This window comes from Aedes aegypti, chromosome 3, assembly GCF_002204515.2.
Source record: "Aedes aegypti strain LVP_AGWG chromosome 3, AaegL5.0 Primary Assembly, whole genome shotgun sequence".
Lineage (NCBI taxonomy): Eukaryota > Metazoa > Arthropoda > Insecta > Diptera > Culicidae > Aedes > Aedes aegypti.
In genome coordinates this window covers 13,717,174-13,778,121 of record NC_035109.1, presented here as the reverse complement: position 1 = coordinate 13,778,121, position 60,948 = coordinate 13,717,174, and the positions used below count along the sequence as shown (strand labels likewise).

The 60,948-nt window shown below is 41.1% G+C and overlaps 1 protein-coding gene across 4 annotated transcripts; it reads right to left on the bottom strand.

Moving 5' to 3' along the window:
• Positions 1-3,666: 3,666 nt before the first annotated feature.
• Positions 3,667-33,957, bottom strand: LOC5573301 (GILT-like protein 3). Of its 4 annotated transcripts, none has more exons than XM_001654472.2 (5): positions 33,663-33,957; positions 4,347-4,873; positions 4,113-4,277; positions 3,897-4,043; positions 3,667-3,836 (listed from the first exon to the last, which is right to left on the bottom strand). In XM_001654472.2, exons 2-5 carry the CDS (start codon positions 4,689-4,691, stop codon positions 3,741-3,743), a joined length of 753 nt encoding a protein of 250 aa, XP_001654522.1. In that variant the 5' UTR covers positions 4,692-4,873; positions 33,663-33,957; the 3' UTR covers positions 3,667-3,740. The 4 variants fall into 4 exon arrangements, with proteins under 4 accessions (XP_001654522.1, XP_001654521.1, XP_001654520.1 ...); XM_001654471.2 differs by having other exon boundaries at positions 33,787-33,929; XM_001654470.2 differs by having other exon boundaries at positions 33,659-33,900.
• Positions 33,958-60,948: the final 26,991 nt, after the last annotated feature.

The window sequence follows — 60,948 nt, the reverse complement described above, 5'->3', positions numbered from 1 at the left end:
TTTATTGATTGTCTCTAGATCAATTAAAAAATTTGAAGTATTTTTAGTTATAAAAATAAATATATTCACAGAACATTTTTGATGCATTTTAAAGATCTGCAACAGTTTCACAAAACTATGAATAATACATGAAATTACGATCCTAACAACAGTTTGAAATTTATTGCAATGATACATAAATTTTGTGATTTTAAAATATTGTCATATATAGGGTTATCAAGTTATCACAATATAATCGATGAAATCTTATTGAAAGAACTACAATATTATCACAAATTACCATATAATACAAAAATATTCTGTTGCTACCGAAGTTTTAAAATTTTTTCATCTGTTTAATTTTTTAAATCGTTGAGTGTTTTCAATAAACATAAGTGTGCTCAAAATTATTAGAAGCTGTTTGTTCCAAATACTAAAATATTCCCACAAAATCATGTATAAGAACTTTTCGTTCACTGTCAATTCTCACCTTTTGACGTTTCGTCACCCAACTACAAAAGACGATGATGAATCCAACCAGTTTTTGCTGTTTTTTTATATTTTTTTTTTATTAGCAAACATTACATTCATTTCTTATATCTAGGTGTTCTGTGTTATTAGCCCTTCCATTACCAACCCCCCTAAACGAGTGTTGGAAAAAACACGTTTTGGGCTGTAACTTTTTTGTTTTTGATATTTTTGAACCAAATTTTGACACAAGAAGCGCATATCCTTCTAGTTTGAGGGCTTGGACAGAATTTTAGGATTAGTCACCTGGTTTCGGAGTTATTCCGGAATCAAAATGGGTGTATCGAAATGGCCACTTTCGAAAAAGTGAATTTGCAATATGAAATCAGCTGATTTTTTACAACGATTAGCTCTATAACGATGAGGACGGATGTCTACAAGGCCATCATGGTCATTGCATGCCGCGGATCACAATTTCCGGATGTTCCGGGGAACCGGTTCCGGGGCCATTTTTGGAAGCGAGTAAATACTATCATGCGACACATCAAACTTCATGATTTTTCAAATGATTGCATTCTATGACTGAGCTGCACAGTTGAGAACCCATTTGACCACTTTGGAACTGGTATCCGGGTCCCGAGGAACCGGTTCCGGGGTCAATTATTAAAAATCAGTAAACATTGTCATGCGACACCTCAAACTTCGTGATATTGAAAGTCATTACATTCTATGGGTGAGCTGCAAAGCCTGGGACCTATTTGGCCATGTTGGAACCGATTTCCAGAATTCCGAGAATCCGGTTCGTGGTCAATCTTCAAAGGTGACTAAATACTATAATTCGACACATCAAACTTCATGATTTTTCTAATAGTGCAGAACTCATATGGTCATTTTGGCACCGTTATCTGGGTTTCTGAGGAATCGTTTGCGCAAACCGTTCAAGCTATCACATGACCATCTCAGCAATAAACTATTGCGTTTGCATCACACCGAAGCATAAACGGCATTTCGAGTGAAATTTCATGCCAGAAAACGTAGCAGGCATTATAAATAACTAGTTCTGTGTTTAGATTTATCAGCATCTTTAGATAAACTGCTCCGCTGACTCAGGTTTTAATAATACCTTAAATTTAATACAATACTTTTCACTTATTCAGCCATAAAAACGACGGGCTGCATTTGACGTTCCATGACAGCGGCATCTGAGCTGCATATGACGTTGATATTTTTCCTCTTCGCGAGTCTCTCTCAGGTCCCGGCAAACTTTATCTTGCCATCAAGTAGGCTGTTCATTTAAAGTTTTTTCTATGAAAGTTGAAGATCTTTCCGTTGAAATTGTATCCAAGATCACTTAAATCACCTAAAATGACTAAAATTACAGGAGAAATACTGAAAAAATACGAAAGAATACTTTGAGCTAACTCTTGAAATTTCAACACAAATTGGTTTTAAAATTCATCAGCTAACCAAAATAGCTTCAGGAATCTTTTCAGAAATAACAAAAAAATATCTTTAATTTTTTATGTAGTTTTTCAAATATGACATCTTGCAATCTAATGAAATTTGTCTACATAGTTTTTGCAGAAATTCTAAAGAAATACCTTAAATAAATCATGGAAATTTCTAAAAACATTTCTATAGAATTCTGAATTATCACTTATAGAGCTCTACACTGAAAATAACCCACACGTTCGATCCATATTCTTTTCAACGTGGATCTGTCGTGACAAATGGCAAGTTGAAATAACGTGTACAACTTTTAATTCTGTTAAGGTTTGACTTTGGTTCGATAGCAAAGGCTTTTACATACAATTTCAGCGTGTTTTGTAATTGCGATATCAATCACTTGTAGAACTAGTTTGCCTAACATGACAAGGACTTACATGTGACACATGACATGTTTATTAATATGTTATTTTTTGGGAAACCGTGCGCCCGTAATGGGTGCCTGGTATCAAAAAATCAAGCAATCGCTACAGGTCGGACTCGATTATCCGGAGTATCGATTTTTTTTCACTCCGGATAATCGAATCACTAAGAAAAAAAATGTTATCTTTGATAAAAGAACTTAAATATTATCTTTTTTCGTTATTTTATTTATATGATGTGGTAGTGTGGCCAGAAGGAGCGGTAGGGGTCTCTACAAGAAAAAAAAAAATTACCATCATACACAAAAAACAACCCCCCTTTTCTTAAATACGTTCTAAACTGCAAAACCATTCATACTGTAAATTGCAATACCAAATTATCTCAGATTTATGCTTAAATATTGAAAAAAACAAAAACATCAAAAAATAAATTCCGGATAATCGAGTCTAAAATTCCGGATAATCGAGTCCCCAGATAATTGAGTCTCCGGATAATCGAGTCCGAGCTGTAAAGTGTTTTACATTTGAATTCAGATTGCCGATAGCGACTGGTTTTACACCATCGGTTGATGTGTTTTACAATTAGAGAAAATGCTCGTGTGAAACACATTGATCGAGCTTGTAGAATGTTTTCAGTGTAAAGAATTTCTCAAGATATTGCTTCACAAGAGAAGATTTCTATAAATATTTCTGGAGGAATTTTTGAAAGACATCTTTATAAAACTGATTTCGAAATTTTAATCATCGGTGAATCAGCACTAGGGCGATTCAAATTTTAAAAATGTTTAAAAATCCGATCTCCCTTACCATTTTTACCATAAAAATATTGTTCTGTGAAATTTTCAGCTCTCTAGGTGGCGATTTAAAGGTGGCTCAAAGACAATGTAGGTTTATATGGAAACTATTATGGAGAAATTTTTAGAAATGTTCCAAACACGCTAGTACTGTAATGTAAGTGGATACTTATCATCCCAAACGAAACTAATTCTTTAAACTTGAATAAAGGATGTTGATGAAGAAACAAATCCCCTTTGAGCTAATTTTATTTGGGATTTTTGTACATGTTTACTGGGCTATAATCCCATATTAAGCTAAATAATAGCAAACAAACTCATGTCTATCTCTTCTGCTGTCTATCGAATGGAATTTCTCTATTCAGCAAATTTCTTTATTATGGTTTAAAGAATGAGTTTTTACTATGGGATAATAACCTTTGAATCATCACCTAGAAACCTGAAAATTTCACAGAACACTATTTTTATGGTAAGAATGGTAAGGAACATATGAGAGATTGGATTCTCAAACATTAAATTTCGAACCACCCTTTTCAGCACCCCTCTCGATATGCTAATTAATAATTTCAAAAATGAAAATTTTATTTCAAGCAGAATTCTAGCAAGCAATTGGATTTATTTATTAGTCGTCTCAATTCAAGCTTTTGCCGAATTTCTGTTCGTACTGTTTCCGGAACGTGTTTTCAAATCGATACAACCACCGATCCTGTTCGAAGATGTCGTACACCTGTAAATAAAAACAAAACATGAATTTTCCTTCTTCGATATGGTTTCCAATTCCTCCTACCTGATCGACCTCAATCGTGGGAACGAACGACAGCGGCGTCGCCACCCGATTAGTATCGTCTTCATATCCTTTGTACAACTTGGCTCCTTCCTGACCTTGTGAACACTCTTGGATTGTGGCCTTGACCGTTTGGTTTCGGTTGATACACTACATGCAACAGGTTACCGATGTTAGTTCATAGCTTAACCTTTCTCAGAAGTAGTAGAAGTGCTTTACCTGATCGAAAGACGTCCGAGTGCCCTTCATAAGGCAAGCCACCACGGAATATGCTTTTTCGAATGGCAACTTGGCCAGGATACAACCGTGCAGGATGTTGAGTGTGCACTCGCGACGACCATGCTGGCAGTAATAGACCGGATCGGCTGGATTGGAGTCATCAATCTGCAAAGAGGGAAGCGGTATTGAACCCCTTTATCATATAAACATAGTCCCGAAGGAACAAAGACTAACGTATGCCTTCCCGAACGGAACCAACTTGAGGTCCATCTGGTCCCGGAGCTTCTCCCACGCCGGAGTGAGCTGATTGGTGATAAATGAGATACTGTCGTAGCAAAGTGCTTCGTAATAAATTGTCACTGGTAATTTATCATCATCGGCGGTGCTGCTGCCGGAGCCGTTGTTCGCGACTATTCCGTGGCCATTCGGGGCCGATTCCTTGTTCCGCTGGTAGCCGAAATCAATTTCTTGTCCGGCCGATAATGAGAAAATAATGGCCATCGACAAAATTCCAATCATCATCGCCGTCTTCGGTGCCATTATCGACGATTTTGTCACCGGCTTTGGACGACGGCTCATTATTTTAACACGCACTACAACGACGACAATAGACGACCAAAGTCCAAATTGAATTAAGCGAAGTGTGAAAAATGGCCTCCCGGAAGTACCTGGAGTGCGCTTTTTCAGATTCAACTGGACGACGAAACGGAATAGGGGCAATTGGCTAGTTGTGGGGGAGGGATGGCTGCAAGTGTGGGTTGCTGCGAAAAAAAAAACAATCAATTTCAATATCCAGCAGCCCACCGCGAAATGTGGTCGTGAATCATAATATGTAATAATAATGGTCGGTTGCGGAAGTGAAAGAAATGCTAGGGAAAAAACAGTGTGTGAAAACAGTAGACTTGTTCAAACAATGAAGTTTATAAATTTCTACGCTAATGGACATAAGACTCGAGATGGCAACAATTGACTCATACACCATGACCCTTGTGTTAAAAATCAATTAAATCCACCTTATTAAATTTAATAAAACAACACAGAACACATAAACTAAAATATTACAGCACGAATCATATCGTTTAAAATTGGAACTATGGTTTCAATCAAAAGGTTTCCAACTATCTCTTACTCGATATTCCGTTCTCGATATGGGGCTCTGCACAAAAATATTTCCCTCTCTTTCACCCCTTCACAAAATTTGTAAACAACAAGGCCAGTAAACGTCAAAATCCCATGCAAAATCAAAACAGTGCAGAGCCCCATTGAGTTGGAGAACCATAGTAAAAGTTGGTTTTCATGGCTACCTCGCTGATCGCTTGGATTGCATTTGCACTTTTTTGTGTTCCACAACTCGATATCTCCCTAATTCAACGCTATCTTCAATATCGAGTTATGGAGAGTTTACTGTATGCATGCCGGCATTCTATAGTATTTGCCCATATATTTAAGGTACCGCCGTGCGGGGTGACATTGGGCCTAGGAGGTAACTTTGACCGCCCTTTTCGATGCATCTCTTGACTAGCACGGGAGGCAAAAAACTAATCCATGACCATCCAGTGACTATTTATAACGTATTCTTCAAGCTTGCCACATTATTTTCATTGTTCTGGTTTTAGTTTGCTGTAAAAATCTTGGCCCAAAGTCACCCCGCACGACTGTACACGTAAGGAAAGAATCCGCTGAGTTGAATGGTTACGACAAGGTGTTTGTGAATAAAATCCTACGCAAGCATGAGAGGAAGAAACATAGGCGAGCCGCGACTACTTTTAAAGCAGAGAGAGAGGATATCCGAAGGATTAGTTTACCCTTCTACCCGAAGGTGACCAATGGGATTAAGAACACCCTTAAGCAACATGACTTCCAGACAGTGTACAAGAGTACCAACACTCTTAAAGACCGTCTTTGTTGCTTGAAGGACAAAGTACCGAAGGAAGATTTGTCGGGTATTTACCAAATTCCGTGCAAAAGCTGTCCTGCGGTATACATCGGCCAAACTCGCCGAAAATTCAAAACACGTTTGAGAGAACATAAGAATGCCACTGAAAACGGCAAATGAGTCAAGCGTTGCAGTACATACAGTGGAGCTCAATCATTCCGTCGACTGGGATAATGCGAAGCTCTTGAAACCTGTGAGGAAGACTTCGCATTTAAACGCTTGGGAATCGATGTACATACACCGCTACTGCTGAGCAACCATTAATGAACGAAGATGAAGCCCCAATAACATCACCCCTATTTACCTGACCAGACGAAAAATCAAATGATTTTACCCCCCCAACTTTCGACTTTCGAGCAAAGACATTGTATTTTAAAGGTATGCGCGATCAAGGTATACGAATGTAGGTTTGTATATAAAAGTAGCAAGGTTTATGTAAGGTTATTTAAGGTCAAGATACAACACTTCTCCCCTTTGTCAAAAGAAGATACAGTTAATACTTCAACAAAATCATAAATTCAATCTTTGGGGAGGTTTCACAGTACGACTGGATCGTCGTAGAGGTACAGTAGACTCCGATCCACCAGCCTCGGTAGACGCAAAGCGCTCTGGAGTAGGAGCAAGCGCCGGCGCCGTAGCAGCATTAGGGCAGGAAATCACCGGTGTCGCATTGGTAGTTTCTGCTTGTGGAAGCGCAGGCACTACCGCATCAGCTGCTGAATCCACCGCAGAAGAAGCAGTCAAGTTCGGCTCGTATCGTTCAATGAACTCCTCTTCCTGTGGAGTGTCCACCAAAACGTCTTGTAGATCAGCGCCCACACCGACTATGTGGTCGATGTGACGCTCCCAGATTCGTCCATCGTCGAGACGTACAGCATATCGCAGTTTTCCGAGCTTCTCGGCAATCCGTCCAAACTTCCACTTATCCTTGGACAGGAAATCTCTCACACGTACTCGGTCTCCATCCAGGAACTGACGCACGATGATATCCGCCTTGCTTGAAGTTTCGTTTTTTGGAAGTAGCAGATCTAGCCTTGATCGAATCTGTCGACCGAACACGAGCATTGAGGGTGATTTACCAGTTGACGGATGAATCATTTTGCGGTAAGTTAGTAGGATGTTACACAATTCCAGGTTCAGCTGAGACTTGGAGCACTTCAAAGCCTTCAACTTCTGTTTGATGGTTTGAACGTACCTCTCAGCTTGTCCGTTCGTTGCCGGGTGATACGGTGCACCCATCTTGTGTACTACACCGTTCATCTTCAGGAATCGCTGGAATACCTCTGATGTAAATTGGACGCCATGGTCGCTCACCAGAATTGACGGAATGCCAAACTTACTGAAGATTTCGCGACACATGCTAACGGTGCAGTCAGCCGTGGTGGATCTGCAGATCTGAACCTCCGGCCACTTGCTGTAAGCGTCAACGTAGATGAAGAAGTAGGTATCCATAAAGGGACCAGCAAAGTCGACATGGACCCTTTGGAAAGGAGCACTCGGAGTTTCCCAGCAATGAAGGTCCATCTTCGTTGGCTCGGCACGTACCGACTGACAGTCGGCGCAGTTTGATACCATCTCCTCTATATCCCGGTCCAATCCAGGCCACCAGCAATATCCCCTTGCCAATGACTTAGTACGAGTTGTCCCGAAGTGAGCAGAATGTAATTCCTCCAGAACACGTTTCCGGAGAGCAGCAGGCACGTAAACTCGAATTCCCCGAAGCAAGCATCCTTTTTGCAGGGAGAACTCGTGCTGTTCTACTCCGAAGCGATCCTTCGCATCCACCAGTTGTCCGTGTTTGATTCCTTGGAGAAGCTTCTGCACCGTTTGATCCTCCGCAGTAACTTGGCCTAGCTCAGCAGCAGTCAATGGTAGTGTGTCGATTTGACTCAACTCCACAACATCGGATTCTTCTATCTCGTTCTCGGGATCGGTTTTCTCCAACGGAAATCTGGACATAGCATCAGCATTTGAGTGATTGGACGACTTACGGAATCGGATTTGATAGTCGAAACTCTGCAAAAAGGTAGCATAATGCTGCATCCTTAATGCAGACATGACCGGCAACCCTTTATGCTCCCCGAAGATCTTCGAGATAGCCTGATTGTCGGTAAGCAGGGTGAACTTCCGGCCGTAAAGGTATTGGAAGAATTTCTTCACTCCAAATATGACGGCGTACGCCTCCTTATCCACCTGCATATATTTTTGCTGCACACGACTGAGGGTTTGGGACGCGAACTGAATAGGACGTTCAGTCCCATCGGGATACACGTGGCTTAGTATCGCCCCTACTCCGAAGGGCGAAGCGTCCGTAGCTAGCAGTAGTGGCAACTCCGGTGAATAATGGACAAGACAGTTGTCGGATTGCATCTGTTCCTTAACTTTCCTGAAGGAATCCTCGCATTGCTTGGTCCATCTGAACGGTACGTCATTCTTGAGCAAGTTGTTCAGAGGATACAGCACCGTGCTCAGGTTCTGGAAGAACCGTCCGTAATAATTAATAAATCCGACGAACGACCGAACTTCGTCCACGTTTTTCGGTCTGGGCATATCCTGGATAGCTTGCACCTTCTTCCGGATCTTGTGGATGCCGTCCTTATCAATCAAGTATCCGCAATACTCAATGTTGTCCACGAAGAACTCGCACTTGTCCTTGTTGACTCGTATTCCGCACTCGTTCAGCCGCCGAAGTACTTCCTCCAGCCGACGCAAATGAACTTCATCGTTCTCACCTGTTATCTTAATATCGTCCAAGAAAACACTAACGCCTTCTATTCCTTGTAGTATGGCTTCCATTTGGCGCTGCCAGATGGCTGGAGCCGACGCAACACCATACATGAGCCTGTTCGGACGATGAAGACCACGATGTGTAGACAGCGTGAGTATTTCCCGATGTTCCGGTGCCACTTCGAGTTGCAGGTACGCTTGGACGAGATCAATCTTGCTGAACTTTTTTCCTCCAGCTAGCGAAGCGAACAGCTCGTCCACCGTAGGCAGGGGATGCTTGTCCACTATGAGATTCGAATTCACGGTTTGCTTGTAGTCTCCGCAAATCCTCACGCGATTCTGCGACTTCTTGACGGGAACAATCGGCGTTGCCCAGTTACTGGAGTTAACTTTCGTGAGTACGCCTTCCGCAATCAGTTTCTCCAGCTCATCCTCGACTGTCGAACACCTTTGGGAATTTCTCCAACAACGCCCGCAAAGCAACGTCGCGGGAGGGGGAAGCAGTAGCAGCAATCGCACTAACAGCAATCGGTCCCTGAAACACGCAGCTCCAGTCCACCGACATCTCGCTCAGCCACTCGCGGCCGAGCAGCGGATGCTTCCCGGAATTCACCACGTACAGCGGCAATTTCATCGTTTTTCCATTGTACTCAACACTCGCGTTGAAGACACCAAGCACATCGATGCTGGTATTGCAGTAGCTAACCAAATCCGTATCGCTTTTGCACAACCGCGTACCCGGGAAGAACCTGTTCTGGTCCTCTGCACTGATGATACTGACCGGCGAACCAGTATCAACCTCGAATCGAACGCACTTTCCATTCACGTAAACATCCATTAGCAGCTTTTTGCAACGCGACGACGATTCGACCGTACAAACTTCTCGCACTTCCACACGTTCGGGGCGTTGACGATCGCCAGATTGGTCCACATAATTTGTTTGAACCGAATGAGATTTGTTCGTCGACCGTGAATCGGATTTCGCCGCGGCAGATTTCTTTGGGCAAACTTTCGCGAGATGCCCGGTTAATTTACAATACGAGCAAAGCGTATGTTTATGTTTGCACGCATTTGCGAAGTGCGATTTTTCACCGCAACGATAGCAACTTCCGTCATTCGCACTTTTACCCGCACTTTTGTTTTTCGCATTTTGCTTTTTTTTTTTACCTGCTGGGTGTTGCACTGCATGTACCTCCTGCCTGGTTGAACTACCTTCAATCGCAGCTCCTCCTTTGCGTGAAAGCTCCATGCTCACGGCAATATCGCGAGCATCCTTCAGCGTTAGCTCCCGCCTCTCCAGCAGCCGGCTCCGAATGTCGTTTCGTTTGATGCCAAACACAAGCTGATTGCGTAACGCCGTCTCAAGGTACGCACCGAAATTGCACGTAACCGCAATCCTCCGAAGGGCCACCAGGTATTCATCCACCGTTTCGTCGGCAGATGCGGCATCTTTGTCGCCCTGGCGGCGGCACTTGAAGCGAAAATTTTCGCTGATTTCCAGCGGCTGCGGGCTGAAGAAGTCGTCCAACGTCGTAACGATTTCCTGGTACGTCTTCGTTCGGGGGGAATCCGGGGCAACCTTGTCGCAAATGACATCGTAGGTTTCGGACCCCATGTAATGCAGAAGAAAATGCGTTTTCATCTGCACGTCCGCAACTCCGTAGATGAGGAAAGCGGTCTCGAGACGCTCAACCCACCGCATCCATTTTAACTTACGTTTGTCGAACGATTCTATCGCAAACGTTGGTGGGGGCAAAACAGCTGGAACTCCCGCAGCAGCACCGTCTCCGCCAGCTTGAATTTCACCGGGATTCGCCATCCTCCGTCGCCAGAACTATTGTGACGGCCGAGTGAAAGTACTCACAATAGTTTTACTTGTTTAATCACTTTATTATTTCTAAATTAATAATGATTTCTTCAGCGCCTCGTGCGCTCATAATGGCGAGCAAATACCGTTATGTTCTAAATGATCGCACAGAAGGAAAAGCAAAGACATTGTATTTTAAAGGTATGCGCGATCAAGGTATACGAATGATGGGTTTGTATATAAAAGTAGCAAGGTTTATGTAAGGTTATTTAAGGTCAAGATACAACATGGACATCGTCCTGATGATGGGCAGCATCAAGCCCGAAACCGGTCGTTAAAAAAAGGTAATTTATATGTCCTTTTAACGTTTGTAAGAACCATAAGTGTTGTGTCCTGTCTCGCGTCGCGTCGTGTGATTGTGATATAGTTCTTACGTTGCACAAAACCCAAAATAATGAGTATGGGTTACTCTTTGATTTTTTTTTCTCTTTAGTCTAAGCCACTGATGAGAAATCTGTGATAAGGATAGGCCCATCAATTACGTTGAAAAAAAAAATTCCATTTTTAACTTACTCCTCCTGTCCTGTCTTTCATAAGAATGGAACCTTCGAAAGTTGTGTGTGAAATGTTATGTTTCTCGGAACTTCAATCCTCGTTAATATCGTGACGTAATTATTGGAAATGCACACCGTATATTGGATTATTATATTGTCATATCATTATCATTCTGAAAAAGAACATGATGCAGAACTTTCACACTCCTCTAATTGCCTCGAACATTCGAACATCAAAGCTTCAGCGAAACAAGCAAACTATTTAAGATAGAAGCATAGGAAATTTGACTATTGAAATACTCAGAAATGCAACATCGATCTAACAAACAAAAATTGCTAATGTTTGATTCTTTGCCTTCCTCTTGTGTGGATGTATAGTCTGAACACTTGTATCGAACATGAAATTTCGTTTGTGCTTGGACCAACTTTTTTTCTCTACGTATAGTCTACTATATGTAATTAATGAACTGCACCAAATAATGTTAAGCCATCACAAATAGAATCGAATAAAAAAATGTTCAAAAACAAAATTAAAAAAAATACTGCGCCGGCTTGGAATTTTCCCATTAGCAAACCTATGCTGTAACCATGTGACTAAAGAAACCTTGATGAACGCGAAGGCTAAATGCGTTTGTGCACACCTTTTCTCATAACGCGTGTGCGTCTAGGCAAGTGTGCTGGCGATCTAGTAGCCAGTGCATCACAAATCTCGTATTATCTTTAGTACGCCGAAATCGGAGGACTAAAGTTAATACTCCGAATAAAATCGAAGATAATGCTACTCGATGCTTATGAAAATCAGGGATAATACGAGTTTGACGGATAGTACCTCATGAAGCTTACCACCATTAGTTTGGTATCCTACGAGTATCCAAGTTAACCACGATTTATGTGAAGAACTAGAGGAGGCAGTTAGACTTTTGTATGTGAAACGAACAGGTGAAAATACGAATCGTGCGTGCTAATTGAAGTGTACAATCTCCTGAGCATCCGTATCCGTTTCCCTGAATCTCCGGAAACACCAAATATCTCACTTACTACCTGTACAAGTACTAAGTACGATTTATTTTCAAGCAATCATTCAAATTTCTAGAAGCTCAATGAATGTACATGTTCTTGTTGTAATGGGCAATATCGATCTTTTTTAACGGGAATAATAACTTCATCGCAGCACCCATTGACATTTTGATGAACAATAATACCTGATTCCTTGCAGAAATTCTCTACAGTGACACCCGTTTGAACTGACATTTTTTTTTTCAACTGCGTACTACGATAAAAAAGCGCTTTCTTGATCGATTTCTTGTAGAAATTTACCATGCATCAAGATAGGCCAACAAATTAGTTGTCAGCAGCAAATCAGTCTTAATGGTATACTCGTATACTGGTATAGGGGAAGGCGGGGCAGTATGGTCATACGGGGTAAAATGGGCCACCTTTCCTTTGAGCTTAAAACACAAATTTTGATCTCAATAACCTTAGGACCTTATAAAGTATGCTTCAATTAGTCACCACCGTGAAAACTAGGCAAAAAACTGATTTGGAACTTCATATATCGAAAAAAATCTGAAATGTTGATGCTACTACGAAAATCTTATAAGATTTTGGATGTAAAAATAAGCTTTGCATAAAGTTTTGTTTATTGACTTCAATTTTTTTCACCGCAGTTCGTTCTTTCATTATTCATAGGCATTATGTGCACAAAATTGTATAGATTCTAAAATAAATTTTCAATAAAATATAATTTATATGAAACATCTAGGAACGGGGCAATATGGTCATAGCCGGTCAAAGCTATCTTATCACAAAAATAGATAACCAAAAATGGCATGTAATTTTAGCAGTTTAATTGCAATATTGTTATCGCACGTGATTTCAATTAAAACTAGAATTTTTAACTGGTTTAAACTTATTTGAACGACTATGTTTGAAAACTGAAGCTCTTAGAACCATGATTTATTGAACTGTCAGCAAAACATACCATTTCATGATTCAAATCAGACTTCAACCCAGTTTTTGTACTAAACTCTATCATACATTATTGTCTTCTTCTAAATTAAGCCTTGCAAATGGTTTTCCAATCAAAATAATAAGATTTAGTATGGTGGCTCATATTGCCCCGTAGGGGGGACCATTTCGCCCCGTATAGTGTGGAGTCACACACAAAATAGTGTTTTTTCAAAAATGTTCCCAAAAAAATTCTAAGTAATCTTTTTACCAAAATACAACTGTGGTATGAAAGGAGATGCTTCAAACTACAAATTAAGCTTATGGATCGATTAAATTGTATTGTTTTTCTATGTTTTTCAAGAACTTTTGCTTAGGTGGACCATACTGCCCCTATTGACCCTACTACACAAAAAGTAAAAAAAGTATTTCAGTACCGCTTTGACACGAAATCCGGACAGTTATGACTAAGTAGCCCGTCATTCGTTTTGGCAGCCATGTTTACATTGTAGCTCGCAAGAAACGAAACTCAGTTCTCATAGTTGGTGTTAATCCGGAAAAGCATCACTACATGCGTTTACATGAATAAGGTATGCTGATACTTTTTCAACAACGACAGTGTAATACCAGCAGATTTTCATAAAATTGAGGTCATCGGATCGGATCATCTTCAAACATCGTTTTTGTAATTGATGATATCTCTTTTTATACGGTACTGTCAATTATCATGAAGGTATTTATTATTTTGCGGAGTATCAAAATCTGAAACTGCCCATAAACACATGTCAGTCCTATTGGTTGGTTTCCTATTCACATGGGACAATTATGCGTTTATGGACAGTTTAGTTTCTGAGGTATACAGTATCAAAGTCAAAAATAGATGCAAAATTTACACTTTCCGGTGAAAAAACCTTTTTTTCAAGTTTATCAAACAATTATATTTTTCATTAATGGACTTCATCTAAATACGTTCCCATAAAGGTTTTTAGATAAGCTTTTTGCTGTTCTATTCAAATAATGTTATATCACTAATGGAAAAAATATTAAAAAAGTTTGTAATTCTTGTGATTTTGAAGTTATAAGCAAATTTAAGTGAAAAACTATGAAATCTTCAATTGCGCATAACTCATGGAGTTGGTTCGATAAAAATTTTCTTTTAGTGGCATTAGAAAGGCCATACAATAGGCAACTTTTGCTGCAAAAAACTGTGAGAACGTAATTTTCGTAAATAACACTTGAAAAACTCGAAATTTGCTTGTAACTCACAAGTTTTTAAAGTTAACGGCGTGCTGTCTTCAGCAAAGTTGCAGAATTTAACTATAATTTTAACTTTCCCATACACCACTTTTTAGAAAAATGTGAAACAAAGTTTTTTCCGACTAAATTGTCGATTCGGTCCATTGTGCAGTGATAAGCTATGGATAATCGCGATGTAAAATAAAATCAAATGGAGAATGTTGAAAAGGTTTTCAAACATATTTGTGTCAATTACGGAATAGCAGAAAATGTGTACAATAACTTAAAAGATAAGTTCTATAATTTGGAGTGTAAATTTGTATCGATGTGGAAGGAAACTAATCATATTAAAATTTTATTGAAAAATTGCATAATATTCTGATAGCAATCAACTGTCGAGCGCAATAAAGACAATTTACACACCGTCTTCAGCTCAAGGCTGCACAGACTGAACGATCACAAACATTAGACAACAGACAACACGAAACACCCAGTAGCCCAATGATGAATTTTTCGTTTGACGAAAAGTTTCCACTGACTGGAGCGGGAATCGAACCCACACTTCATGGCACAATACGCCTAAACGACTGCCGTCGCCAACCGCACTGCCACAAAGCCTACCAAAGTAAAAAAAAATGTAATACCTATTGAAAAACAATATTTCAATTTGTATAGTTGGTACAAAATTCCTACAATTACTCATAAAGTTATGGCTAATGCTGGTGAAATAATAGCTTGCTCACCTGCACCTTTAGCTTCACTAACTGAAGAAGCTGCCGAATGCCAGCATAAACTTTCGAAAAAAGTTAGGACTCACCATGCAAGAAAAAGATCCAGAGAGGCAAACTTGCATGACGTTTTTTTCGCGCTTTGCATGAGCCAGATCTATTTGTTAGTTCCATTTGGGTAACAAAATGAGAAAAAAAAAGTTTATGTCAGTAACCCTGAAGTAGTGCAAAACTTAATGATATTCAAGGATTCTAAATGCGATTGATCTGGTGACACCTTAGATGATCTTATGGACGTCGTTGATGAAATCGACGCAAATTTTGTGGATGAGAAGTTAACTCAGATGAAGAATAGAGTTGTTTTGTTTCTGTGATAAATAAAAAAGAAACATAGTTAAGAAAACCAATGGTGAAAGAAGAAGAAAAACCATTCAATATCTTAGGATTGCCTTGATTTCACTTCATATGGCTTTTTTATCGATTTAAAAAATGCTTATTATGACCACTACCTGCACAACATTCAAACCCTCCACAGCATTCAAGCTCTCTTGAGAGAGATCAGAGAGGGAATATTAATAAACAGCCGAGCCTCAAGCGGAGCTCAGGTGGGGCGTTTTGTCTCGTAAAAAAATTAAAATGCAGATAAAACTAGCAAAATAAATGGATTTATTAACTTCAGAAAAATGAAAACGGCTGTTTCTATTATTTTATAGAAAATGTGTTCGTCTATCAGATAGTGATTTAAAAAGAGCTTATAATAATGTACTTCAGAGCTAAAATCGCTTCCTGCCTAAGACGGCGCGTTACCCCAGTTGCTCTAAATTAAATTAGTTCGTAAATTTAATAAAATAAATTGCGTAAAACGAAGGAGCTTAGTTCGTAAAACGAGATTTTTCCATGTGAAGGTTACTTGTAAGAAATTATTTTTTATTATTTAGAGAAAGTATGCTCTTTCAGTATTAGTAGTAGTTAAGGTCTTCCAAGAACTTTTTGGACTTTGCGCATATGAGTACATGAAGATCAATTTATCATAGAAATGAAGAGTAGAAGAATATTTCACAATACTGGATCCAAGAAGATTGTTATATTTTGAAGAATTGTTTGTATTATCAGATTAGAGTTTTGGTAACTATGTGAGTACAACTGGTGTTTTTGCTCATTCAAAAACTCACTGGAATATATGCTTGCGTATATGGCGATCCTTTGATGTTTTTGTTTTATATAGCACAGGGTGTGTTATATAGGTGGAGTCCCAATAGCCGTAGCGGCAAACGCGCATCTATTCAACAAGACCAAGCTGAGGGTCATGGGGTCGAATCCCACCGGTCGAGGATCTTTTCGGGTTGGAAATTTTCTCGATTTCCTTGGGCATAAAGTATTGTTGTACCTGCCACACCATATACAAATGCAAAAATGGTCATTGGCATAGTAAGCTCTCAGTTAATAACTGTGGATGTGCTCATAAGAACACTGGATGTGCTGTGGAACTGTGGATGTGCTCATAAGAACACTAGGCTCTGTCCCAGTGAGGACGTAACGCCAGAAAGAAGAAGAAGCACAGGGTCTTATATATTCATAGCAGTAAAACAGGTATTGTTATAATTTGTACCGATGTCTTAGGTCCTACAAATGGTCTATCGATAGATTTTAAATATGGCACAGTTTCTTAACCAGTCATATAAGCTAGTGTAATATGTTTTTGATTTGTTCGGATGTTTTTGGGCCTCCAAGGAATCCAATGAATATAGGCCTTGGGATTTACGATCGTATTCAACGATTTGATGTTAGTTTTCAAATACTTCAAAAGCCCCTGACTATTCATGTGAGTTAACGGTGTATTGTATTAATTTGTGCGGATGTTCTTGGTCCGTTAAGATCTCCAAGCGTAACAAATTTGAATGAATTGTTTTTTTTAATATTGCGATGGCTTCTAACTATCAATATCACTTAATAAAGTATTGTATTTAGGACTCCACGGAATATAGGCCTGAGTATCTACACACGTAAGCAGTTGTATATTGATGATATTCAGTTTTGGCATAAAATCCAAACTCTTCATAAGAGTAAATGGATCAATGTACTGATCTGTACTGATGTTCTAGATTCTTCGGGGACTCCATGTAATACAGGCCTTTGGATCTAGCCCAGTGCTCTAGCAATAGTTTTCAGTTATGGCATTTAGTCCATCGAGGACTCCATCGAATAAAGAGCCTAAGGATCTATAAGCGTAACATCCTCAAATATTGCTATAAGTATACTGAGTATTGTTTTGATTATTCCTCCATGGATTACAGCCTTTTCGTAATGGAAATTTCCTTGACTTCCCTGGACATAGAAGTATCATCGTATCTGCCACACGATATACAAATGCGAAAATGGCAACTTTGGCAAAGAAAACTCTCAGATAATAACTCTCAGATAAGCTGAGAAGCAGGCTCTGTCCCAGTGGGGACGTAATGCCAAGAAGAAGAAGAAGGACTACAGGCCTCGAGATTTACAAACGCAAGCTATTGTATATGTATATTGTTTTTAATTATGATACAGTTATTGCACCCTACATATAACTGAAAGAAAGAGCGCTCGTTGAACTCAAGCATTCTACTTACTTACTTATTTGGCTTTACATCAATTATCTTGATAAAGCCTCGCCAACAATATTTCGCCAATTCCCTCGGTTCATGGCCGCTTCTCTCCATCCTCGACTGTGACCCACGCTCTCCAGGTCCTGGTGTACCTGGTAAATCCACCTAGCTCGCTGCGCCTCACGCCTTCTTGTTTCGACCGGATTCGTGGCGAACACCATCTTTACAGGGTTGTTGTCCGGCATTCTTGCAACATGCCCTGCCCAGCGTATCCTTCCAGCTTTAGCTACCTTCACGATACTGGGTTCGCCGTAGAGTTGAGCGAGCTCGTGGTTCATCCTTCGCCGCCACACGCCGTTCTCCTGCACGCCGCCGAAGATCGTCCTTAGCACTCGGCGTTCGAAAACCCCAAGAGCTTGCAAGTCCTCCTCGAGCATAGTCCACGCCTCATGCCCATAGAGGACTACCGGTCTTATGAGCGTTTTGTACATCGTGCATTTGGTGCGGGGGTGAATCTTTCTTGACCGCAGTTTCTTCTGGAGCCCATAGTAGGCACGACTTCCGCTGATGATGCGCCTTCGTATTTCCCGACTAACATTGTTGTCAGCCGTCAGCAAGGATCCAAGGTAGACGAACTCGTCCACCACCTCGAAGGTATCCCCGTCTATCGTAACACTGCTTCCTAGGCGGGCCCTGTCGCACTCAGTTCCGCCAACCAGCATGTACTTTGTTTTCGACGCATTCACCATTAGCCCGACTCTTGTTGCTTCGCGTTTCAGGCGGGTGAACAAATCTGCCACCGTTTCAAATTTTCTCCCAATAATATCCATGTCGTCCGCGAAGCAAACAAATTGTCCGGATCTCGTGAAAATCGTGCCTCGACTGTTAAGTCCGGCTCTCCGCATGACACCTTCAAGCGCAATATTGAACAACAGGCACGAAAGTCCGTCGCCCTGTCGTAGTCCCCGCCGAGACTCGAACCAACTGGAGTGTTCGCCCGAGATCTTCACGCAGTTTTGCACACCGTCCATCGTTGCTCTGATCAATCTTGTGAGCTTCCCGGGAAAGCTGTTCTCGTCCATGATTTTCCATAGCTCTATGCGGTCGATACTATCGTATGCCGCCTTGAAATCGATGAACAAATGGTGCGTAGGGACCTGGTACTCACGGCATTTCTGGAGGATTTGCCGCACGGAAAAGATCTGGTCCGTTGTCGAGCGGCCGTCGATGAAACCTGCTTGATAACTTCCCACGAACTCGTTTGCTATAGGTGATAGACGACGGTAGAGAATCTGGGATAGCACTTTATAGGCGGCGTTTAGGATGGTGATTGCACGATAATTTTCACACTCCAGTTTGTCGCCCTTTTTGTAGATAGGGCATATAACGCCTTGCTTCCACTCCTCCGGTAGCTGTTCCGTTTCCCAGATTCTGACTATCAGCCGATGCAGACAAGCGGCCAACCTGTCCGGGCCCATCTTGATGAGTTCGGCTCCGATACCATCCTTGCCAGCGGCTTTGTTGTTCTTGAGCTGTTGAATGGCATCCTTAACTTCCCCCATTGTGGGAGCTGGTTGATTTCCGCTGTCCGCTGTGCTGACGTAGCCATCGCCTTCGCTGTCCTGACCTTCTGTGCCTGTGTTCTCTGCGCCATTCAGGTGTTCATCGTAGTGCTGCTTCCCCCTTTCGATCACCTCGCGTCCGTCCGTCAAGATGCTCCCATCCTTATCCCGGCACATCTCAGCTCGCGGCACGAAGCCTTTGCGGGATGTGTTGAGCTTCTGATAGAACTTCCGCGTTTCTTGAGAACGGTACAGCAACTCCATCTCTTGGCATTCCACCTCTTCCAGGCGGCGCTTTTTGTCCCGGAATAGGCGGGTTTGCTGTTTCCGCTTCAGTCTGTATCGTTCCACGTTTTGCCGCGTACCATGCTGCAGCATTGCAGCCCGCGCTGCATTCTTCTCCTCTAAAACCTCCTGGCACTCCTCGTCGAACCAATCGTTTCTTGAGCTCCGTTCCACATATCCGACAACGCTTTCGGCAGCGTCGTTAATGGCTGCTTTGACTGTCCTCCAGCAGTCCTCAAGAGGGGCCCTATCGAGCTCGCCCTCATCCGGCAACGCTGCCTCAAGATGCTGCGCGTACGCATTGGCGACATCCGGTTGTTTCAGCCGCTCGAGATTGTACCGGGGCGGGCGTCGGTACCGTACATTGTTGATGACGGATAGTTTTGGGCGCAGTTTGACCATCACCAGATAGTGGTCAGAGTCAATGTTGGCGCCACGATAGGTTCTGACGTCGGTTATGTCGGAGAAGTGCCGTCCATCGATCAAAACGTGGTCGATTTGCGATTCTGTCTGCTGAGGTGATCTCCAGGTGTACCGATACGGGAGGCTGTGCTGGAAATAGGTGCTACGAATGGCCATGTTCTTGGAGGCGGCAAAATCTATCAGTCGTAGGCCGTTCTCGTTCTTTAGCCGGTGGGCGCTGAACTTTCCAATCGTCGGTCTGAACTCCTCCTCCTGGCCAACCTGAGCGTTCAAATCTCCTATGATGATCTTGACGTCGTGGCTTGGGCAGCGGTCGTACTCGCGTTCGAGCTGCGCGTAAAATGCGTCCTTGTCATCATCAGTGCTTCCGGAGTGTGGGCTTACTTACTTACTTATTTGGCTTTACATCAATTATCTTGATAAAGCCTCGCCAACAATATTTCGCCAATTCCCTCGGTTCATGGCCGCTTCTCTCCATCCTCGACTGTGACCCACGCTCTCCAGGTCCTGGTGTACCTGGTCAATCCACCTAGCTTGCTGCGCCCCACGCCTTCTTGTTCCGACCGGATTCGTGGCGAACACCATCTTTACAGGGTTGTTGTCCGGCATTCTTGCAACATGCCCTGCCCAGCGTATCCTTCCAGCTTTAGCTACCTTCACGATACTGGGTTCGCCGTAGAGTTGAGCGAGCTCGTGGTTCATCCTTCGCCGCCACACGCCGTTCTCCTGCACGCCGCCGAAGATCGTCCTTAGCACTCGGCGTTCGAAAACCCCAAGAGCTTGCAAGTCCTCCTCGAGCATAGTCCACGCCTCATGCCCATAGAGGACTACCGGTCTTATGAGCGTTTTGTACATCGTGCATTTGGTGCGGGGGTGAATCTTTCTTGACCGCAGTTTCTTCTGGAGCCCATAGTAGGCACGACTTCCGCTGATGATGCGCCTTCGTATTTCCCGACTAACATTGTTGTCAGCCGTCAGCAAGGATCCAAGGTAGACGAACTCGTCCACCACCTCGAAGGTATCCCCGTCTATCGTAACACTGCTTCCTAGGCGGGCCCTGTCGCGCTCAGTTCCGCCAACCAGCATGTACTTTGTTTTCGACGCATTCACCATTAGCCCGACTCTTGTTGCTTCGCGTTTCAGGCGGGTGAACAAATCTGCCACCGTTTCAAATTTTCTCCCAATAATATCCATGTCGTCCGCGAAGCAAACAAATTGTCCGGATCTCGTAAAAATCGTGCCTCGACTGTTAAGTCCGGCTCTCCGCATGACACCTTCAAGCGCAATATTGAACAACAGGCACGAAAGTCCGTCGCCCTGTCGTAGTCCCCGCTGAGACTCGAACGAACTGGAGTGTTCGCCAGAGATCTTCACGCAGTTTTGCACACCGTTCATCGTTGCTCTGATCAATCTTGTGAGCTTCCCGGGAAAGCTGTTCTCGTCCATGATTTTCCATAGCTCTATGCGGTCGATACTATCGTATGCCGCCTTGAAATCGATGAACAAATGGTGCGTAGGGACCTGGTACTCACGGCATTTCTGGAGGATTTGCCGCACGGAAAAGATCTAGGTCCGTTGTCGAGCGGCCGTCGATGAAACCTGCTTGATAACTTCCCACGAACTCGTTTGCTATAGGTGATAGACGACGGTAGAGAATCTGGGATAGCACTTTATAGGCGGCGTTTAGGATGGTGATTGCACGATAATTTTCACACTCCAGTTTGTCGCCCTTTTTGTAGATAGGGCATATAACGCCTTGCTTCCACTCCTTCGGTAGCTGTTCCGTTTCCCAGATTCTGACTATCAGCCGATGCAGACAAGCGGCCAACCTGTCCGGGCCCATCTTGATGAGTTCGGCTCCGATACCATCCTTGCCAGCGGCTTTGTTGTTCTTGAGCTGTTGAATGGCATCCTTAACTTCCCCCATCGTGGGAGCTGGTTGATTTCCGCTGTCCGCTGTGCTGACGTAGCCATCGCCTTCGCTGTCCTGACCTTCTGTGCCTGTGTTCTCTGCGCCATTCAGGTGTTCATCGTAGTGCTGCTTCCCCCTTTCGATCACCTCGCGTCCGTCCGTCAAGATGCTCCCATCCTTATCCCGGCACATCTCAGCTCGCGGCACGAAGCCTTTGCGGGATGTGTTGAGCTTCTGATAGAACTTCCGCGTTTCTTGAGAACGGTACAGCAACTCCATCTCTTGGCATTCCACCTCTTCCAGGCGGCGCTTTTTGTCCCGGAATAGGCGGGTTTGCTGTTTCCGCTTCAGTCTGTATCGTTCCACGTTTTGCCGCGTACCATGCTGCAGCATTGCAGCCCGCGCTGCATTCTTCTCCTCTAAAACCTCCTGGCACTCCTCGTCGAACCAATCGTTTCTTGAGCTCCGTTCCACATATCCGACAACGCTTTCGGCAGCGTCGTTAATGGCTGCTTTGACTGTCCTCCAGCAGTCCTCAAGAGGGGCCCTATCGAGCTCGCCCTCATCCGGCAACGCTGCCTCAAGATGCTGCGCGTACGCATTGGCGACATCCGGTTGTTTCAGCCGCTCGAGATTGTACCGGGGCGGGCGTCGGTACCGTACATTGTTGATGACGGATAGTTTTGGGCGCAGTTTGACCATCACCAGATAGTGGTCAGAGTCAATGTTGGCGCCACGATAGGTTCTGACGTCGGTTATGTCGGAGAAGTGCCGTCCATCGATCAAAACGTGGTCGATTTGCGATTCTGTCTGCTGAGGTGATCTCCAGGTGTACCGATACGGGAGGCTGTGCTGGAAATAGGTGCTACGAATGGCCATGTTCTTGGAGGCGGCAAAATCTATCAGTCGTAGGCCGTTCTCGTTCTTTAGCCGGTGGGCGCTGAACTTTCCAATCGTCGGTCTGAACTCCTCCTCCTGGCCAACCTGAGCGTTCAAATCTCCTATGATGATCTTGACGTCGTGGCTTGGGCAGCGGTCGTACTCGCGTTCGAGCTGCGCGTAAAATGCGTCCTTGTCATCATCAGTGCTTCCGGAGTGTGGGCTTACTTACTTACTTATTTGGCTTTACATCAATTATCTTGATAAAGCCTCGCCAACAATATTTCGCCAATTCCCTCGGTTCATGGCCGCTTCTCTCCATCCTCGACTGTGACCCACGCTCTCCAGGTCCTGGTGTACCTGGTCAATCCACCTAGCTTGCTGCGCCCCACGCCTTCTTGTTCCGACCGGATTCGTGGCGAACACCATCTTTACAGGGTTGTTGTCCGGCATTCTTGCAACATGCCCTGCCCAGCGTATCCTTCCAGCTTTAGCTACCTTCACGATACTGGGTTCGCCGTAGAGTTGAGCGAGCTCGTGGTTCATCCTTCGCCGCCACACGCCGTTCTCCTGCACGCCGCCGAAGATCGTCCTTAGCACTCGGCGTTCGAAAACCCCAAGAGCTTGCAAGTCCTCCTCGAGCATAGTCCACGCCTCATGCCCATAGAGGACTACCGGTCTTATGAGCGTTTTGTACATCGTGCATTTGGTGCGGGGGTGAATCTTTCTTGACCGCAGTTTCTTCTGGAGCCCATAGTAGGCACGACTTCCGCTGATGATGCGCCTTCGTATTTCCCGACTAACATTGTTGTCAGCCGTCAGCAAGGATCCAAGGTAGACGAACTCGTCCACCACCTCGAAGGTATCCCCGTCTATCGTAACACTGCTTCCTAGGCGGGCCCTGTCGCGCTCAGTTCCGCCAACCAGCATGTACTTTGTTTTCGACGCATTCACCATTAGCCCGACTCTTGTTGCTTCGCGTTTCAGGCGGGTGAACAAATCTGCCACCGTTTCAAATTTTCTCCCAATAATATCCATGTCGTCCGCGAAGCAAACAAATTGTCCGGATCTCGTAAAAATCGTGCCTCGACTGTTAAGTCCGGCTCTCCGCATGACACCTTCAAGCGCAATATTGAACAACAGGCACGAAAGTCCGTCGCCCTGTCGTAGTCCCCGCTGAGACTCGAACGAACTGGAGTGTTCGCCAGAGATCTTCACGCAGTTTTGCACACCGTTCATCGTTGCTCTGATCAATCTTGTGAGCTTCCCGGGAAAGCTGTTCTCGTCCATGATTTTCCATAGCTCTATGCGGTCGATACTATCGTATGCCGCCTTGAAATCGATGAACAAATGGTGCGTAGGGACCTGGTACTCACGGCATTTCTGGAGGATTTGCCGCACGGAAAAGATCTAGTCCGTTGTCGAGCGGCCGTCGATGAAACCTGCTTGATAACTTCCCACGAACTCGTTTGCTATAGGTGATAGACGACGGTAGAGAATCTGGGATAGCACTTTATAGGCGGCGTTTAGGATGGTGATTGCACGATAATTTTCACACTCCAGTTTGTCGCCCTTTTTGTAGATAGGGCATATAACGCCTTGCTTCCACTCCTTCGGTAGCTGTTCCGTTTCCCAGATTCTGACTCTCAGCCGATGCAGACAAGCGGCCAACCTGTCCGGGCCCATCTTGATGAGTTCGGCTCCGATACCATCCTTGCCAGCGGCTTTGTTGTTCTTGAGCTGTTGAATGGCATCCTTAACTTCCCCCATCGTGGGAGCTGGTTGATTTCCGCTGTCCGCTGTGCTGACGTAGCCATCGCCTTCGCTGTCCTGACCTTCTGTGCCTGTGTTCTCTGCGCCATTCAGGTGTTCATCGTAGTGCTGCTTCGACCTTTCGATCACCTCGCGTCCGTCCGTCAAGATGCTCCCATCCTTATCCCGGCACATCTCAGCTCGCGGCACGAAGCCTTTGCGGGATGTGTTGAGCTTCTGATAGAACTTCCGCGTTTCTTGAGAACGGTACAGCAACTCCATCTCTTGGCATTCCACCTCTTCCAGGCGGCGCTTTTTGTCCCGGAATAGGCGGGTTTGCTGTTTCCGCTTCTGTCTGTATCGTTCCACGTTTTGCCGCGTACCATGCTGCAGCATTGCAGCCCGCGCTGCATTCTTCTCCTCTAAAACCTCCTGGCACTCCTCGTCGAACCAATCGTTTCTTGAGCTCCGTTCCACATATCCGACAACGCTTTCGGCAGCGTCGTTAATGGCTGCTTTGACTGTCCTCCAGCAGTCCTCAAGAGGGGCCCTATCGAGCTCGCCCTCATCCGGCAACGCTGCCTCAAGATGCTGCGCGTACGCATTGGCGACATCCGGTTGTTTCAGCCGCTCGAGATTGTACCGGGGCGGGCGTCGGTACCGTACATTGTTGATGACGGATAGTTTTGGGCGCAGTTTCACCATCACCAGGTAGTGGTCGGAGTCAATGTTGGCGCCACGATAGGTTCTGACGTCGGTTATGTCGGAGAAGTGCCGTCCATCGATCAAAACGTGGTCGATTTGCGATTCTGTCTGCTGAGGTGATCTCCAGGTGTACCGATACGGGAGGCTGTGCTGGAAATAGGTGCTACGAATGGCCATGTTCTTGGAGGCGGCAAAATCTATCAGTCGTAGGCCGTTCTCGTTCGTCAGCCGGTGGGCACTGAACTTTCCAATCGTCGGTCTGAACTCCTCCTCCTGGCCAACCTGAGCGTTCAAATCTCCTATGATGATCTTGACGTCGTGGCTTGGGCAGCGGTCGTACTCGCGTTCGAGCTGCGCGTAAAATGCGTCCTTGTCATCATCGGTGCTTCCGGAGTGTGGGCTATGCACGTTGATTATGCTGAAGTTAAAGAATCGGCCTTTGATTCTTAACTTGCACATTCGTTCATTGATCGGCCACCACCCGATCACGCGCCTTTGCATATCACCCATCACTATGAAAGCTGTTCCCAGCTCGCGTGTGTTGCCGCAGCTCTGGTAGATGGTATGATTACCTCTAAACGTTCGCACCAATGCTCCTGTCCAGCACACCTCCTGCAGCGCTACTATGTCGAAACCGCGGGTCTTCAGTACATCGGAGAGTATGCGAGTACTTCCAATGAAGTTGAGAGATTTGCAGTTCCACGTACCGAGTTTCCAATCGCTAGTCCATTTTCGTCGCTGTGGTCTTTGCCGATTGTTCCGGTCCGTATTCTCTCGTTGACGTTCCTGTGCTGATGTGTTTTTACGGTTGGCTTGCAGGGCCTGACACCAACCCCCTAGATTTCCGGAGGACCATTCCCCCTAAATGTTCGGAGGGCCATAGTGCGCAGTTTAGCTTAGAGTCCTTCTCTGGCACTCGGACGATGATCAGCCGCCCCTGACATGGGGAACAGACGCTGTTGTGAGCCGCTCCTAACGTGGAGTACAGACGCTCCAGGTTTGCAGAAGCAAACCCCCCCTTCCCTGTCAGCATACGACCAAAGTTCCCACCGGGGGTTGGTTACCCGATCTTTCCCAAGGTTACTCGTACCCCGGCCAGTACCACGAGGAGGTAGGGATAGGAGTTGCTGGGCAAGAGGCTAAGGACCGCACAAAGGGGTCTATTTTATTCCTGCAGGTACGCGAGGTACCAATGGTACGCCATGCCCAGCCATTTACCGCGCCAACTCAAGCATTCATACTGATTAAAAATATAAATCTTCTGGGGCGTGTACTGCCGTTCTACGCATATTTGTCCCGCGGTCCATAAAGTTTTCAACAGAACATTGGACAAGTAGGCGTAGAAGGGCAGAATCGCAGTTAGTTACCGTTTTGACTCATATTCCGAACACTTAAGGCCGAGAGTGACTTCAAATGCATCTGATGGGCGTAAATTGGAAGATATTTGTGAAATTTTCAATTTCTTCCCTGAGTCTAACTGTTAGCTGTTCAGTGTGCCGATAAAAATGTTCATTTAAACATGTTTAGTGTTGTTTCAACGCAAAAATGTGGAACAACATTTTGATTCAAATGCCGAACACTGTGTTCATTCTGTCTCGTATTTCGAACACCTTGATTCAAATTCCGAACAGCACGAATAAATCGTATTCAAATGAATGATTTTGCAAATAAATTTATCTGAGCTTGTTTTACTGGCCTTGAACTAGAGAATCATCTCTACTCCCGAGGTATTAAATAGATTATAAGACATTAAAATTGATTTGCAATTGACTGCCTTTTCCTGGTAATTTGGTGACATATTTCAAAGAAACATTTCAACATAATCGCCATACAAAAACCAAGTGTTCGGAATATGAGTCTGTTCGGAATTTGAGACAAAACGGTACATCAAATATTGCTGGGTATGTACCAGATTCGAAATTCTTCACTAAATTTCATGAGGCTGTTGGATGACCCCAATTGTCTACAAACAATTTTTTTGCAATTTCTCATCGTAGGGAGAAAAATGCTATTCTTGGCACTTTTGATTCACTATTGAGCCTATTGAGCTCACATTTGGCCAAAATATGCGTCGCATTAAAAAGCTTCTTATTGCAAAGTTTGAGACATTTCGGCCGAGAAAAACTCCCCATGCCAAAGTGAACCATGGAAGTGCCCAAGAAACCAGTGCTGTAATGATTCATTACGCATTTATTTTTCAGAAATTATAAAATAATGGTGAATGCATTCCGATATAATTTCTGATACCCTCAAGTGGTTTTCTACGAAATTGCAAAAAATGTTGTACGTAACTCGTTGTAGAACTCGATTTTTACATTTACGACTCGTGTTTGAAAAATCATCATTTTGCAACTTGTTCCGTAAACTACTATTTCAGGCGAACTCTTTTTAGAATTTGTTACTTCATTGAATTATTAAGAGCACGTATTGCATCAATATTCATCATTACAGTGGGGGTTCCTATCAAACGCTTTCCTATAAGACATACTAGACCGTTATAGGAGATCCAGGGCTTATAGGATTTCATCAATTTAGGGGTGTCGATGAATAAATCGTATGCGTTACAAGATAGCACAGTACTGTCTTCGGCGATGTTTCAGCTTTCAGTGAGTTCTTCCTTTAGGAGTTGAGGATCATGCTTTTAGTTGAGAACTTTTCCGGTAGAGGCGCTTTCTCTGACTTGCACTACAGAAACCATGGGTATCAGGTATCAGAAGGCCGGCTCCAAAGGCACGTTCCCCACCAGTTGGGAGACTTGTGCCATCGCCATATTTGAGCCTATTTCATCATCTACCCGATGGGAGAGGAAAGGGAAGGGAAAGATGGGAGGAAATAGGAATGGGGTCCCTTGAAGAGGGAAAATCGCATAAGCGAATTGAGAGCATGTAGCTCCATACCACAATGGGTTCAAACAGCGCCCTAAAAAGGGCACTGCAAAACGCATGAGCGTAAAGAGAGCCTATACCTCATTACCACAGCGGGTTAAGAATAACAGAATGTCCTGAAGATTCAGGCTTCTGTATTCAGTTTCACTTAATAAGTGTTTACCAAGTAATTGGAATCGCATTTGCGAAAAAACTGGACAGTTACATATCAGGTGATACGAAGTTCCATAATCGGAGTCACAACTATCACACACAAATGAGTCAGCACGCTGAATATTTGCCATGTGATAGTTGAGTCGGCAGTGGCCTGTCAACGCTCTGACCAAGAGACTGCAATTCTGCTTTGACAGATTTGTTAAACACTTCGCCACCCTTGGAGATGGCTCAGTAATGTACAATTTTGTTTGACGACATGATTCCAAACTATTCCAATATTGCTTGTGCTGAGTTGCCGCCCAAGAATTTATCTGAAGCTTCACCCAGCACTTCGAAATTGGAATAGCCGGCTCAGGGCCAATGAAGTCATGCGATGCTCCATCGCGAGCTAGCTCATCAGCCAATTCATTTCCAGCGATGGAAGAATGGCCAGGTACCCATACAAGGTTTACAGAGTTGACTGAATTCAGTTCCTCAATTTGAGTTCGACATGCGATAACAAGCTTCGACCTTGAGTTGGCCGAAGCGAGAGCTTTTATAGCAGCTTGACTATCTGAACAGAAGTATATGACTTTACCCATTACGCGCTGTTGAAGTGCTGATTGCACTCCACACATAAGAGCAAATATTTCCGCCTGAAAAACGGTGCAGTTTCTACCAAGTGAGTAAAACTGATTCAGCCTTAGCTCACGAGAATGTACTCCTGCACCAGCTCTACCTTCAAGAAGGGAGCCATCAGTGTAACATACTATATTGTTTGATGTACTTCTTTCCAAATAGCCAGATGTCCACTCTTCCCGTGAAGGGAATTGTGTAGTAAATGTCCTGTAAAGAAAGTGACAAGCAATTGTGAGATCACTTGGAGCAAGGACAATTTTGTCCCAATTCACCAAAAGTGGAAACAACGAAGTGTGTGTAGATCTACGATTTACTGGATTTTTCTCTAGTAGATCCAGTACCCATAAACGGTAAGAGCAAGAAAGTGCTTCTTGTTTAAGATGTATGTGTAGTGGCGCAACGTCGAAAAGGGCCTCGAGCGCTGCTGTGGGAGTTGTAGAGAACGCATCAGACATCGCCATCAAGCACATCCTTTGGAGATGACCCAATTTTGACTGGATTATTCTCACTTCACCCTTTTGCCACCACACAAGACATCCATATGCCAATATTGGTCGAACAACTGTTGTGTAAATCCATTTGATATATTTGGGTTTGAGGCCCAAAGTTTTACCAAAGGTTCGCCGGCATTGACCGAAGGCCATGCAAGCTTTTTTGACTCTGAAATCAATGTGAGGTGTCCATGAAAGTTTGGAATCTAGAATGACTCCGACATACTTTACTTGATCAGTCACATTAATCGTCTTTCCGTAAAAAGAACAATAGATGTTTTATTCGGATTAACCGAAAGGCCATATTGGCGACACCAACTCTCAACTACCTGAAGAGCACATTGCATCAGGTCGAACCTGAACTATCAAAGATAGATAGTCGTCGGCAAATCCATAAGTTGGAAAACCGCAATTATTGAGTTGCGTCAATAGCGTATCTGCTACGAGATTCCACAAAAGTGGTGATAAGACTCCCCCTTGGGGGCATCCGCAAACACTCAATTTTCGAATCGCTGCTTGACGCAATGTCGAGAAGAGATGTCGGTTTTTGAGCATTTGATGAATCCAATTGGTAATCATTGTAGGTAGCCCATGGTTTCGTGCTGCTTCCAATATGGCATCGAAAGACACGTTATCAAAGGCACCCTCAATATCCAAGAAAACACCCAAGCAGGATTGCTTCTGAGCGAATGCTTTCTCGATATCGTATACAACTTTGTGTAAAAGAGTCACAGTGGACTTTCCAGATTGGTAAGCATGTTGATTCACATGAAGAGGCATGTTTGCCAAATAAACATCACGGATGTGATGATCGATAATACGTTCCAGACATTTCAGAAGAAAAGAGGTCAGACTGATTGGTCTAAATTTCTTCGCTTCTTCATACGACGCACGTCCTCCTTTCGGGATAAACTTTACAGTAATATCACGCCAGGATCTGGGAATGTACCCGGTAGCAAAACTGCTTACAAGTAGCTTTTTCAAAACATGTTTGATAAATTCAAATCCCTTTTGGAGCAGAACAGGATAAACCCCATCCGCTCCTGGAGATTTGAAAGGAGCAAAACTATTAAGTGCCCATTGAATCGATTCAGTAGTTACGATACTGCGAGCCGAGGCCAGAGACTCGTAACTACATGAAAAGACATTTGGTTCATCCGTAGATGCTATGTCCACACATCCGGGGAAGTGTGTATTGAATAAACATTCTAAAACTTCTTCATCGGAAGAAGTAAAGTCACCATTAGGTAAGCGAATTTCGTTCACTTGGAAATCCTTAGATTTTGCAAGGATTTTGTTCAGCCGACTGACTTCACTCAAACTGGAAACATTTGTACAAAGGTTTTTCCAGCCGGATCGTTCAGCAAAACGAGGAGCCTTCTTGTAAGCCTTGCGAGCCGACTTGAACGACTCTGATCCAGCTGAACGGCGTCTGTTCCAACTCCTTCTACATTGTTTCCTGAGTCTATTCAAATCGGAATTCCACCATGGGGTCCCTCTTGTAGTCTTTACAGACCGCAGAGGACATGCTTCTTCAAAAGCTTCCATAATGTAGGATGTTGTAGTATCAACTGCATCATCTAGATCACTTGGATTTTCAATGGACGGAGAATATCCATGAAATTTGGTCGCAACCAATTCAATATAGAGTTCCCAGTTTGTTGACCGGGGATTCCTAAAACGCAAAGTCTGCGCAGTTACATTTGAATGTTCAAAGAAGATGTAGCGATGATCAGATAATGATTCCTCATCTGATACATGCCAATTCGTCAACTCGTGACTGATTCTATTCGAGCAGAGCGTTATGTCTAACACTTCTTCTCTATTAGAAACCATGAAGGTTGGGCGATTGCCTATGTTAAGTAATCCAAGATCTGTACTACTTAAGTATTCCATCAGACTGGAGCCTCACAAATTGATATCTGAGCTGCCCCAGATGATGTGATGAGCATTGGCATCACTGCCCACAATCAGCGGAAGGCCTTTTGTTACGCAGTGTACGACAACTCGTTTGAAGTCATCCGTTGGGGATGGTTCATCATGTGGTAAATATACCGAACAATAGACGTATTTCCTGTTGAGGTCACCAACAGAAACATCGATTGTGACAGCACATACATCTCTGGTAGTTAACTCAGAAATGAGTGCAGCAACGATTGCTTTATTAACGAGCACGCATGCGCGGGGCATGGAGCGCGAGTTTGCAATTTCAAGTTTGCTGAAAGTAGCAAAAACTGGGTCCACAAGGTTACCTAGATAGAAGTTCCCTCTACGAAAGTAGGGTTCTTGAACTAGCGCCACTTGGGCTGCACCATTTTGCATGAGTCTGCAAAGATTGATCGTTGCTGTTCTTTTATGCTGAAGATTGATCTGAGCTAACCTAACCGTAGCCACTACCCAAACTAGGCAGGATTAAGCTTTTTGCAATCTCAGCACGAAAAAGACCAGCAACGAAAAAACCAGATCGGTATCTATTTAAAGTCGCCAAAGGCGAAAGAGCACAGAATACACTGTGTAAAACGCAAAATGCGAATCCATATAGGTGATAATTTAAATTAAATGTCAACATATTCATAATCCCACCCTTATTAAGCCTCAGGATAGACTGAAGAAGGGCAGCCGATTATCTCGGAGAAACACAAGGTCACCTGCACCATTGCTCCGGGTAGCACAGGAAGGACTCAATACTGTGGAGGACGCCCTGGTACCCCACAGGCTCCGTTTGCGGTTAGGTTTTATTTAGACCCCCCTAACCATTCATTCCTAGGCACGGTACGCATCACACCATAAATTAGGGGTCACCTGTGAGGTGGACTTTTACCACTGGAACAGGCAGTCCGTAGTGTTAATTGTTAGCCAGTTGAAACAACCGCTACCGACACTACGCGGCTATCTAGGCTGCTCGGGAAAAGGAGGTTAATATTGATGATTAACTCCTGACGTGCCCAAGCAGCCGGCAAAGTTTAGTTGAGAACTTTTCCGGTAGAGGCGCTTTCTCTGACTTGCACTCCAGAAACCATGGGGGATCAGATTCCAAACTTTGTAACATATGATATCTCTAGATCCTGATGTTTTTGAAGGTTGGTGTCCTTGGAAAAGTTTTTCAGTAGCTCATGGGCTGACATGCGGTGGTCGTTCTGATACGAAATTACGCCACCAGGCGTTGCTAGTGAGCATGGAGTTTTTGTTTTGCGGACAGCTCAGTAGTTTGACCACTTAGAAAGATGGTGTCTTTGGCAAAGTTGTTCAGTAGCACAATGGCCAACATTACTTGAGTTAAAAATTTCGAGATTCTGTTACCAGGTGGCGATAGTGAAACTTTTGTGTGAAGGATATCTCTGTTAAGTAAAACTAGCTGATGTAAAAAAGTCACTTTGACTGATTCTCGTCTTTCGTTTTGAGTATTATTATCGGTTAAAAGGAAAATGATAATTTTGCTACAAGCACTTTTACATTTTATGTTGTGTTGTCCAGGTAAAGATATTAGAAATCAATTGAAATTCAACGATGATGCTACCCAACGAGTTGTTTGATTTCGTTTTTGGTTCAACTGAACCATAATATTCGAAAGAAATCAGAGCAATAAATCATTCTAGAAGCAATTTTGCTAGCTCTCACAAATGGCTCTAAGTCTTTCAAACTTGAAATCATACTTCTTCAAAGCTTAGATCACAACTTATTATCACTAAAAAAATCTACATATGTTTGTACAGTCTTGTATATTTTGAGATGATAAAATATGTTGCTTTTTAAACATTATCTCATAAAACTTTGAGCCATCCATTTTCAGAAATCTACCTATGGTTGTTTTTTATAGCTCTCCTAACAAATTGACAGTATTTTTTTTTTTTTTTTTTTTTCAATAAACTTTTCCTTCCGTCCCAAACTTGAACCTTCAATCTTCGGAGTGCAAGTCTTATGTCTTACGTCGACACCAACTTGCATCTGTTATAAGGGGTTGAATTAATATCAATCACTTTGTACAACTAGCTGTCAATTATTGCTTCCATACAAGTGACATGATGTTTAAGATCAACGACTTTTCACTACAGAGTCTAGCGCTAATCCAAAGTTTGGTCTCTTCAATTCATGGTAAATGGTTTTTTTAATTCAGTAAAGAGATAAATCCATTCAATCAAAACTGTTTATTCGTCACTTTGTTTAATGTTTCACAATAGTAGTTTCGACTGAAAAACTAAATTTTCACTTCGTGAACTCGAGAGCTTTTTCTTCATTTGCATTGATCTGTACACTTTATCAAAACCTGATCCTTTATTATCACCACACATCGAACTTGAATCCACAAACAATTGCTGCAAACATTCCTGAACAAGTCTACTGCACACTGGGTACCAACCAACCTACAGGCTCCTGCTGGCACAAAATCCCTCCAGTCGTACCGGAAGCACAAAGGTTCCCGGCAGTGAGTGTAAATTGATTTATGCACTTCGATAATCAAAATACGATCAACGTGGGTCGAATACCGTACCAGGCGAGAAGCCAGCTCTTGCAAACACTCGTTCCAAGGCACAGACACGAAAGAACTCGCGCACTCTGATTGTGGTCCACGGATGAACTGAAACTGCCGCGCGCCTCAAGCTCGCAGCAGACTCAATCGAACGACACTAATCTCGATGTTCCCGTCCCGCGGTCCTCCAAATAACCTTTCGTGTGTAGAATGGACTATCGCGATGGTCTTCGCGAGAAATGTTCTACTGAAGTATTTTCCCATTCTCATGCAAGTGAGACAGATATACCAGTGGATGATCAGAAGAACTATTGATGCTTTTTCATTGAAATTGAATAGTGTATCTGTGATCTGGGAAATTTGAATAAATTTTAGTTGTGTTCAGAGTTTGCTTTAAAGTTAAACTCAGTCGCTCTTGAGGGTGGATCCATAATGGCAGTTTACATATAGTCTGCGATTAGAACTTCTCAACTATGCAATGTGATGAGCGTAGTAGAACCGTTGCTTTGTTCGACACGCGTTTGGAGTTAATCTCTTTACAGACAAACGACTCTAATAGACCGAGATTAATCATGACTGCTCTACATATACAATCAAACCTCCATGAGTGGGGGCCATCAGCGCATTGAACAGATATTCTTTGGAAAGCTTTTTGAGGGAACCATCATGGTAAACATGTTTCGATGTTGCTAGTATGGTTCCATGAGTCGATATCCAGTACCAAATGAAACATCGACCTATGGAGGTCTGACTGTATGCACACATCATTTCTATGTATAGTAAGAACTGGTATTCTTATTTTCAGCACGAAGCTTCATTTGCATTTCAAGAAGCAGATTAATTCTGAACGTGTGTTTGACATAATCAGACAGATGCCAGATGGCATTGTCTGTGGAAAGAACTCGTCGTCCGTTTCGATTGGTGAATAAATTAATGATTCCGATTCGCTGTGGTTCGTTTCATTCATACGCGCGTCAAAAAGGCAAGCAACGATTCCAATAAGATAGGAGGTCGCGTTGGATCGTCTACTTTTACTTGGTATTACGTCCCCACTGGGACAGTGTCTGCTTCTCAGCGTAGTGTTCATTGGGCACTTCCATAGTTATCAAATGAGAGCTGTCTTTGCCAAAATTGCCATTTTCGCCTTTCTTCATCGTGCGGCATGTACGTCGATACTCTATGCCCAGGGAAGTAAAGAAACTTTCTATAACGAAAAGATACAGGACAAACCGAGAATCAAACACAGACACCTTCAGCGTGGATTTGATTTAAAGCCAACATAAATGAACATATGAAATCCATTTAATCAATTTAATAAAAATCTATTTAATAGTTTTTAATAGCATATCGATTCTCTCAATGATCTCTACTTTTAGATGAACAAAACGGCTCATTTCAGTGAACGGGTCAAATCCGAATCACTCATTTTAGTGAACCGGATCTTTTGAATGGTTCAGTGACTTAGTGGATCGCAAAAGAAGAGCGAACGGAAAAAGAGCGGTTCATCTCCTGTTGCACGTTTAATCCGTATCTTCCTCTCTCTTATTCTTCGTACATTCTTCGCCAGAATCTCACGATACTCTCGGTCGATTTTCCCTACCCTAACCAAACGGAAGAAGCAATAAATGTGCTTGCAATTCAAGTGGGCACTTTTTCTCTCTATTTTACATCTTCCTGTGTGCAAGAGGGCAGGGAAAATTTGTCAATCTATGCTGAAAGCGCAGAGGGCACGGTGCAGCTGTTAACTTTGCTTGCATATGTGGCGTGGCGCGCAAAGCAATGCACGTGTCAAGTGTTATAATAAAACCGAGAAACGAACGAAGGCAAACACTTAGTAGAAAAGAATGGGTTCATTCTTTTTCCGGGTCACTATTTGTCTGATCCGTGCTGATCAAATGAACCGACTCTCGCCTAAAAAGAGCCACGGATCACTCGTTCTTTTGAGTGATGTGGATCTTTCGAACGGCTCCGATTATTTTTTCCCATCTCTAATTAGAAGCACCGGTTTTGGTTAGCATATGAGATTTTTTTAATATTTGGGAAGCTATAGGTATGAGCGCTTTCAATCCATTTTGTACTGAAAATCGGGATGATCAATAGAGGCTACCACCAGTGCCGTAGCGTGCGGTTGGCCAGGTTGGCCCCTGCCAAGGGCGCCAACTTACAGGGGGCGTCAAAATGAGTGCCTCACTTTGAAAAAAAAAAAAATGAAATAGACATAGCTTGTGAGGGCGCCTTTTCACAGTTCCATAGGTATTCGTTGATATAATTGTATATATTTGAAATAGTTATTGAATCGCTTTCAACAATTTATGCTGAAAGTGTTTCTGAAGATAGCTATGATAATAATTTAAGGATTCCTTAGAGAAATTTTTGGAGTTATCATTAAAAAAATATTTAACATTTTCTTATATAATTGTTTAAAGCATTGATAAGAAAATCAGTTTACAGTAACAGCGGTAAATTTTTTCAAACTTTCTTAACACAGTTGAAAAATATAAACGTGTAGAATAGAACCCAATGCACAGGAGTATTCTAAATTTAATTTTAATTTTTAAAAATTTTAAATTTAGTGCATTGGGGACTCAGTAAATTTATAACACCCACTAAACGAAAGTTTAGAACACGTCACAAAACTGCTGCCTTACTGACTAGTAAAGGCAACACACCAAAGCTTTACTGAATTTTTCCTTTTGTTTTTGTTCTTTGCTCAACTTTTAACTTTAACTTGAAGAAAAAATGTTGCATAGCAGCCAAATTCGTCTAATACGGCAAAGGGTAAAGAACTACTTGGGCACTTCCATGATTCACTTTGATATGGGGGGTGGGGATGGTGGGTTCGCTGCCAAAACGTCTGAAACTTTGCACAAAGAAGCACTTCAGTACGACGCATATTGTGGCCAAATATGAGCCCGATAGCTTTGAAAAAAAAAAAACTGCTAGAGTGAATCAAAAGTACTATGAATAGGTTCCGGCTCCCAAATTGAATACCAGATTAAATTCTAACAAAATCCTGATAAATATTTTCATACATTCCTGAGTAATAATTACTAAGTTAGCAGTACTCTAACATAATCCTTACCAAGAATAGGATTCTCAAAAAATCTTGGGCATAATTATTGCAGATATTTTGACAGAATTACACAGAACTACAAATAGCATTCTCATAAAATATGGGCACTGAATATCTGGAGCAGGATTTTCGCATGTTCATTAATTTCATTGTGGCAGAAAGCTAGAAATAACTTTGAGTAGGATTCTTTGAAAATTCGGTTGGCATGTTCGTATACTCTGACACAGAATTTTCAAACTATTTCAACCAAGATTCTGGTTGAATCCTCTATACAGTTCTCAAGGAATATCGATTAGGGTTCTCAAATAATTTTGTAAATATAATTTTCTTAGACTTTTTTAAAGAATTTTTTACACCAACAAACCCTTCTTTCTTCATCTCTGAAAATTTTAATACATTTATATACCTCCAGTTAGCTACATTGATAAATTCACTTGTGTTGTATTAACATGTTTTTTTTTCAATAAAAAAATTATTTTGGAAAAAAAATGAAACTTTTAAGGCGTCTGTCTATTTTATGAACTTTTGTTTGTATTTGGTTTGTATTGGTATTATTTTACAATATAAAATGTATAATATTATAAAATTTCGCAAAAATAAACAATTAAACAATGTTTTAATGAGTTTCATTAAGGATACCTACTTGTTGCTCTTCATACAAGGGGTTTTGTGTCTAGTCATGTGAACATTTTTTCATGAATAACTTTAGAAAAAATATTTCTGATTATATCCAACAATGCTCAGACAGCTTTCCTAAAAAATAAGCTTAAGCCTCTTGCAGAAGTTTAACCAATATTTTAATGTGTTCTAAGTTTTAGATAACTCTTAAGCTTTGTCATAACACTATTGAAGATTTTGGCGACGAATAAATGAGATAGCCACAGACCTAAAAAAATCCATTGACATGTATAGATACAGTACTTATCAGAATAAAGTATGCATTGGCCGTTTTTCCATACAAAATGATCAAGTTTGGAGTCTTATATCTCGGTTTCTAGTTGTCCGATTGACCTGAATTTTCACCGCAGCTTGAAAGTAATCTCAAATTTGCTAGGCTAGAAATTCATAGCTTTTCATTAACGAACTTTTAAGTTATCGCAAATCTCAAATTTTGATAAAAATGACAAAATTTTAAAGTAAAAATAATTTTTAAATGAAAATATTTAGAGCAATATATCCTTCTGCAAAAATGTACAATTTGATAAGGCACACAAGTTTGCAGAACATAATTTTTCGGTATAACTGATTGTTTTCAAAATATTTTCAAAATTAAATTTTGCATTTTTTTGCAAATTGAGAGGTTTTCAATAATTTAAAAGATTGTGTTTCAAATGCAGTGATCTTTTAATTGAGTAAAATCTATGTTATATCAAGGCTGTGGTGAAAATTTCAGATCAATCGAAACACTTAAAGCTGAGATTCAGATCTCCAAACTTGACCATTTTGTATGGGAAAACGGCCAATGCGTACTTTATTCTGTCAAGTACTGTACGTTTAACATAATCTTGTTGAATGAAAAGAAAAACGAAAACTTGTTTTGACTTTGTCGGGGGTGCACGAATGAAGGTTCGCCAAGGGCGCCGTGAGACAACGCTACGGCTCTGGCTACCACAACTAGTTTTGGTCACATTTTTACTTTTGGTTCCCAAATTAGAGAAACGCATTGATTTATTTTAAGAGTAGCGAAACTGGAAACATCCTGATTAAATTTGGTATATGAGAGTCAGTGATGCATTTCAAACTGAACGGCGAGCCAAAAGTGAACTGAACGCGTTCTTATTTTGAACGAGAACGCAGCAAACAGTGAACTTGCCTGCAAAATTATGTCGCTGCTCACGAACGGCCCGTTCACTTGAAAATGCACAGTGAAGCACAAAACCCTAAAACACTACCTTAAGGGGGCAGGATCAGTCATCGATTTCGGAATTTTCAAAAGCAGTTTTTTCGTTCAAAGTCAAGAAAATTTACAGGAAAAAGTGTTCACTGTATTCAATTCTCCTACTACAACACGATGAACGCATTTTCGTCGAATAATTTCCAGTTTTGAACAGAAAAACTGCTTTTGAAGTTTCGATAATGACGATGATTACGATGACGGAGCGTTGAGCGTTAAACAACATTGAATTCATGTCACGCATAATGTATGGAATCTTAAGTGTTCCATGACATCTTTTGCAAGTCTTCTACTTTTAAACATGTTTTAAATCTGCCACAAAAACAATTTTCCTTTCGCGTTCATTTTTCGGCTCCCTTGGGTTCAAAATTTTGAACTGATCAATGTTCAAGCCTACTTGATCCCTCGTTCAAAAATTTGAACTGGAACGCAAACTGAACGCGTTCAAATGCAACACTGATGAGAGTTAAATTTACAAAAAATGAACTGTTGTGATAATGTTCTAAAAAAACATTTTTTGACAATTCAATGATTGTAGCTCTGTTGTGTGAATTTGCTCTATTAGGAATCCAAATTCCGAATGTACAGTAGACCTGTTCATATTTGAAAATATGTCTGGAAATCTTCCGATCAAGCAGTATTCTGAATTCTCATGCTAAGAATAATGTCTGGTCAAATTTTCAACTCATTTGATAGAGATTCCACTATGCTTCAAGTTGAAAATGTGTTTTTAGGCTTATTTTAAGGTTTGAAAAATCATAACTCAATAACCACAAATCAAAATCTAGCTATTACCACCTATTGAAAGTTGATTCTATTCTGTTAAAGTTTGTCAAACACGCCAATAAGATCGAATTAAGTTTAAACATTGTTTGATCGAGTTTTGTTCTCCACAGTACCCAGAAATCATGGTTTTCTGAATATGTATACTATAAACAAACACACATTGGCATTATTTTTCCAGGCCCCAGTCAACGAGAAACAAACATAATAAATCTATGAAATCATTAACCAATAACAGCTTACATGTTGCTTTGGGAAATAAATTACAAAAAATGCCCAAAGATCAAATAACCCATCCCAACCTCATGATAGTTAAATCGTGCATGACACATGTACCGTCGAATGGATGAATTGAACAAGTAAGCATTGCTTTTTCTTTCCGAGTGATGATTGTTGTGATCGTATTTTACTGACTATTCAGAACGATTTGAAAACAATCATTATCATCGACTGAGAAAAAGCAGTGCTAACGTGTTCATTTTTTACATTCCTTGAAGCTCATGGTGGTGTTCTTGGCTCTTCCACAGCGGTTTTACGAATGTGCTTCCTAATTACCTACTTTTTACAATTTATTTTCGTTAGATAAAAGATATCTTTAAACGGGATTGAGTTTTAGAAATGCATAGTCATCATGTTCTACAGATTTCAAATCCGAAATATTCATACAGGTATGGTTTTCAGGGAGAACACACCCCAAAAATAGTGATTTTCAAGAACCTTGAAGCACTAACCTCAACCAAACTATGTTAAAACTTGCTCGAATCATAAAACCGAATTCGACAAAAGTTCGTAGAATTGAATAAACTACTATGTAGAGGTATTTCCGATAAGTTTTAATGTTCCGTTCAGTAGTTATGAATTTTTAAAGCTTGAAAGTAGTTCAAAACACATAATTGATTTGAAGCACATCTAAATTTTCTTCAAATTGGCTGAAGTTTTGATCAGAAGTTCATTTCGACATGAAAAATCAAAATGTTGGTTGACTGAGGAACTTCCAGACATTTGAATAGGTCTAATATACAGCCTCGACATGACAGCAGCCGAAACTACATAACCGATAGTCGCTATGTATTTTCACTGCCCCTTGCTGCTGTACGTATGGCATCAAACATGGAAAGTAATGGCAACCAGACACACACGCATGAATGTTGGCTGTATTGGAATAGTCGTTGTCTAACGAACTCAGCTGACAGCATTCGTGATCATGCCGTAGCGAGCCAAACGGGCTGTTTCACATTACAGCCACCGAAGAGCTATATAACAGTCTTCGGCTGCTCGAGCCAGCTGTCGCGGGAATGCTGTCGTGGGCTGTTATGAAATATGAGATTCACGCTAAACATTTTACACCTAAGATTACAATATTGTAGACAATTGTAGATATGAACGTAATTTGAGTAGAATGATTGCTGAAAAAAAACTTGAAGCGTGACGCATCACATTGCGGAAAACAGAAAACGAGAGGCCTTGACTGCATATTCATTTTGCCAGTACGACACTCGGGTGTACCAGACATGTTATGAATGAACAACCGAACATGTCATCGGCAAACGAACACACTACAGGCAATATGATCGAACTGCCATGTGCTGTATAAGACGGCATCGTTGCATGTCGCGTGACCTTAGTGTGGGACAAAATTTAGATTCTCACTCCAGTCCACTTTTTGGATTGCATTTAGGTCCCATAACAACTGTGCAAAATTTCAGCTCGATCGGAGAAACTATATTTACGCGCCAGCCGTTCAAAGTTTGTATGGGATTTCCTATGGGAAAACTTACTTTTGCAAAGAAAAATCGCCAGAGGTCGCCCATTGTCCTCTATAAAAATTCTGAACATAAACCTCGATAGGTATTTTTACGATGAAGAATATTGCCGAAGACCGCGAAACAATCCGACACTTGTGAAAAAAGTTATTTAATGAAAACCTATTGGCAAGGCGACGTTAATTAACACGTAAAGGAATAACAATAATAACAAAATCGGGCAAAATTTCCGAATGGTCTATGCTTAATAACTTTTTTCACAAGCATCGGATTGCTTTGCGGTCTTGGGCAATGTTATTCATCGTAGAAATACCTATTGAGATCTGTGTTCAGAATTTTTATAGAGGTCAATGGGCAACGTCTGGCGATTTTTCTTTGCAAAAGTAAGTTTTTCCATAGGAAATCCCATATAAAATTTGAGCGGCTGGCGCGTAAATATAGTTTCTCCCATCGAGATGAAATTTTGCACAGTTATTATGGGACCTAAATACAATCCAAAAAATGGACTGGAGCGAGAATCTAAATTTTTCATATAACCGTGTCCCAGGCTAGTGACCGACATTTGAAAAAATTCTGACGGCGAGTTCTGTTTGATCTTTCGACCTTGACACTTGCTTTTGCCGGGGCGAGCGACGAGGGCAGGATCAAACATGTCGCGCGTCGGTCTCGTAAGTGAAAAAGTGGCGTGATCGGTGAGTTCGGTTGAAGAAAGTGAAAAAGTGCCGCGATCGGTTAGTTCTGTTTGATCTTTCGACCTTGACACTTGCTTTTGCCGGGGCGAGCGACGAGGGCAGGATCAAAAACATGTCGCGCGTCGGTCTCGTAAGAGAAAAAGTGGCGTGATCGGTGAGTTCGGTTGAAGAAAGTGAAAAAGTGCCGCGATCGGTTAGTTCTGTTTGATCTTTCGATCTTGACACTTGCTTTTCCCGGGGCAAGCGACGAGGGCAGGATCAAACATGTCGCGCGTCGGTCTCGTAAGTGAAAAAGTGGCGTGATCGGTGAGTTCGGTTGAAGAAAGTGAAAAAGTGCCGCGATCGGTTAGTTCTGTTTGATCTTTCGACCTTGACACTTGCTTTTGCCGGGGCGAGCGACGAGGGCAGGATCAAACATGTCGCGCGTTGGTCTAGTAAGTGAAAAAGTGGCGTGATCGGTGAGTTCGGTTGGAGTAACTGAAAAAGTGCCGCGATCGGTTAGTTCTGTTTGATCCTTCGACCTTGACGCTTGCTCCTGGGCAGTGCGTCAAGAAAGCCCGAACAGTTTTTTTTTTATTCTTTTTGGGTCGCGCGCTTATTTTTTTTCCTGAGTGCTTTTTAAAGCCGAGCAAACAAGTGAAGCCGAAAGTGGATTGTGGCTGCTCAGTCAAGGATAACGGATCAATTGGTGAGCTCGTTTCATGCTACTATTTCTAATCTATAAAATATGTATGACTGCACATTCAATCGTTACAATGGTGGGATGTAAATATGATTTTTCAACAAACTATGGATGGTTCGTCACTGTGAGTGTCGACACAAACTCTGATTCATGATTTATTTATGTTTAACTTTTTTTTTTTCAGAACACCTCTTATATACCTTTATTTTTGTAATTAAAAAAAACTTTGAATGGTTCGACACTACAAGTGTAGAGTTGCGAAAGGTTTACTTTATTCAACAAACTTTGGATGGTTCGCCACTGTAAGTGTCGGCATAATAATAAGAGTGTTCTATGATGTCCCAACCAATCGAGTTTTTTGTTTCTTTTCAAATGAGTAAAATATAATAACACATGCTTTCGTCCTGACAGCTGTAGGAATGTTACATTTAGGTATTTGTTCAACAAACTTTGAATGGTTCGTCACCTCAAGTGTCGGCATAATTTTCCTCTACATAGAAATTGTTCATATCAAATGAAAATATTATATTTACGTATAAGCATGTATATATCTCACAAATCATTGTTTATCATGGTCTAATCGCTTATCAAAGTGAATCCTATGACCCAACGATCCTCCCCATTAACAAACATCCCTCCCAGTAACCTTTGTGGAGATGCAGAGGCAAACACGGTCTCCAAAAAGCAAAGGTTACACACTAACATTCCTTCCCCCAATCCCACCTGACTGCAAGGACGTGGCCGGCGCCGTTATTGACCCTGTATAAATAGAGGCACTGAATTATGCACACTGAAGAAGATTATGGCCAATCCCAGCCGAACTTCTAGTTGATTCTTTGTGCATTTTCACTGACTTCGGTCAATCACGGAATAGCAACCATTGATATGTGTAGTCAGTCTAAGCTAAGCTAAGCTAAGCTAACCGTGTCCCAGGCTAGTGACCATCTCACAGTAGGCTGTCATGGATGGTTCATTAGGTGGTAGGTCATTTGGCATAAAGTCGTTTGGCATAAAGTCGTTTGGCATAAAGTTGTTTGGCATAATGGTCGTTGGGCATAATGGTCGTTTGGCATAATGATCGTTTGACATAATAGTCGTATGGCATGATGAGTCCAAGACCAAGAGTTTCTTAAGATGACATTCGCTTTTAGGTTTCTATTGAATCTTTCTGATGATAACAGGCTTGTTGTGGAGTCAATTGATACAAAATGTCACTTTATTCAACAATCATATGCTCTTGAATAAACTAAAGCATATTAGGAAAGTTATTGCCAATAGTATTTAATTATTTATCCAGAATCTACCCTTCTTTCAAATATTAATTCTTCGTTTGAGTTCCGCTATTGGAATAGAGTTTTGCACTGAAGATTTTGATGATATGTGCAAAATATACAAATTTACCCTTTTTCCAACATTCTACTAACTCGGTCCATGGCTGCTAACCTCCAATTCCTCGATCGCCCTACACTTCCAAGATCCTGCTCCACTTGGTCAAACCACCTAGCTCGTTGCGCTTCCCTTCGTCTTGTACCGGCCGGATTTGAGTTGAACACCATTTTTGCGGGATTGTTGTCCGGCATTCTCACAACGTGTCCCGCCCATCATACCCTTCCAGCTTTGGCGACTTTCTGGATACTGGGTTCACCGTAGAGTTGCGCAAGCTCGTGGTTCATTCTCCTCCTCCATACGCCGTTCTCACATACTCCGCCGAAGATCGTCCTAAGCACACGTCGTTCAAAAACTCCTAGCGCTTGCAGGTCCTCTTCGAGCATTGTCCACGTCTCATGCTCGTAGAGGACTCCCGGTCTTATCAGCGTCTTGTACATGGTACACTTAGTACGGAAGTGAAGTTTACCAGACCGCAAGGTCTTGTGGAGTCCATAGTAAGCACGACTTCCGGCAATGATACGTCTTCGAATTTCTCTGCTGCAGTTGTTATCCGACGTTATCAATGATCCGAGGTAGACAAATTCGTCCACCACCTCGAAGAGATGACAGTGCAGGGTCGGATGAATGTGCTTTATCCGACGGATGTGATCAACAGTGCTGCCGAACTATATTATACTACCACACATCTTCCTTCTCCTCAAAAAAAAAAAAAAAAATCGTGCTCAGGGAAGATGGCCATGAGCTATATCATTATCCAAATTCCAATATTTTAAATCCAATCCAAATAAAAGTAAAATCCAATGCAAATCTAATCATAATTCAATCCAAAACTAATAAAATCCAAATCCAAGTCCAATCCAAATCTAGTCCAAATCCAATCCAATCCAAATATGATTCTAATCCAATCCAAATCTAATCCAAATCCAATTCAAATCAAAATCCAATCCAAATATGATTCAAATCTAATTCAAATCTAATCCAAATCCAGTCCAATCCAAATCCAATCCAAATATGATTCAAATCCAATCCAATCCAAATCTAGTCCAATCCAAGTCCAATCCAAATCCAATTCAAATCCAATCCAAATCCAATCCAATCCAAATCCAATCCAAATCCAATCCAAATCCAATCCAATCCAAGTCCAATTCAAATCCAATCCAATCCAATCCAAATCCAATTCCAATCCATATCTAAATCCAAATGTCATCCTGATTCGCTCTAAGAAAATTCATAACGCGGTCATCTCGATCCGCTTGCAAACAAATCACAGCGAGGTCATCCCGACCCGCTTGCAAATAATTCATAGTACGGTCATCCCGATCCGTTTTAAACAAACTATAGCGCAGTCATCCCGATCCGTCCGCAGACAATTAATAACGCGGTCATCTCGATCTGCTTCTAAACAATTCATAGCGCAGCCATCCCGTTCCGCTTTTAACAATCCATAGCGCGGTCATCCCGATCCGCATTCAGAGGATTCATAACGCGGTCATCCCGATCCGCTTGCAAACAATTCATTCGGTCCTCCCTATTCGCTTACAAACAATTCATAAACCCGGCTTCCTGATCTGCTTCTGTTATCGTGTCAGTCCGCTTCTAAATCCAATTTGATCCGATTTAAAACACGCCAATCTATCCTGCTAATATTTTGGCTACCAAATCAATTAACGACCCACTAGGTTCATTAGAGACATCGAAAACGCGACATCCATTTAAGCTCATCATTATTTTCACTAGTTTTTAGAATAAATTTGATTTTTAATGTACACTGAGAGGCAAAATAAAGTGCCCACCTCACCAGTTTTCGAATTTCTCTCATTGATTTGGTTCAAATTAAAGTTAACACACTTAAATCTTTTTTGATATTTTATTTTTGATATTCTTTTAAAGTTGCACTTACGAAATTTTGATAAAAAAAGAATTTTACTCAACGAAAAAGAAAATTAATTTGTATTGAAAAAAAAAAGAAATAATGACAAAATAAAGTGCCCACTTCCTTCTTGGCCCCAGAAAAGATGATTTAAGAAAAATAAAGAGCAATTTAATAGTTAATGTGTCCTGCTTTGGCCTTAAGGACTTGCTGTAGGCGTTTCGGCATGCTTTTTACCAGGTTTTGTAGGTGTTGTGGTTCTCAAAGAATATCAAAAATAAAATATCAAAAAAGATTTAAGTGTGTTAACTTTTATTTGAACCAAATCAACGACAGAAATTTGAAAACTGGTAAGGTGGGCACTTTATTTTGCTTCTCAGTGTACAGCAAATTATCGCTCAACGAGCAAAAAATTAATAAAATCAATTCCAAATGTTTTAAAACTTGGAAATACGAATTAAAAATGTATTGAAAAATAATATTCACTTCCTGGGATTGGCCCGTTTGCATTTTTACGCGAGAAATCCTTCTCCTACCTTGAGGATGGCAAACAAAAATTACTCCACCCACTTACAACATTGTTGCGTCGCTGCTACTTCCACTTCACTAAACAAAGAATCTTACCCGTTTTTTTCGTATGAAAATAACTTACTCCAGCACTTCCTATAATACCCTAACCAACAACACTTGGAAGAAGGTATGCCTTCTTTGCGTCATGGCCGATTCCTCATGCAACCAATTCCAAATCCATCTGCTGGAAAATCAGCAGTTTGGCAGGATCGCCAATGTACAGTCCTAGATACCGAGGAATCGGCCATCACGCCTAGGCTCAAACGAGCTCCGGAACGGTCACTATTATATACTGCAGAAATGGGCGGGATCTGTCGTAGCTGAGGGTGCGGAGTGAACTGTCAACTTAGTTGACAGAAGAGATGGCAGTGCAGGGTCGGATGAATGTACTTTATCCGACGGACGTGATCAACAGTGCTGCCGAACTATATTATACTACCACACAGGTATCATAGGCCGCTTTGAAATCGATGAATAGGTGGTGCGTAGGGACTTGATGTTCGTGACACTTTTGGAGGATCTGCCGCAACATAAAGATTTGATCTGTCGTCGATCGCCCGTCCACAAAACCGGCTGGATAACTTCCCACAAATCTGCTCTCCAGTGGCGATAGACGACGAAAGATGATCTCGGAAAGGACATTATAGGCTGCATTAAGAATGGTGATCGCTCGATAGTTCTCACATTCTAACTTGTCACCCTTTTTGTATATTGGGTATATTATTCCCTCCTTCCACTCCTCCGGTAGCTGTTATGTATCCCAGATCCTGGCTATCAATCGGTGCAGACAAGTGGCCAACCTGTCCGGGCCCATTTTAATAAGTTCCGCTCCAATACCATCCTTTCCAGCTGCTTTGTTGTTCTTGAGCTGTTTGATAGCATCCTTAACTTCACCTATTGTGGGAGTTGGCACGTCTCCCTCATCCGCCCTACTGATGAAGCCATTCCTCCTGCTGTCTTGATCTTCCTCCTCTGCGCCTTTTAGGTGTTCATCGTAGTGCTGCTTCCACCTTTCAATCACCTCACGTTCGTCCGTCAAGATACCTCCATCCTTATCCCGGCACATTTCGGCTCGCGGCACAAAGCCTTTGCGGGATGCATTGAGTTTCTTGTAGAACTTACGCGAGTCCAGGCGGCGCTTTTTATCCCGAAATAGATGGGTTTGCTGTCTTCGTTTCTGTTTGTATCGTTCCACGTTTTGACGGGTGTCTTGCTGCAGCATCATCGCCCGCGCTGCATTCTTCTCGTCCAAAACCGTCTGACACTCGTCGAACAAACCGTTCCGTCGATTTGCTTCCACGAACCCAATGGCACTTTCCGCTGCGTTGTTTATGGCTGCTTTAAGACTACTTTATAGGTATAAAACTGTTGATTTAAAATTTAAATCAGTTTTACCTTCTTTAATACAGCCTACAGTTCTTTGGAGCTATTTTTTTTTTTGCTTCCAACTGACAAAAGGGCGGCAATCGATAACATTGATCTGCTCAAGTTATCAACGAAAAGAGAAATCGATTACTGCAGTTACTTCGATGGGTTGTGCTACTTTTCCCCCGATGTCAGTTCTACGAATGTCGTTACCCCGAACGCTAGTTTCCCGAATATACCGCTTCCCCGAATTTTTTTTTTGGCATTCATAATTGTCGTAACTTTATACATTTCAGGCTGGTGAACGAACTGGCTATCTGATATATCCTCATTTTTATTTAATTGGCGGTTCTTTCGAGTTTTACCGTCCCTTGCATTTTTGCCAACATGTGTACAGCCGAGGATGACAGAATACCTCCTTCTTTTGGTTGCTTATCGTTCTTTCTCATTCTCCGTCCAGCCACTGAAGACTATTATAGCACCTATTTAAACTGCACCAATTTTCAGAGAAACGGGTCATTCGGGGAACTGGAATTCGAGGAACCAACATTCGGAGAAATGACATACGGGGAAAAGTAGCACAATCACTTCGATGATTCTGAACGCAATTTTTGATGTCTTTTCATAAAAACCTTATTGCGTAATATTTTGATTTCTCCAAGAATACTCAACCGATTTTTATGATTTTTTCAGAGTAGTTTCTTATGACCTGGCATTGTATAGTACTTTTTTATGAATTGACCAAAAACAAAATGGTCGCTTAATACATTTTGTATGGAGAATGTCGGTCCCCCAAGAAACATCGGAATATCTTCTAAACTAGATCATCAATGATCAATTTCAATTCGAATTCTAAAACTAGAAGAATGTTTCGAGAGCTTGTGAAAAACTTGTGCAAAAATATCGAGAAACAAGAAAGTTATCGTGATTTAAATATAATTTTAGCGGTAAAAATTGAAGCAGCTGGTAGAGGGGTTAATGATACCTGCTCAAGTGCCGAATGATAGTCTGCTCAGTCCAATACTCTATATCAGGGGTTCTCAGCCGTTTTGTCTCGCGGAGTACTTCTTGAAATAAAATTGTTGCGCGGAGCACCTATTCTTCATCAGTCCTCAGTTTGAAATCTGAACTTTTTACATGCTTAACCTTTCGCTCGTCGCGCGAATTTTTGTAACGCGAGTAGTCGCGCGTTGTACTTTGTACAACACCCTTGGTTTTGCGAATATCCCAGGAGTATGAACACTAAGAAAGATGACGTCTTCGGCAAAATTGTTCAGTAGCTCAAGGGCTATCATTATTTGAGCCATGAAAATCGGGACTTTGCCGCTAGGCGGCGCTAGTGAGCAGGAAACTTTTGTTTCGCGGATCTCAGGATCCTGACCACTTAGAAAGATGGCGTCTTCGGCAAAGTTGTTCGGTAACTCAAGGACTATCATTGTTTGAGCTAATTGATTCAAAATTCCGCCACCAGGCAGCGCTAGTGAGCATAAATTATTTTGTTTTCGCAAATATCTCAGGAGCCTGATCACATAGAAAGATGGCGTCTTCGGCAGTTATTCAGTAGCTCAAATTCTTTCTTTGTTTAATCCTTAAAGTTCAAGATTTTGTAAAATAATGATAATCCCTGAGCTTCTGAACAACTTTGCCAAAGGTGCCTGTCTAAAAAGTCAAGATTCTGCAGTATCCGTAAAACAAAATTTTCATGCTCACTAGCGCCGCCTGGTGGCAAAATATCCTATTCTTTTGGTTCAAATAATGATAGCCCTTGAGCCACTGAACTACTTTGTCCAAGACACTATCTTTCTGGTCAGGTTCCTGAGATATCTGCAAACAAAAGTTTCATGCTCACTAGTGCCGCCTAGTGGCAACATTTTGAATTAACTCTGCTTGAACAATGATAGTCCTTAACATACGAAACAACTTTGCCGAAGACACCATCTCCTGAGATATCTGCAAAACAAAAGTAAAACTTCCATGCACTCTAGTGCCACCTAGCGGTCAAATTTCGAATTAAATGAGGTACCATCAGATAGCGCTTTACCTCCAGAACAACTTTACTAAAGACCCCAAGTTTCTATATTATCTGAATTTTGAGATATAACGATTGGAAACTGTGGTTTCCTTGAACCGTATATGGTGCGTTCATTATTATGCGGCTTCCATGTACATTTGTTGATTTTTCCGTATTATAACGGGCCATACTGTAAATAAAAACTGTCGAGTATTGTTCTTAAGAAGATTCTTGAGGAACACACTTTGGTTTGGTGTAGATAGATATCTTTGTTGCAAAATGATAGCATATAAATCACAACTCTTGTACAACAGCGCGACAGCCTGAAGGTTAAATCGACGAAAATCGAAAACAAAAATCGTGAATTAATATTTGTGTTTGCTAATCTTTCATTAAGGTGGGGATGATTCGAAGCCAAATCTGAAATTTTGAAGAACACAATTCTTGGGAACCAAACATTTATTTATCCTGAAAACTAGATCAATCGGTCACTTGCTGTCACTAACTAATCGATCAGCTCAATCGGATGTTCGGTGTTCAAGGCTTGTGCTCGAGAAACTTCGCGGTTAAACATCAATTCATCTTTACTTTAACTTTGATTTTTTTTTTAAATTTTTATTCTAATCTAAAAAGAATTTTTTATTTAGTGTGGATTTTGTTTTGTACTTCAGGCTTAAAATGTGACAATAAGGCATCTTTCATTCCATGGCCGGTTTTCAGCACAATTTCTTAAAAAATGTATTTATTTAAACATTTTTTAGGAAATTGTGCTGAAAACCGTAATATTTGAGTTTTGCTAATATTTTTCAAATCAAAAAAACATATATCACCTATGTCTCATTTATCTCAGGATGCAGATCAAAAAGCAGGCTGGTGTTTTTAGTAAAGTTGTTGGTTAAGCCAAGAACAATGATTAGCATACCTGATTCGTACGGACTAGGGCCACTAGGAGGCACTAAAGAGCATCGAATATTTCAAACCCATATGCCACAAAATTTTGAATTCAATCTTGAAGACTGGTACTTTGGTAAAAGTTGTAATTTCGTTCGTCATCATCGAAATGAATCGAGTTCATATGTGGTTTTTCCAGAACTTGGCTTTACGAAAATGTGGTGAAGAAAACGAATACCTACCTACATTATATCTTGTACCTTGTTGCCTACAGCGTAGTGTCACGCCATTGCCGGGCGTATTGCAGAGCTCCACTTCCTCGGCCTTGGCCGATATTTCTCCAGTTGCCCCGAACATTTGGGGTCGCCAGATCCTTTTCCACTGCGTACAGCCAGCGTATTCGTGGTATTGCACGAAGTCGCCTACGTCCTCCTAGCACTAGGCCTACCTCTATCTTTGCCTGCAATTACGTATTTCATGGTGGTTGAACTAATGACCAGGCCTATCCTCGCTGTGTCGCTCTTCAGAGGTACGAAGACCTCCTCCACTGACCTACGATCCATTCTGATAAGGTCGATATCGCCCACAAAGCCAAGGAGCATGTGCGACCGTGTGATGACAGTGCCGTTTCTCTGCACAGCAGATCTCCTAAGGGGTCGTCCATATACCACGTGGTCATTCATGGAAGGGAGGGGGTGTGTGTTAAGTTTTAAACAGAAAAATTGCTTTTGAAGTTTCGATGATGACGATGATTACGATGACGGAGTGTTGATCGTTAACACCTCGCTTGCAATCCGTACAAATGATTTTGAATCATTCAGCGTAGCATGTATCAGCCTAATCAATTTCGCCGAATCACTATATTCAGACATTATCTGCCACAGTTCATTTATTTTCACTGAATCGTATGACTCCTTGAAATCAATTAACAGATGGTGAGTCTGCAATTTATACTCCCGGATATTATCAAAGATCATTTACAGGTGAACATCTGGTTCGTATGTTTCTCGCTACATTTCCATTTTCGCCGTACAAAAACTACTCAAATGATCCTTCCAGCTGGCAGCCACCGCCGATATTTTTGCGCAAATTTCCTTCATGATCATTCAACATAGCGGTTACTGGTACTGTATTTTGCCGCGCGTCGTTGCAGGAAATCTCCGCATATCGTTCCGCTTCATGCTATATTAAGCTTCAGCTACCACACTTTCTTTGTGCTGTAATTTTTTCTGTGGTGGATTCATTTTTCTTCGGCTTTAGCTGCCCTGTACTGCTCTCTGTGCTGTCGGGTATTGGCCACAAGCATAGGGTAAAGATCTAGCCCAATTAGCACTGGTAACAAATGCAATATTTTAGAAAAATAAAACAAATTACATTGCCGTTGCATTTCAGATAATTTGTAGCATATCTTATTGATGTTTTTCAATTTTGGTTACTAAACTATTACATTGTAACTTACGCTTTGTTTACATTACATAGTGTGGCTTACGATGTTTCTTATTGTTACGGAAAGTATATATTGATTTTTCTAGTTCTGAGAATTTTTTTCCAATTTGCAAGTGATAAACCATGCATACGGTTGTAGCAGAAAAAAAAAATCAAGGTTATTCTATGTACTCACTTCCATCAGATTAACAATAATCTTCTCATATCATGTAACCTGAGATCAGCACGTCTCACCTCAAATTTGATAGTATCGTTTGGTGCTAACGGAGTTGATCTAATGAACAAAATCCAGTCAATTTTGTGTTTCAATACAGCTTTATGAAACAGTGCTATAGATGTTTTTGTTCGCAATATCGATGTACGATGTATGATATCAGAAAATAAATTTTGCTGTGGACACGTCGGAAGTATCGTGTAAAAATTACTATAACTGCAGAAACAGTCGAAGAACTGAAAACTACAGTATGCTTAGTACCTTGCACTGTAGATTACTAGGTTCCAGTATTCAAAGATAGTAAAATTGTTCTTCGTAGAAAGCTACCAAATTCGAATGGCGAGGTAAATATGCCATCTAAATCAATAATTGTCAGTATTTATTTAAAATACTGCTAGAATATTGTTGTATACTATGACACAACAACATAAGCATAGCATAGCATAGCATAGCATAGACTGACTGTACATGTCAATGGTTGCTACTCCGTGATTGATCGGAACTGGTAAGAATTGCACTACGATCCAAATGAATAAGGGATGGGAGTTTCCGCTTATTCTCGAAGTGCAATTTTAGCAGATCTAATATTATTGATCAATAACGGCGCCGGCCAAGTCCTTACAGTCAGTTGGGATGGGGAAGGAGTGTTAGGGTGTAATGATTGTTGCTTCTAGAGACCGAGAATACCTCTGCATCTCCACAATCACCACGGGAAGGGTGTTTATTAGTGAGGGAGGAAAAGATCTGGGAGTCACCTCTGGTCGGTGATGCGATCCATGGACAAGGGGGAAATATACGACTTATATTTAAAGCTAGTTTTGTATTTTTGTCTCGAGAAGTTTTTGGTTTTTGGAAACTTTAAAAAATACGTCAACATTATAGATCGACATCGACATTATAGATTGTCGAACAATTCAAAAGACGTTTTTATTAATGACGAAAACTGAAAATTACATGTATAGATTTAAATTATATGAAACAGGAATAATGCCGACACTTGTAGAGACGAACCATACATAGTTTGTTTGAAAATGACATATGAGTATTACTGTGCATTTTGTCTCGATATGGTAGAAGTTTTAAAAAATACGTCAACATTCACAATGTCGAACAATTCAAAAGATAATTTTCAATAATGTCAAAAAGAGAAAAATATATGTATATTGAAATTGTATAAGAAAATAGCATAATGCCGACACTTATAGTGACGAACCATACAAAGTTTGTTTTAATATTACATAAAAGTTACGCTTTCAAGAAAAAATGTGTTATCATAAGCATGAAACGAACTCACCAGTTGGTAATCCATTCTCGACTGAACACAAAACTGACACTGACAGCAAAACTTCTTGACGTTCCGAAAACAATCCGTCTTGCTTGGGCCTTTCCAAATACCTACCCAGCAAGATGCTCCAAAACAGGGAAAGAAAAAAAAAATTCTCCGGCGACAAAAACGCGCGAAATTGTGAGCAAAATCGATCGGACGATGCAAAACCGAACTGTCCTGCTTGGGCTTCACGAAGCACTCTGTATACTATGACACAACAACATAAAGATAAAAAACAGACCAGGATGGTGAAAAAAAAACAACGCGAAACAAAGAGCACCAAAATAGAGCAGAAAATTTAACCATTAGAGCACAATTTGAAGTGGCATATAATTCAAATTTCGTAGCATCTTCTTCTTCTTCTTCTTGGCATTAACGTCCTCACTGGGACAGAGCCTGCTTCTCAGTTTAGTGTTCCTATGAGCACTTCCACAGTTATTAACTGAGAGCTTTCTTTGCCAAAGTTGCCATTTTTGCATTCGTCTATCGTGTGGCAGATACGATGATACTCTATTCCCAGGGAAGTCAAGGAAATTTCCATTACGAAAAGATGCTGGACCGACCGGGATTCGAACCCAGACACCTTCAGCATGGCTTTGCTTTGTAGCCGCGGACTCTAACCACTCGGCTAAGGAAGGCCCCCGTAGCATCTTTGATGTTCAAATTCGATGAGCATTGTTCAACGACACGATTCATTGAAATCCACATTGAACGACTAACTTCGTTGTGTCAATCGCTAATGAATACCGCTATGAACAGCATTCCTTATAACGCAAAACGCTCCACAGTTTTAACCGTTCGAAGGGAGATGGAAGTGGATAAGCAAGCAGACTTACACTTACAAGAAAATTTTGGAGCATCGCTGAATCAGATAAATATACGGTTGAGAAGTAGAATTTCTAGAATTAAAGTTGGAGAAGATCTGTTGGAAACTTCAACGGAACGGTTTCAGAACAGGATGCCTGATGAAACGTCATCGGATGTTTAGACTGTATGAATAGTATATTTAGTTTTGCAAACAAGCAATCTGATGAAAAATCCGTTACCGATTTGTGTAAGTACATCAGTTTTATGAAGCTTGAAGTGATTACAATGACTCTTACGAATGGTACCAACTACAGTACCGTTGGTGCAGTAGAATATCAGAATTGATCAAAGCAGGAACCGAAGAAATGATGTACGTATCGTGGAGATTTGAATACGGGTTAATATCTAACAAATAGCCATTCTGTTGTTCAGAACGTTTGAAATTGTACGTCCTACAAAGTTTAAATGTAAAGTATTGCAATCTAATGCTACGGAAGCACGATCTGCGGAGCTTATTTTTGTGGCTACTATGCTTGGAAATAGCCAATTCAGCTTTGAGAGACCTTCAAATCGATGCCGATGTAACAAATTTCACATTACATTGTTATCAGCCCTCGGTTAGTTTACCTCTGAATATTTGATTTTTGGGTATATCCTTCAGCCTTTTAAAGTGAAAATGGCACATTGATAGACTAAATTTGTAGTTGAAACGAATTTTCAAATTGACAATCTCAAGTGACTTTGTGTAATATTTGGATAAATTTGGAATACATTTTGCTAAGAATTGTAATAAAAACATAGAATGAATTATATCTGAGATAAGAGTATTTCTTACATTTTTAATAATAAGAGACATTAAACACTGAATTTGATTTAAAAAGGAGTAGGAAAAGAGAGTAAAGTGAGGAAGTAATGAACTGTAATTGAGTTGATAGGCAGGCTTAAAGATATAAGAAATAAGAGCTGTCAAAATGCAAATAACACGCTAGGTTACATACATATTGCTAAGTCACATGTGCGTAACAGCATGAAGTTTGTTTACCATTTGTCATAGGGGAAGGGGTGAAAAAATGAACAGGATGGTAATATGAACACCCAACTTGTTACGCATGAACAACAAATTTCAATAATTTTTATTACGCAGAGAGAGCATAAATAAGAGTGTTTTTATTGATACGGAGATAAATTTAAGTCAGAACCACGTTCAGAAATTAAAACTGATGTAATTTTAGGCACGGAAATGTTGAGGTTTTTCAATGAGGTGAATATCGTAATGATATGATGCCGAAGCAGAAACCTTTAGAACTGTTTTCGAAGGGATTATAATCATTTATAGATGTTTTCAGGACTGCGATAAAAAAAATCAAAAATGTTTGTTTTGCTCGTGTGTTTTATCACCAACATAAAATGGACATTTCCATAATATTTTAATGACGATGAAAGTATGTGAAAATTTAGCTGTCTTAGTCTTAATTCATGTCGCTGCGTTAATTAACATCCGTCAAACGCAGTTTTTTCGTTCAAAATCATGAATATATTCATGTGTTCACTGTATTTTATTATACAGTAAACACATTTTAAACGAGTAAGTTTCAGTTTTGAAGTTTCGATGATTGCGATGACGGAACCTTGAATGTTAAATTGTTTGGGTCCTCTAGACAATTCGTAATCAAACGTCTACACTCTACCACAAAATCGCTAGTATTTGGAGGTGATGTTTACTTCAAAATTTCGGAATCACATCTCCAACCTAGTTCTAATACCCTCCGTCCACGAGTTATTGTGGCGCGTCGATCGTCGCAAGTTTCTCGTTAAACAGTCAATCCCGTAAACGATTGTGTTTTGTTAAGCTTAAGTACTTTTAGACGACAGCAGTCAGTGGCTGTCTTCTTTGTTCAAATTTGTTCTGGGATTCCAACTCCCACAGGGTCCACTTATGCACTGTCATAGTTTGTATTACATGCAGTAAATACGTTAAATTTTTCCTTGAAAAACTTATCGAAGGACCTAAACTTTAATCAACTCGTGGGGGCCAAACCCCCACCCCCTTATTTCATAACACCAAAACAGCTGTTGAATTCAAACACAGAGAACACACGTTCATCTTTAATCGTCAGCGTGTGTAAAGCTTTGTACTGGTCATTTCAAAGTATGTCGTTATACTCCTGTTACGCGGCGCTATCATCAGAATATAGGAGCTTCAATTTCGCCGCTTTTTACACTTTGGCGCTAGTGTCACCATAAAAAATTGCCACTTGATGCTAGCGTTGCTTTGTGTGCCGATGTATGTTGACGTTCGCTAGTGCCATCGTGTGGTCGAAACGAGTTTGTATGTCGCGCTCTCTGCGTTGGCGGCGCTGATGATTGATTCTAACCCTTACACATGATTTTGATGGAATTTTGTTCGAGCCTGCATGTCTGTTCTCTGTGATTCAAATTCTACCAAACGTAATGAGCCTCTGTACGTGCCATAAATTCTTTTGTTCGTTTGACTTTTACTGTGCGCCGTGTATTGATGCTGTCTCGCTCTCTCTTACGGGCAACTTGAAAACAGGGCGCACAGTAAAAGTCAAACGTTTTCTAGCATGCTCATGCCACGCTGAAGTAACGCACAAATTAGAACTTTACAAATGTAAAATTTTCGCATCAACATGTATCTATTATTGAACAATAATTCCAGAACATACGCCTGTAGGTATGCATTATGCAGTGGGAATCCGTTTTTGGCAACATAGTTGAAATTTTCAGTTGCCAAAAACGGAACCGTGCCAAAATCGGAACCCATATTTCAAATTTTATTTTCAACTATAGGTTTTGAAATCATAAGGCATCGAGTCTTTGGAAAGGTTCACTTCGAAGCATTTTTCCGTAGGGCTATACTATGTTATGAAGCCCCGTAATGTTAATTCTATCAAACGTTCTACATGCTATTTACGCCTCACTTCAATGATTTTCTAGAAGCTTTATGTACACTTTTTATATAAGTGGGCCATGTAAAATCTATTTTCGCATAAGTGGCCTTTATTCAAGAACTGGACAATTTCTTAAAACTATGTAGAAATACGAAAAAAAAAATTTATTACGTATTAACGAAACAATACCCTGGATTGCAAAACGGCATGAGTTTGTTTCTTATTTAATAAACATTTAAAATCATTTAAAAGGGCAAACATAAGCATGAGATGGTACATACAGTATTGGTCAAGACATTTGCAACTTTTTCGATTTTCCATACAAAAATGACCAACTTTGGTAAGCTAGATCTCAGTTATTTATGGACCGATTTGAATGAAACTTTCACAGAACTTCAGATATAACTTGTTTTTTAACATATAATTTTGAATAATTTTTCCAATCACAAGTTTATAAGTAATAACGGTTTGAGTAAAGTGTATTTTTTGACGAAAAATTCAAAACTTTTTATCTCAAAATCTGATAGCCCTACACAAAAACTGTCTTCAGCAAACTTATTCATCTCGTCAAAATCTACAACTTTGCTGAAGATACCATGAAGCTATTTCTTCAATATGTTTAGTTATGTCAATTATAAAAAATCGTCAAAAAATTCACCTTAGTCAAACCGTCACTGCTTTTCAACTTGTGATTGGAAAAATCACTCGAAAATATATGCTAAAATTCAAGTTATGTCTCATATTCTGTGAAAATTTCATTTAAATCGGTCCATAAATAACCGAGTTATAGTTTATCAAAGTTGGTCATTTTGTATGGAAAATCGAAAAAGTTGCAAGTGTTTTGTCAAATACTGTAAATGCGACTTGTAATTTGTAATTTTTACTTTAAATATACACATGAGCTTGATATATCTTTTACACCTACCTTATGGAATCGACGGAAATTTATAGGATCCTGTTATGAAACCTCAAGAGCTTGATAGGAATCTTCAGGTTCTCATAAGGAATCTACAGACAAATGCTAGGGCGCTGATGCATCTTGCCAGGAATCCTTAGGATCTCACCTAGAATTTTCAGGATCTTGTTAAGGATTTTGGGATTCCGTTGCAATATTGCTGAAAACTCTCAAGTATGCGATGAAAATTTTCAAAATTATTATTTATTATTGGGCTACCACTAGCATACCTCAAACTCCTCTGGAAACCTTTTCAAAATCCCCAAGCTTTCGCCAGAAATACTAAAAATACCACTAGAAATTCACATTATCCGCCCAAAATTTACAGTACGCCCTAGAAATCTTAAGAGTTTATTAGGAATCGCCAGATTTTGAACATAATCCCCCATAACCAACTATACATTCTCAGGATCCCTCAAGAAATCCTCAGTGTAATAAAGACAGTGGGCCAAAAAGGTGAGACGAGAATTATGATTGTAACTCTGTGTGAGTCATACATTTTTTGTTGCTCTTATGTCGGTACTTGTGCTTTGTTTAAACAAGCTGTTCCAAATCTGAAGAAAGGTGTTTTTAGTGTATCACCTACTGGCAGACTCAAGTGGGCTGGTAGCTCAATATGAATGCCTAAGAAAAGAGATTGGTCTCTAGTTGAGATACTGGTGGAGAATATTGGCCTCATGAAACGTTGCGATTGCTTGACCAATGACCATCCTGAAGTACGCGAGTCCTTATTAGTTGGTGAGATTTGGGGGAATATCGACGTCAATGGAGCTCTGGAATGTAATCCGTGTGGAGTTGACATGCTATGCAAATTACTAAAGTAACAGACACGATAATATTCACAAAAATTTACAAATTTTATTGGTATTAGAAAATGTTGCCAAAAACGGATCCATTTTGTTGTCAAAATCGGGGGGTGCCAAAAATGGAGCATGCCAAAAACGGAGCTTGACAAAACCGGAATCCCACTGTATATGCAGAATCGATGAAGATAAATCGCTCATGTTAGTTAGGCCCTATTGAAGTGACAGCACAGAAATGCACAAGGGGCTACCATTAACAACGCGATTATTTTTTCCCAATTTTAGACCCACCTTCCCCCTGTCCATACACAAAATTTACAATTTGTATGGACCGTGGTCATTGGGCAGAATCTCTCCCCTCCCCCAATAAATGACTACGTGGTTTATGGATGACCCATTGATTTGTTAACCCTAGAAATACTCAAATGGATGGATGTTGTTTCTACTATTTGATAGAGAACATATTTGTACACTCCCGTGCATAAGTTTGGGTTCACCCCCTAAAAAACATGCAATAGTGTTCAGTCCATATCTCTGTGATTACACGTCCAATTCAAACTCTTTAAGCCGCATTCGAAAGGCAAAGAGCTATTCTTACTTCGTATGTATTTTTCCATTCCATTCTTTTACTTTGTGTACTAAATTTGTTCTTAAAGTTGTGACATTTTTCAAAAAACACACTGAAAAAACATTACTAATTTCCTCAGCATTGGATAGACCAAAATTTTGAAATAAGGTGTCATTAGAATCGTAATCTTATATTCTTTGAAGAGCACTTATGAAATTTTTGCGGAAAAGTCTGAAAAGTATTCAAAATCAATGAAACAGTCAGTCTAGTCATCGTGCAAAAGTTTGAGTTCACCTGAACTTACTTAAATCTGTGAAATCTCAAACCAATCATGTACGCGCCATTATTTGCGCTCAAAAAAGCTTTAAACTATTAAAATCTGATGAAAAATGGCAGAGATATTGACAAAAATGATGTGCGAGCGGCTCAGGTGAACTCAAACTTTTGCACGATTTGCATCATACTGAGGGGTGAACCCAAACTTTTGCACGATGACTTGACCGACTGTTTCGTTGATTTTGAATACTTTCCAGATTTTTCCGCAAAAATTTCGTGGGGTCTCTTCAAAGAATATAAGATTATGATTCTAATGACACTTTAATTTAAAATTTTGGTCGACCCAATGCTGAGGAAATTGAATATGATTTTTCAGTGTATTTTTTTAAAAATGTCACAATTTTAGATAGAAATTTAGTATACAAAATTCAAAATATGTTTTTGGAAAAATACTTACGAAGTAAGAATAACTCTTTGCCTTTCGAATGCGGCTAAAAGAGTTTCAATTGGACGTGTAATCACGGAGATATTGACAGAACACTTTTGTATGTTTTTGAGGGGGTGAACCCAAACTTTTGCACGGGAGTGTATATCCGATTATAATAAAAAAAGCATGTTTTTCACATCTAAATCGCTATTTTCCTCATCATGGGCATATTACCCTCAGTCCCAAATATTGGCACAAATTGATCAATTTCTAAATTCAATTCGTTGTTTCACCTCAGGACGCAAGATTTCATTACTTCCTAGCGTCTTGTAGTGAAAAATTGTTAACAAACCCGCATCTTGTCACCTTTATTCACAGAAGAGAGGATCGATGAAGAGAAATCTATCATGCGACTTGCGCCCTTATTATAGCACACGCTTGAATTTGCCTTCTTTCGAGCTATTT

Bases quoted from the DNA above. Each gene is read 5' to 3' on its own strand.
- LOC5573301 (XM_001654472.2), bottom strand. From the start codon at position 4,691: ATGAGCCGTCGTCCAAAGCCGGTGACAAAATCGTCGATAATGGCACCG. The intron at 4,044-4,112 runs GTAAAGCACTTC...TGTTGCATGTAG, and splicing joins CTCGGACGTCTTTCGATCAG to TGTATCAACCGAAACCAAAC. The intron at 3,837-3,896 runs GTAGGAGGAATT...TTTTATTTACAG, and splicing joins CCACGATTGAGGTCGATCAG to GTGTACGACATCTTCGAACA.